The sequence below is a fragment of the Ornithodoros turicata genome, chromosome 4, assembly GCF_037126465.1.
Source record: "Ornithodoros turicata isolate Travis chromosome 4, ASM3712646v1, whole genome shotgun sequence".
Lineage (NCBI taxonomy): Eukaryota > Metazoa > Arthropoda > Arachnida > Ixodida > Argasidae > Ornithodoros > Ornithodoros turicata.
This window is the reverse complement of record NC_088204.1, coordinates 37858889-37930977: the sequence shown is the minus strand read 5'-3', so window position 1 is coordinate 37930977 and position 72089 is coordinate 37858889. Positions and strand designations below refer to the sequence as shown.

At 43.1% G+C, this 72089-nt stretch overlaps 2 protein-coding genes and 2 long non-coding RNA genes across 4 annotated transcripts; 1 reads left to right on the top strand and 3 right to left on the bottom strand.

Moving 5' to 3' along the window:
• The first annotated feature begins 23702 nt into the window (after positions 1-23702).
• Positions 23703-26097, top strand: LOC135393020 (uncharacterized). The gene is made up of 4 exons (XR_010422382.1): positions 23703-23973; positions 24057-24261; positions 24428-24519; positions 24584-26097. It is a non-coding gene; the product is annotated as an uncharacterized LOC135393020 (long non-coding RNA).
• A 7015-nt stretch (positions 26098-33112) lies between these two features.
• On the bottom strand, positions 33113-33838 carry LOC135392345 (uncharacterized). Its single transcript, XM_064623061.1, has one exon. The coding sequence runs from the start codon at positions 33836-33838 to the stop codon at positions 33113-33115; it is 726 nt and encodes a 241-aa protein (XP_064479131.1).
• Positions 33839-34102: 264 nt separating this feature from the next.
• Positions 34103-40142, bottom strand: LOC135391442 (uncharacterized). Its single transcript, XR_010421947.1, has 2 exons — positions 35515-40142; positions 34103-34873 (listed from the first exon to the last, which is right to left on the bottom strand). It is a non-coding gene; the product is annotated as an uncharacterized LOC135391442 (long non-coding RNA).
• An 11477-nt stretch (positions 40143-51619) lies between these two features.
• Positions 51620-52567, bottom strand: LOC135392344 (uncharacterized protein K02A2.6-like). Its single transcript, XM_064623060.1, has one exon. The coding sequence runs from the start codon at positions 52565-52567 to the stop codon at positions 51620-51622; it is 948 nt and encodes a 315-aa protein (XP_064479130.1).
• Between the last annotated feature and the right edge of the window lie 19522 nt (positions 52568-72089).

Below are 72089 nucleotides of genomic sequence, written 5' to 3'. Positions count from 1 at the left end.
ATGACGCCACGAAGCTCTTTATCGAAACCACCAAAGGACTTCAGAGAATATAGCTCTTCGAAGACCTCAGAATGGAAAGGTTGGTTACTTTTCTAAGTTCACCCATATATATAGGGTATCCTTACTGAAAACTTATATCAGATCTCGTTCAAGCAACTGATTCAAGATAAACTGTTGCACGAGGAAGCTGAAAAGGCTGAAATATGCCCAGAAAAGAAAGAAAGGCGCACAAAAAGGGAAGCTAAAACAATGAAAACGCCACTCTGCTTCATTAATTTCTGATCCAAAGTTGATCCACACTAACACGTATGAAAACAGATATACTACAAATATCCAGTGTACATACAACAACAGTGACAACACTATAAGGAGATAATGTGTGACACAATTTGAAGCAGGCAAAATCTGATACATGCATATGAGAAATCACGAACGTCACTTATCCAGTAGCACCTTCTCATCTAATTGTCCGACAAAGTAAGTCGGTCTAGTGCAAGCGGGATGATGGCACATCATGAAGGCACTTCAGAGAACTATGGATAAATGTCGGGTCACTAGACACCTGTTGGTTCGCTTGGGAGTTGAGGATCAAACGTCCGAAACACGCGGCTTACATTTGTGTTAACAGAGCTCATGCACGGGTTCAGGAACAAAACGCGTGACGGAGGACCTCACTACACAAATGCAAAGCCGTTCAGATTTTAATACGGTCGGCGGAGCTGAAGGGCAGGAAGCACCATCTAATTTACCAGACTGCATCTTAGATCCTTCACGCCAACAGACGTTTCCAAGTTCAGAACATATTCTGAATTGATGCCGATGGCGCTCGGTCGCATACGACGACGAGAGCATTATGGCTGTTGTTACGTTTTGACAGACTGCCAAAGCTGAAGCGTCGCAGGGTAAAGCTCTCGCAGTGCACAATCAGTTTTTTGCAACCTACTCAGGAACGCGGAGTTCTGTACATAGCTTGGCACACGTTTTGGTCTTTATTTATTTTATTATCTTATTTATTTATTATTACAATTATTATTCTTATTTCGTTTATTTTATTATTTCATCAATATGTTTTATTGTATTTGAGCATAATTTAATATGTACATGTTGTTCAATTAATTTCGACAGTTATTTTGTTTTTGCTTTTTTTTCGCTTTATATAAGCCCAGGTTATTTTCACATCCATAAATCTAACACTATCTGGCGTAGTCGCTGGAACATCCCACAAGGATGCCACAAGGATGCATCCCATTTCCAGCTCGAATCCAGCATTGAACTATTCTTGTTTTCGAATGGCAGTTGGATGGTTTCACAATGTAAATTCAACCTGCACTGACCCAGCATGGAAACTGCTTCGCCAGAATTTTTTTTTCTAGGCTCATTCTTATGTTTGCGTGCGACATAGAGCTCCTCTATTGCAAGTCGTCAGTGTCCTTCAGTTTTCATTGTTTGACTCACGTTGCAAAAAAAAGTGTTTTCAGTTTCGGACCTACCGGTGCCCTATTTCAGTGGCTGCTTTAATTATGCTGCGCAACCATTTCACAACCATTTCCTGCAACATGATTTGAAAGTTTTTTGTCTGCACGGGCACTTGGGAAAGGTGTAGGGCTGGAGACCGTTCACATATTAAAAAAATGCAAGGGCAGTATCGCCTTCATCATCCACCGCTTACGGGCGAATGATCGCCAAAGGGGTCGTGTACAATGCCACTACATATGATATTAAATGTCAGGGGACAAATAATAAGATAGTTTGTCTGGACGACGGGTCGTATGCCGAGATTATTCGCATTAGCTTTCGCCAACGGTAAGTTCACTGACACTTTTGGAATACAACAGTGTTCGGAACACACGTAACAATATGTTGTTTCTCAGTGAGTAAGAATACCTTCACCTGTAGTGTTGGCATGTAGACGTATGCACATGGCACTAAATGAGCAGTTTGTCGTGACCAAGTTGCCAGACAAGATCGAATATGAGTGATGACTACCGTTGTGAAAAACTGTTTTCCCTTTCTTGGTAAAATTTCTTTCATTGCATGTATGATTCAACATTTTAATTGTATTAGTAGTGCGACAATCTTGAGATAACCATTGATGTCTCTTCTAGCAGTTCCTTTTTTCTGAGATAACGTCAGCTATAACCATCAACCTTTCTTACACGATGTCATGTACCGTGTTTTTGAGATTTTCTCGTTTGAAGTATATACTTACAGCTGTCACATACAAGCGTACATTATTTGTATATGTTTTGCTATATATTGTTCACACAAGTTTGTTCACCACTTGCAAACACAGTGTGCAAAACTATGCATGGGTAGAGAGCATACTTCACTTGAGGCACTCCTGCGTATTTTTATATGCATGCTCCTGGGGATTCCCTTTCACTCTCGTGCAGTGCAAAAAATATATATGGATTTAAATGTAAGCAATTTAAAACTCGTCAGTTGCCTAGTTTGTACCAATTGAAGTATGCAAGAATTCAAACACGTTTCGAATAGAAGATATTTTAAATTAGAATGATTGACTTCTGTATTCAGTGTACACCAACCTGCTCTATCCCTCGAATGTATCTTTCAAGATCTTCATCCTTTCATCTATGCATGGAGCAGTCCTATCTGCACAACATGTTTGCTCACATTAATTCAATTGACACAGTGATCATGATGGTTTGATGCTAAACCAATTGCCCAATTCGTTCTTCTTCTATGAAGGGGATCTTCATTGAACAACACGTCGGTTCAGATTGCTCAAATTGGAAATCATTGTTTCTCATTGGCACCCAGTGATCTAATTACTTGATTTGGTTCTTGATTTCCTATTAATCTTCTTCATCACAACGCCTGTTAGAGCGCTAAAACATGAAGCTATCTTTCCCTCAACACTTCTCATTACTTCAATGAAAAATACCCGCGTTATTCACATTAAATGAATTGGGTGTCCCAGTTCTCATTGAAAGTCATTGGTTCTCATTAAACAAATTAGATCCTGGTTCCCTGGAAGACTCCTTCTCCACAACATCCGTTAGAGCGTTCAAACATAAAGTCAGCTTTCCCGCAACGCTTCTCATTACTTCAATGAGAAATACCTGCGTTATTCACATTAAATGAATTGGATGCATAAATCCTCATTGAAACTCACTGAAATTGATGCGGGCGCTTAATGAGATCTGGTCTACTTTTTCCAGCAGGGATTGGGAACGAGGATATCTGAGAAAATGGAGTGACGACGGAATCGTATGGTTCGTACGGTGTTGCGGATGTGCTGCATAAAGAAGGATAATCACTGCAAGCTCTAATAAAGCATATGTTTCTTCTGCTGATTTCGTCAAGTATTTTTCCGACGTGTAACGACTTGGTGTGCTAACACGCATGCAACTCATAAAGGAATTCATGGGTGAAGTGACACTGATGAGTCGTAGCTGTTTTGGACAGGAAATGGGGTAGTGAAAAATGTCCAGGATGAGCAACATATAAATCGTACCGCAAAACTGCTGTGCCAACCATTTGTCACGACGTTAATCACGTAAACATCATGCGAACGTCTCCTGCTTTCCTTTGTCTCAGCCTACGAAGAACCGCTAATATTATGTTTGATAAGTGGTTCAGCGCTTCCAGCAAGGAGGTAAAACTGTGCCGTAAAACTGTGTGTAAAGCAAGGTAAAACTGTGCCGGGAACATCGTCGTAGCAGGGAGGTGTTTAATTAGATCGCAGTGAAGGATAGCAAAGAACTGTTACTGGTCATGTAGAAGGCAGATCTCGTTGATCAACAGATCAATGAATTGTACAAATTGTCTTCCTGTTAATGGACAACTGACATTTTCCTCCGTCTATACTGAGAAATGTTGACCCAGAGCTTGGTTTCTGGATGCCACAAAACACTTCTCGCCGAGATGGTGCACTGTGACTCATGGACTGTGACTCAATGGGGCATTTAAAGCTCAGTGGCATTACCACTTGAGGCAAGTTGACTGTCTCAGATGCTGTCACTGCAGTGCTCTAGAAGACCCAGAGCATATTCTTCGTCATTGCCCACACTACCGAGCTTTCCAAACTGCCATTTTCGGATCTCTCAATAATCTGGACTTCTGCCCCTCTCTCTAAAATTGCTTGGCCTATGGCTAAATCGAGCCCATCAATGCCTGCCCTCAAAGCTCTTTTGACAATTTTGGACTCCATGGAATATTATTGCCTTCCTCACACCACCAGCAGCTATGGGGTAGAGTGTTGCCCGTGGCGATGAAACTCCCTGTCCATCTCAACATAGAGTTGATGTTGAAACGGTTAACTCCATTCCTTATAACTTTCTTGAACAGTATCTGCAACTTGTGCGAGGTGGTTTAAACCACTCTTATAACTACGTGTTCTAGGCAACATAGGAATGCTGGTATGTGGGTGAAGTGGCTAGTTTGCCACAGTACCAGAAATAGGAACACAAATGGCTGATAAATCTGTTACAGAATCTGGGCCAAGAGCATGAGCACTTTGAATTATCACAATTTTTAGTACCATGCAGAGGAAGATAGAGTATGAGATAGAGATAGAGAATTAGTTGTAATTATGCTGCAGCTACATAGACAGCAGTGAAAATGCTACTCACAATTGCCAAAACATCATGCTAGCACTCAATTCTTTTTAAAAACTTTGGTTGGTGATGTTTCGGTGACTTCCGTAGGCCCGGTTTCACAAACTCTGGTTAACTGAACCGAGATCAAGGGTAGCTAATTCTTAAACTTAACACAGACTTCTTTTTTCCATCGGTGATGTGGTGAATGTTTCCGTAATAATAACTCCTTTAGTGAAGCAGAGAGTTTAATGACCGTTCACCTTAGTTCAGATGCTGAAAAGGTTGGCGAAACTGGGTCATCATGTAGCCTTTGTGTTCTCGTGCTGTGCAATGGTTTTTCAAGGGATTCAAACTACAAAAAAGGTTAATAATAATAAAAATTCTTGGCATAACTATTTATACCTACTTACATAAGACGGACAGCACGTAAGAAACTCAACAGAATATAATGACGTCATGACGTCAGCAAGCAAATGTCATCATGACGTCGGTAGACAGGCTGAAACTGAAACAAATCGGGAGGGGAGGGCTGGGTTCCACGAATGGGCACTTGTTCGCTGCCTCCGCTTGAAAGAAAAAGTAGGACCGCGTAAATGCGAAACTAATGTACAGGTAGTCCTAGTTGTTTTAATAAAAAATATGTATTAAAAAGGGCTACGACCACGAAGTATGCCTTCGTGGCACGTTCCTGTTTATTTTGTGTGTGTGTGTGTGTGTTTCAGCTTGGACAAATTTTTGTAAAAAAGCCACGAGAGCACGTCATTTTCACAGTTGAGCTCTACGGTCAGGCGCACATCTTTTTCAAGAAAGACTATAATGACTATTAAGGATGACTAATTGATTCAATTCATTAATTAACTCTTTAATTAGGAAGTCTTGAACAAAAGCCAGATATCGATATGGGAGACTTTCCTAGTTAAAATCCACACCACGTTAAACAATTTTGAAACACGCACGTGTATTAAAATATCCATCCCTGAATTTTGACATGCAAATGGGCCAAAACCGAAACCATGGGAACCACGTTTGGGGTGGTGGTCTTCACGGTACGGGATCTGTATATACTTCTGTATGTCAACTATATTGTCATGGCTCAGAAACCATATGTTTCTGGAACATAAAGAGAGAAAAACGGAATCACGAAACACGAATATACTTCAAGTACTCTTCTCCTTAGGGAAGCGAGAGTTCTCCGTGCTCTTTATTGACTCTACGTTGCACTAGTGTCAGCGCGCTGAGCGGTTAAGCCGTTGAGCGTTGAGCTGGAATTGGAATTAGAATTGGAAATGAAACAAAAATAATAATACATAATGCTAAAAAGAAAAAGAATAAAAACGTGTTGAGCAGCTGATCGAGGTCGGTTCACTATGAAAATTGTCGCACCGAAGACTAGCGCCCCCTTCGAACTCAGCTAAAATTGGCCCTCTGTTGAACGTTGAACTGTCCTTCTCGGCTCGCGTGGTCGCGCCCATGAAATCAGCAATCAGCTGTTCTCGTTTTCTGGAGTGTGCACCAAATTGTTTGCAGTTCAAGGTACAGGTACTTAATACGATTGGGAGAGCTTCGGCAGTCTTCCTGTGGATTCGTGGGTGCATCAACGAAGATGGGTATAGCTTTCGGGGTGGCTGTGTGTGTGACAGCTGATGTGTTTCTCCGTCTGTGCATGTGTGTTAATAAAGAGTTTACGTCGCGAGACAACTGAGATCACCGTCTGTGCACGTGTGTGTGCGCACTCTTGTTTAGGAAACTTGAACTCTGCCCTAATACATATACAATAATATGAATGTTGTACTACGCGCAAGTGACGTCTGATGAAGGTCCACGGTCTCGTCATGATACAGTGAGGGATACTGCGACACACTTGATTGAAAGCATTGCTACGAGTTAGCTTGTTTCCCGACAGATTGTGCACTGAACTGAACTTGCATTTTTGTAAAACAACTTCAATATAATGCAGTTGTAGCGAGATAGTTTCCTTGGTTTTGTCGCATATTGCGCTCACTTCATCTGCTTTCTCCTGGGCCCTGCTTGGGCTATCGCGGTCTCAATGGGGGTCCTGAGACACGGTTTGGAAAACACTGAGGTATACTAGATATTGTTACATGTGACATATTGTAGTGTGCTGAAGCCAGCTTCACTGTTGTATTGTTTATTCGCACGGTTACTTCTTCAACGTTGTTTGAATGAGGAATGCGGAGAATGAGGAAATGTATGTCTTGCATGTTCTGGATGTTCTCTAATTGCTGACCCCTGCTGTTGGGCTAAAATCCAGCAACTACACAAAATGATTAACAAATGTAGAACAGGAGACAGAGAAACACGGACACAGTGACACGATTGAGATCATGATATGCTGCCAATTTTTTTCTGTGTCTCTGGTTCAACATTTTATAAACATGTGCCACATTGTAAGCACCCTTTCCCTCTTGCTACGAATAGAGCCTCTTAGCAATAAAAATGCAGATTGTCAAATGCACGTAAACAGTGCTTACATTTTTTTGGGTCTTCACTCATTTAATGTTTATGCCAGAAAATGCTCCCCTAGTTCACATGGCATACTGAATATGAACGTGCTCCACAGCCACAAACTACATTTTAAGTTAGCACTGCAGTATGCTTATCGGCACACGTGAAATAACACTTCATAAGTGAATCATGCAAGCTCATCGATTCTGATGCTAACTGCTCATGGAATAACATGGGATGGGATCAAAGACACTGGCATCACATGTTACGTCACTAGCAGTGACCTACTCACTCAGCAGTGACGTCACTAGCGCTGATTTTTCACTGAATGATGTAATTCACATCTTGATTGCAGAAAAAGTAAGCACATGTTTGTTATTGCTTGGTATACAATTGAAACTTGTTAATGTGATGACAGTCATTCTCATCAATTTTGGCAATAAAACCATTTTAGGATAAAGAACACCTGTCAAGGTGTAAGCTATGAGAAGTAGTAAATTGAGTGAGGCATTTTAAAATACCTTTTTTCCTTCATCTTTTCAATGTTGACATACATCTGCTTGTGTAACTGTCAATCTGGGCTATTCCAGCCAAAATCAGCCAGAGGTGTAGCTTGAATCTCTTAAATATCATTGACAAAAACTGTGTGCAGTTTTTGGACGATGCATATATAGAATGTAAACCTTTTTTTCTGATCATTTTGTTTTCTTGAACAATGGGGCGCATTAAGCTGTGCCGAAATATGAAAAAGTTGTCCCTTACGAGCTTCCTTCGGACATTTACATATACAGTCAACCCTCGATTTATGAACCTTCGATTTATGAATTCCCTCGTTTTATGAGCACGAGCACGGGGAACCAAACTTTTTCCATTCATTTTTTCCTCGTTTTATGAACCTCGATATTCGAATAATGAACGGAATTTCTGGGAACCAACTAGGAGTTGCCCAGCGTTTTTGCCCTCAATTTATAAACGGATCGTTCCGAGGTCAACAGAAACCTTCAAAGGGATAATTTCGTGGTCTTATGAATGACGCCTGAACAGACAAAACGTTTTCCAGGTATTGCACCCTCGGTTCTTAACCCCTCGAAATCCGAACAACAAACGGGTTTTCCGGGAGTGTTCCTGACCTCAGTTGATGAATAAGGTGGTCGCTGTCAACCGGAGATTAATAAACGGAGGTTAAAAATCCCGGAGGAAATCCGAGACCAGTCCAGTGCGAATATGGTGACATCTCTTATTTCCAAGATTGACACAGCAGAAGGCATGGTCCAAAGCAAAATTAAACAATTTAGTATTGCATAATAAACAGAGTGTGAATGCGCAAACGTCTGTTCTTTGCGAGACTGATACAGCAGAAGGCATGGTCAAAAGCAAAATTACACAATATATGGCATTATAAACACAATCCCAACTCGGAAATACTGTTGCATTTGCTCGATAGTACTCAGTTAACTGAATTTTCGATTTATGAATCCCTCGATTTATGGACGATTTTTCGGGGAACCGAGGGTGTTCATAAATCGAGGGTTGACTGTACATCATTTGTGCGCTTTCCTTGCCTGGTGTTAGAGGGGAAGCACGGGTCTGCCATCCCAAAGGGCATGTAGAACGAGAATAAATCTTCTGACGTGGTGAGAACTCAAGAACGCAGCACATTCAAGTTTACGAAAAATTTCTGGCAAATTAGCATTCTTGAAGGAGCCCCAGATTATTTATGCTTGTTTTATTAACTATTATTTATTAACTGCTGCATGGGGATTAGCTTCACATAAAAATATCAAGCTGATCTATATTCATTGTTTAACCAAGCGTTTGAGAATATCAAGCACTTGCAAAAAAATGTTTTTTTAGATGTTGTTTTACATACAGGTCGTCTAATAGAAATCTTCCGTTATTTCTATAACCACCCTGTTGAAAAAAACCATAGAGCCATCTCTATGAGCAATCACATGGAGCTCATATATGTGTTTATTGTATGAGCAATCATATGAGCATCTATGAGCATGTATGAGCTATATGAGCACTCTCAAACAGCGTATGAGCTGTATGAGCACTCTCATACAGCCTATGAGCATTATGAGCATTCTCATACAGCGTATTCATGTACATGAATGCACATGAACCATCTGAGCAAACGTGCAACATGAGTGTATAAGCTAAAATGACAACACGTGATGACAAAATATCCAGACAACACAATGACATCCCACGGACGTCAGGTATCTCGCATGGGACATTGGGGATATCCTGTGGCATAGGCGCCGACTGCGGGGGGGCGCGGAGGCATTTGCCCCCCCCCCCCCGGAACATGAACTAGGGGGGCGCCGCCTCCCCCGGGAAGTCCCGCTAAGAGACTGACACCAACCTTTGGGGCTCGGCGCGCCCGGGTCAAAAGAGTGAAGAGGCACCAACCCAAAAATGCATCTTGCAATTTGTAAAATATGTATCCGCCCACCATACTCATTTTCACAGTAGAAGGTGAGGCGATGAAACGCAGAGGATGACACAACACATAGCCTGAATTTCGCCCAAAGCAATCAGATCAATGAAACGAAGCAGTCGGAAAGGTACCAGCAGCTGCCAGTGAGGTGTAACGGTAGGATCTTCGGAACGCATATTCGTTGGGAGCGGGTTCAACTCCCACTGCTCCATTTCATTAACCATATTCATTATATTGCGCGCATTTCGGGTCAAACACCGGGGATTCAATACATTTTGTTCTTTTTGCACTCAGTTTTCAAAGGCGTAATGCCTTCAGTTGTGCACATGTCTCTCTGTTTTTTTTTCTTTTGTTCTGCTTTTTCTGTTCCTTCCTTCCTCTTATTTCTATACCAGTTCTGCATACATTATAGGATCCCGCCAGAGTGTGTGATTCTTCAGCTTTAGTTTTGTGTTCTTCATTTTTTCTTTCTTTTCTTTCCTTCTTTTTGTCTTCTTATTTTCTTTGCCTTTCACTTTTTTTTAATAACAAGCCGACATCCATCTGGCTTACCTTTCCTTTCTTATTTTTTCTTAATTAACATAACCCCCCCCCCCCCCCCTGCCAGAGTACTTACTTCGCGGTGCGCCCTTGCTCCCTCCGGGAAAATGAAAACTCTCCGCCTCTGTCCTGTGGAGTTATTTGTGACGCCTCTTGGATGACATCAGACGTCCCGTTGGCACATCCCGGGTTGTCCGCAAGAAATCCTGGCGACGTCGCTTGATTTCATATCTCGGACGCGTTTCGCACAATTTTATGTGGTTCTTGATTGTTGTACACACTCAAGAAAAACGATTAAATAACATCATACAGTGGTGAGCTCCTGTAATATTTATTAATTTCAACGTACACTGCAACAATAGTGCAAAAATATGAAACGCATTGGACATGCGCGCACATTACATGTACACATTAACTCCAGAAGAAGAGTACACGGCTTGTCCCATAGCGAACACCTCCAAAGGAGTTTTTTTGCCACTTCTAGAAGGAGTAGGCATATACTCCTTCTGAGCTATAATAGATATAATCCTTCGATAGAGTTCTGTAGCCAGATGATATACCGAATGAGGAGTGAAATACGAAATACCGAACGAGAAGTACAACACGTCACCACAGAAGAACCAATGTGAACTGTAACACACATTTATTAGTCTTAGAGACACGAAACATGTACAAAGTGTGAAATAATACATACGTTCAAATTCGAATTCAAACCGGCTTGGCCATTAGTATCGAAGTGTCCAGTATCGCCTACCACACACAGGAAAAAGAAATGCAAATCCGAAAAGTCACAGTACCTAAAGTTTACCATCGGAATAGTTCGTCAACTTAGAATTTTCTGTCATTTCAGATTAATCGCAAAGTACATTCAAGGTTCATTCATCACATAGCTTCAAGCGTTACAAACGGTGACGCCTTCGATAGTGAAAGAACTGATGTTCTGAGGCTGGAACGACATAGAAGGGACAAATACATACATACAAAGCATCTCTTTTCCAGCGTTCGTACGTCCAGCGACCAATTTGCACGATAAAACTGCAAAGCAAGACTTACGTCGTAAGCGTTTCACCACACAAAAAAAGAAAATACTAAGGACCCGTAAAGCAACATGACCTCACCTGTGACACAGTAACAGGTCTCATTCGCAGTCAAGCTGGAATGCAACCCGAAAAGAAAGAATGAATGATAAAGAAATCACTGAATTGACTCCCTCGAGCAAAGGTTATGACACCGAAAGGGTTTTGTTAAGCCTTACCGTATTCAAGAACATCTCTCACTTCCGTGGGTGAACCTAATACATACAGTCCGAACAACCCTTCCGAAATGTATCAATTCCTTGATAACCCTTCAAACCTTGATAACTTCAGACATATGACCTTCAACGTCTCAGCCGCAGTGAAAACTTTGCGAACAACCGAACACAAACACACAAATCTGTGTCTCGGCGTTTGCGACTCTCCAAATCAACGTGAAAGGTCGCGTAAGGGTACAAGAATGCGGCAGAGTCAAACATGTTCGCAAATAATTTGCTTGCGTTGGTAACGAATGACGATTAACGAGAGACAGAGTTCACCTACTTTATATGATCACGGAAATGTACATTTTACATTTAGTGTGCTTAAAGGAGCATGGAAATGATCGGAATAAAATATGACGGGAGAAGTAGAAATTAAGATTCTGAGCCCTGCGATACATATTCGCATAAAAAGTTTGAGCGCAGCGCGCAATCCTGGCGCGCGACGGAGCTTTGAATTTCGCGGTAGAAATTGCCCCTCTCTTGGCTGCCAGCCGCTGACGTCATGTGGCCGCGCCGTGGTTTTCTTTCTTTTTTTGCGATTTGTCAGGCGTCTGGTGCCGGCAAGCCGACCGAGCAGGAATTGCAGCAGGAACCGGCATTGTTCGTCGGACGTCGTGGAAACGACAGATGATGAACTGAACGCTCTACAGGCGACACATCTGCACTTTTTGACAACACTTTTTATTGAGTTGGTGCCCAAGCTCCGCCAGCTTTGATTTCGAAACACGAATGCCCCGGAGACTCGTAAGTGATGCTGCTAAGCGTAAACAAACATTCTGATTGAAATATAGTGCTCCTTCTTGGTTACAAATGCATAGTCGTGAAGACGCGCGGCAGTGACCTGTGTTTTCTTTCGAAGAGGTCGTCAACCATCATAACTTCTCTGTGTTGTGGTCAACACTATGGGCTCTGAACCGCATGGACACGGGCATCTCCGAGACGAAAGAGCGGACCGATGAATGCATAGCTCTGTAATATTGCGCTTGCCATACTTTGCCGTCACGGCAGCACAGAGGCCTAGCCATACCTTTTACACTGCCCGAAGTCTTGTTTTATGCAAAAAGTACGAGACAAATTGTGTAAGAACGCAAGTGAGTGTAAGACGCAAATAAATAGTAACAGCCGTCTCGGTCGGTAAGTCGCCACGATTCTGGAGCTAGCAGACGATTCTGGCGTGGAGCGGACGCTTCCGGCAGCAAATGAAGTGCTCGGCCACCTGACGTCACCACACGCCACACTCGGCTTGGAGGAGACTGTCGCCGCGGAGTACATTCTTGCAAACTAATTTTCCCAGAAAATTCGCGCTTTTCGAAGGAAATGTTTTGCGTGAGAGTTTATGAAGGTAGTATGTTCATATCAAGCGGTGAAAAATATATGTTCCAACTGATTTCCATGCTCCTTTAAACGTTTAAAACTGTCTGGAAGTATGAGTCCTATGTGTAGCCCGCTTAAAAATGCCATATATTTCTGTTCCGTTGTCTGAGAGAACATGTGTATATTTAGGGAGTGGCTTTTTTGCAACTTTTCATACAGTATTTGAGTGTGCCCTATTTTGTTTCTCAATCGCATGTCTGAGGTAAAATTGAGACTGCCTTCGTGCAGTGATGTAACGTCATCATACTATGCATCTCTCATATCTCTCTAATCATATTATCTCTTTTGTTTACCTAGTAAAGGTATTTTGCAACAGGATGTATTTTTTCTCCTGTCTCGTCAGATTTTGTGGGGAATGCAGATGGTGATGGTTCAGACACTGTTGATGCGTCACTACGCAAAGATAGCTAGATGCAGTTTTCACATCTGTGTATTTGGGGCGGGCGGACAATTTGTGTGAGGTATTTTGTCAGCTTAATTTGACTAGCTTATTAAAATTAATGACAACCTTCGTCATGTAATTTTGAAGAAATCAGAAATAGCAGAATTGTAGGCAGTTCTCTTTTATGTCCATTTCTTCAAGATTACTCGGACACCATAGGCGAGCGGATGTGGAAGAGCGCAGGAAGCATGTCGACCTTTTGCGTCATGTGGTCATCACACAGAAGAAAAGTGTCATGTGACTGATACCATCTTAAGGGCTGCAATCAATAAGGCGCTTATTTCTGGCGGGTCATGGCCACGTGACACGAAGGGTGGGCGTGCTTCCTGCATTCTTCCGCAGCCACTCGACCACGGTTTCGTTGTGATTTTGAAGAAATTTCAGAGGTGCATATTTTGAAGCACATATCAGTACCAATATTTCTAAAACTTGAAATGGACATAAAAGAGAACTGCCTACAATTCCAGCATTGCAGATTTCCCAAATAGTCCTAATTAAGAAGCATATTGATTATAATCAGTTGTTAAATTAAGGTATCGAAATACCTTGTACATATTGTCAACCAGGCCTGAACACAAGTTTGCGGAAAACTGTCTCACCCACCTGTGTGTTCGCTCATGCTGACATTTTTGTTTCTTTAGATGCACTACATGCACAGAAAAAAATTGCCAAAGTAACGAAGTTCGAGGTGGAAGCTGTAATCAAGGAATGGCTGCAGCACGCTCCCGAACGCAACAAGAGAGCCAAGTGCTGAAGAAGCCAGGTAGCACATTTCTAGCCACAGTAAGCATTATACATTGTCGTCTTATAGACTCGGACAACGGCTTTGGCATTGTGATAGTGGAGCAATTTCATGCCGAGTCAGACAGGGTGGTTGAAATGTTTTTGAATAACATGCCCTCAGTGTGTACTCTTTGCAGGTTTATTTTTTCCACCCACAAAAAAAGAAAGCCTGAGAAATGTAAAGGAGTACCACGTAACTGCCTGAGCTGCCTGTCTTTGGGTTTGGCACACGAGCAGCAATCCTACTATATTATCTCTATGCGAGCAGGTACTGCAGTATTCCAGAGCATAGCCAACCCTTGATTTGTGAACCCTCAATTTATGGATTTCCCCATTCTATGAACAGTATGCCGCAGAACGAAACATTTGCCATGCATTTCCCCTCATAATACGAATCCTGGATTTCCGAATCACGAACAAGTTTTGTGGATACAGATTGGAGAACACAAAGCTTTTTACCACAACCTAAGAACAGGTTACGCCCAGTCATAAAAAGATCAGAAATATGGAATTTGGAGCATGACGTGTCCGCGGCGTCCGAGGTGAGACTTGGCTGTTTTGAAAGTTGATGGGACGGGGGATGTTGTACGAGAAAACGTGACTCATCCTTGGTGCCACAGATTGGCACGAAGACAGCTGTTTGGTGTTCAGACTTCGAAATGGACATATCTGGAGCAGTGAAGCGCTCAGCCCTTACCATCAGGGTGAAAAAGACGATGATAGCGAGCAAAGAAAATGTAAAAGTGCTACTGTGATTAGTAGTTTTGCTCTGTAGATGCTATAGTGTATTTCGAAGAGGAGAACGACGAATGAAGCAGTTGACATCCCTTCTCAATAAAGCAGACACAAATGAAGGTAATGTGCAAAGCACTATAACCCAGTATTTCTGGAAATAACCATCTCTGGAAAGTTACACCGTTTATAGCGCTCCTCCGATCTTTTCGTTCCTGCACATCTCAATTTATAAACATTTTCACTGTGAAGTGTTGTTCATAAATGAAGGGTTCACTGTACCCTAGCAGGTACATTAGAATGCTCTAGACCCTTAAGAGTTTCCAAGAGTACCATGTTACCCTGATAAGAGTTCCCACTTGTGCGCTAGAAGTCCGAACAGGTACTCTGCTTTTTAAATTTCATGTGCTTTCATTTTGGCAGGAAAAATATACCTGCTATGTGCACTGCATTGAGGACACCTTATTCGAAGATGTCCACTTACTCTATATGATATCCTATATCATCTTGGGAGCATATTGGCAGCAAAAACGATTGCCAGCAGTTAATCATTATTTTGAAATAATTTCTGTATCAACAAAGATTTCGAAGATAGTGATTTGTACTAATTGCCTCTGACCAATTTCCTTTCAGCCTTTTGAGGTTTTAAACTTTGCCTCGCAAGCCTATAGCTACAACAGTTTGGCGCGTTTTCGCTTCTCGCTGACCGTCTACGATTCAACTTAACCTAATGTGATTGACGTTGTTGTGTTCCTCTCAATATGCGATTTCTGCTTACACCAAGCGGTGTTGAACATTGTAGAGAACATTTGGATTATAAATTTGTTGTGCGGAGCAGTGCAGGCACACATTCTTTCATTCCTGTATCTCAGTATTCTGGCAAATGATTGCGTATTCACTCTTTTTTTTTTCTTTAGAAACTACATTGCAAGGGCGATGAACACATTATTGCACAGCCAGATGTCATGTTTTATGAACAGAGAGTAGTCAGGCTGGAACACACGAAGCGTTTTGTCAATTATTGTTACATCTGCTCAGTGTTTGTTGTCCATACTGTATCTTCTTTCAACGCCTGCTGGCAGTCAAATCCTGTCCGATGCGTATACCTTGCACATGTCATGGGAAGTAGCATTACTTCATCATCCAAGGTGTTGCATGGAACTCTAGTTCATGATTAAGAAGGAAGCTGTTCCTAATCATGTGATAGCAATTACCGATAAAGGGAAACCTTTGCTATGGTCAGGGAATTTACTTTGTTAAGTCACAGCATATATAGGAAAGTTGGGGAGTTTGAAAGGTGTTATGTGGTAGGCACCCTGATACAAAACCACCTCATCTTAATTTCAGTGATTGCAATGAGGAGACATACACACACAAAATTTTTATTTGTGTTGCTAGCTCTGATTTTAGCTGATTTTTTTTCCCTAGCGCTCTGGAAGGAAAGGAACTATATCTGCTCTCCACATGGTGCTTGCCGTCCACGTGCCAAGAAGCCACTTGCCACTCAACTAGCTGTAGTCTGCTACCACACGTAATTTATGCTGCTTTTGTCCACTTTTTACAGCTTTTATGTAACTGTTGTGGTAAGGACTTTCGCCTTTGTATTTGATAAGCCCTGTGTACTAGACTCTAGGGCTTTTACTCTTACAATGCTTTTATCCGAAGTGTACTTTATAGATTTTGCAATAATGCACAGATTATTTTTTAGCTGCACTGAACATGTAAGAAAAACACTTCCATTTCGCCATGATGTTACACAAGATGGCACCTGTTAGAAAGGAAGACTTTTCCATCATTGGATGATTAACATATAACTGAATTCATTTTAGAGGGTATATTTTCATTTACAAAATGGATGCTGTTTGGTCTAGCTGCACCCTAAAATGAACACGACAGTCACTGTTTGCAGTACGGGCATTAAAGTGCCTTCAGAGGCTGTTTCAAAGTTGCAGCTAATCTGAGAAAGACAAACAGCGCTTTTTGTATTTTTGCCACTGCTAGACGTACTGCAGTGACTTCCTCGCTGTTGTAGGATATCTGATGGCATTATTAGCATAATCCTTTAATGTTCATCATTCCTTTTTGCTTCTTTTTCGTATTTTATTTCTTATTTTTGTTTCTCCCACCAGATAAGCAAAGGAACATAATGATTGATACTGTGCAAAGCCCTTGGTCATCATTTCATTTCCCATGCGAGAGACATCATTAATGTCTGCCAAGAAAGACTGAGTGAGGAATGCCCAACCAGTTGTCGCATTTGAGGTCAGCGTATACCTCGTGAAGTGGGCCACGGTTAACATTTCATACAGCCTTATCTTTCCTAATGTGCCACAACTCGAGGAATCTGCGGGTACCCCACCTTTGTTCGAGACCCAGACTAAGTGCATTCATGTAGCTGAAGCTGTGGCTAGTTGTCCAACAATAATCAGGCAATTTTGTCTTTGACCTTGTTGCATTTGTGGCACGTGATTTAGAGAGAACCACAAACTCAACAAGGTCAGAGACAACATTTTTTTATCATTGTTGGACAACCGGTAACAGCTTCAACTACATGAATGAACTTAGTTTGCGTCAGTGTTTTTGAACAAAGGTGGGGTCCCCGCACATTCAGAAAGATTAGACCCTATGCAATGTTAACCGTAGCCCACTTCCCGAGGTATACACTGACCTTAACTGAGGCAACTGGGCATTCCTTACTCTGTCTTTCTTGGCGGACACTGATGATGTCCCCCCAGAAATTACATGTTTGAGTAAATTACTTTATGTTGTTCAGTTAAGTCGGTGTGTAAACCTTTTTTTATAATAGTCATTTACTGTGATGTGACGCAAGCACACACATTTGGAGGTTCCTGTTGCCTCTCTTGGTCTTCCTGGTCTTGATTTTGGAATAGGCTGTAGAGGCAAATAAGGCCTCTGGCAAGGACAAGAACGGCAGTTGCTTATCACAGCCTGTGACTAAAGCATATGGATGTCGTGCTTCAGTTTAGTAAATTTAGTAAATAGGAAGGACCACGTTCCTAATGGTCGTCATGTGTGGCAATGTCATGGACAGATAGAGTTTGTTGTAGTGCTTGCTTTTACTTAAACTGTATTGTGTTAAGAACTTCGTTTTACCGTACCATGATATACTTTTCTACGCTGTACTGTGTACATTTTGCAATGCCGCACAGTAGTGCATTTTGATACTGAGAAGTTTTGACATGCTCTTGTTCAGTAAAGTGTTACATTGCACTGTGATAAACATTACACTGCCATAAATTTAGTCATGTGAAACTGTGATAAAAACACTTGTGTAGTGTGTTGTGATATGTTTTTCTATGCTGCACGTGGTAAACTTTGTAATGCCACAATCTGGAATAGATTTTGCGATACATTGTATACCATAGTCGTAAATAAACAAGATTATATACCTTACTAGAACACTTGAGATGTCGCTGGTTAGTATAGTGCATTGCCTCTGCAGAAGCAGAAGCAGAAGGTGATGAAAACTAGTACAACATTAACACAATGCAGGGATTTAAACAACATCCTGGGAACATCCTGCGGTGACATCTGTGCAACATTTCTGCAATGTGGAAAAATGTGGACAAATCAAGTCTCCTGGATGTACATGTGACATCTACAAGCTCTCTGAAATAATCCCTGGGATATCCAAATATCTTGTGGTGAGATCTGTGGGACGTTCCTCAAATGTGGAAAAATGTGGACAAATCAAGTCTCCTGGATGTACATGTGAATCTACGAGCTCTCTGAAATAATCCCTGGGATATTCAAATATCTTGTGGTGACATCTGTGGGACGTTCCTCAAATGTGGAAAACCGTGGAACAAATTAAGTCTCCTGGATGTACATGTGACGTCTACAGGCTCTCTGCGAAAATCCCTGGGATATCCAAGTATCGAGGTTGGGATATTACCCGGACGTCACTTGTACATCTATGGTTTACTGGGAAACGTTTTCAGAACTCTCCCCTTCCGTTCACTGAGTAACTTGTGAAGTTGTACAGTTTTTTTCATTCCCTTTTAGTGCCACGTACTGTACATCTCTATGTTTGTACTGTATGTATCAATGTGAATACCTTCCTGTTATGTTCTTCTTCCTGAACATGTCCTGAATATGTTACGTTTTGCTTAATCTGTATATGCATGTATATATATATGTGTATATATTTGTAAGTGCTGTATTGTCTACGTGCGCCAATGCCAAGGCTTTCACTGTTCTTGGGCACACTAAAAAGATTATTATTATGAAAAGAATTTTTTTACTGGATTTGTGAAGTGGAACCACCTTCCCGATCCTCCATTCCTCAGGAACTGCGTGAGTGTCGAGTGATTGCTGGGAGAGTTTAGTCAGAATAATTGATTAGTATGGAATGGTGCTTTTCAAGACCTTTGAAAGACAAGATCGGTGCCAAGGCTTGATGATGGCTTTAGTGATTTAATTATCTTTATTACACCAGTGAGCTCGATTTGTATGGCATCCATTGGAAAGTAGTTGGAGTATGAGGCTGTATGACCGGAAGTGGCGGGTTAGAGGTGGCGATGAAATTGTTACAAAAACAGAATGACGAAGAATAGAAATGGACAGTCACTGTCAAGTACTGTTGACCCGTCTGAGCGACCAAGGGAGGGACCAAGGGGCAGTATGCTAGGAGGAACTGATTGTTCTCCAGAACCTTTTAGGATCGTTAGCAAGCGTGGAAGGTAATGCATGCTAAAGGAAGTGACTTCTTGTGCGCTTCAAAGCAGACACGTATGCTCTGTTAGTGACCTTGTACGACTCCCGTACGGTGGCAGAACGGGGACTCTTTTCGGCACGAAAAAGACTGTTTTTACGGTTCGAAAGTCATTTTAAAGTTCTGGTGTACCATGGGGCGCTAGGGTTATAGGCAATTTTGCACTTCGGGATGCACCTGCTCGTTAGTTCATGTATTTCGAGTTTAAACAAGTTCCAGTTAGAGTTTACGGACCTACCTTCGAAGCCATCGATGAAAGATTTGAGAAATCACGAAAGCTCATTATGAATTGCCTGGAAGTTAGCTTTAGTGTAATCGTTGATGTGTTTAACTATCTTAGGAGTGTCAACAGGATGGTTGCAAATGTCAAGCGAGTGCCAAATGCAAAACCCTTAGGACAGGCATACACTCTAAAGTCAGTATCTTATAACGTACCTTCAATGTTGCTGTACCCTGTAAATATAGGGTACACCACCTCTCCATTTATAAGGTACGCGTTTTCACAATGGTCACGCCTTCTTTTTTAGAAGGTACAGTGTTTTATACGATATGTTGCTGTTTTATAAGGTACAGCACGGATTACGACAGGCGTACCTTATAAAATGTACCTTATAAACAACCTTCCCATTGTCTGTCACAAGGATAAACTCGCTGCGCTGCTTCTGCCATGATACAACTCTCATTGTGCAAAGGTCTCGCAGCGTATTTCGTGAATTATTCAGGATTACTTCAGAGGTCGTTTCTGCAAATGGAGTTATACAGGGTGTCTTTTTTAGGCGCCAAAGAGCTCTTCACAGGGCGATAAAAGAAAAAACGACCACCATTTTTGCTATTTGAGTTACCAGCAGGTGATACTTTAGCAAATGTCTGTACCTCAAGTACCAAAACGTAGCGCTCGTTTTTCTTTTCGCGCTCTTTCCGAGGCGCTCCGTCACGCCTAAAGAAAGAGTCCCTGTAGAGGGGACATGTTTCGAAAGCGGTGAAAAGTACAGCACGCTGTGCCACCACGAATAGGGCTTGATGTTATCAAGTGACATGAGCACTTCTCTTGCCTATTTCAGTATTTTTACTGCGCAAATAAATTCCATGAGGGGTCCATCACGTGGATGACACCACTTTTGCCGGTTTGTGAATGAACAGCTGAAGAGAACGCCGCATAATAGCACCAAAATAAAACATAGAACATTCTACTAATGTGACATGACATTCATGTGACAAGAAATATTATCTTTTACACATGCCGCTATATTGCATGAGAACCTCTTCGACGGCTATTCTCCATGGAAGCCAGAATCGGTGAAGGGGATAAAGACCGAAATAAATCACGTAAAAATCATGCAAGATCAATCTTGCAAGAAAATCCACGCTGCGAAGATAGTCGGAGGGCCAGTTTTTTCACCCTCGCTTGTTGGGAGAGCTTTTTTTGCAGGACCAATCCGCGCCCCGATAATCAACCGTAACCGCTCAGGCAGTTATCTCGTGTTACGGAATAATGAATGGTCCGACTACAGTTCTAGGATCAAAATTTAATAAACTTGGCTAATTCCGAGAATTTGACAAAATAACAAACCCGAGCGTGTTGTGGATTTCAAGACCGAGCTGTGATTTTAAACCACGCGTGAGTCGCGTGAATCATTTTAGCAAAGTAACTTTGCCGGAGACAAAAGTTTTTCTGTGCCATTTCGACATAGTCAGCAGTAATTGCTCTCGGCTGGGACACACGGATGATGAGTGTTTCAAATTCACCCAATAAATTACTTTCTTGCACGTGTTAAAGTACCAGCCGGACATCGAGAACACTGTGCATGCTATCTCTTTTTTCTATTCTTGGTTCTAAAACGACGGTCTTCAGGCGATTATTCGTAGCATACTGTCCAGATTTTCTGACAATGACTCTGGCCCAGGAAACCGGTTCGCCCCCGTCCACGGGAGGATAGCGACTTATATTCAATGTAGTTCCCAGAACTCCGGTGGCCCAAGTGGGTCAAAGTGAAATAGGAGGACGGTTTTAGCGCCAGTCTTCTCCAGAGGTTTGTGTTGTGCACATGTCGTGGTCGTGCCGAGACGAAAGCAGACTATCACGGAACGCGCTTGACTAACCTTGGGCCTTGCAATATGGACCACGGTCCACCTGATTACCGTAAGTATTTGCTTTTTGACTGTTACCAGCACTGGTTATATTTCATTGTGAACTATAGTGCTGTGATACGTGATTGTTGCTTTCTACAGGCCCGTTTACTCGTATTCACCGTGATGGCGGTAACCAATACCTCACAGATGGCTTCACCTTTCCACGAGGTTAGTTAAAGCCTTCTGTGGAAGATTTCACGTTTTGTAGTGTTTGGGGGCCAATGCATTGTACCAGCTCGTGTCACAGTGCATGGCCAACTGACAAACTACCACTGCAAATGCAAATATAATGATGATACAGTTTCATGGTTTGACAGTAGGGAACTGATTATCCACGTTTCAACTCTTATGCAGGGCTTGTTACACCCCCGGTTCATGGGCACTACAATGAACAACAACACAGCCCCACGTCAAGGATGTGGCAGTCATTTTCGAGTGATTGCGGAGGCCATTGCTCTGGTACGTAAAAATTCCTGGTCACTTCCTGTGATTTTGTCGTGGTCCCATTGGTTCGCTCCATCCATCCACTTTTTCTACTTTCTCACTCTGTTTTGGGCAGCAAGACTTCAGCTATCCCAACATAACAAGAAACATTCATTCATAAAAACTTTTTATAATAACGCCACCTTTCTTAATCAATTCGAGATTGCACTAAAGTTGTACCTGTCTAACCCTAGGTGCCAGCCAGCCTTGCTCACCGCCTACACAACTTGGATATTCAACGTACGCAGCAGTAATCCCCGCACAAGGTAGAGGCAATTTTAGAAAATGAGGGGTAGAAAATGTACTACCACATTTGGCTATTCGCGTGTGATAATCGACTCCTGCTGGCCATATAGTACAACGACGGCAACTTCACATCACTGTTATGCTAACTCTCCTCTCTCCCGCTAGTTGGTCCACTACGTACCACGAATCTCGAAGGCAATGCAGGTCACACAGTTTCAACTACTATTGAAGCTCAAGTATCAGTTGCAGGTGTGCGTCAGTCAGAGATTATAATTTATGCTCCTTGTTGTCTTGCAAAACGTTTACAGGCTTTAAGTTATCAGACGCTATACAGCGAGATACATGTACATGTTACGCAATCGTCGATTAATAGCTTTCGGAAAGTACGAAACAAATTCAACCTGTGACCTGTGCAATGATAGTTAACATAGTGTCTGGCCTTCCCCATTTGTCTTCCGACCCACAGTCCGAAGTACAAGCTATTTGGTCAACTCCAGGGACTGTTGCAGATCTACTTGATTAGGGACCAGCCCTTTCCAAAATCATATATGAAACCTTGCTTATGTGAGTTGCTGAAGAAGCTAAAGGCGCTCTAATCCAATAAAATATTATGCGCAACAAATGTCTATGCTTCTGTGACTTCCACGTTTGCATGTATACAATCGGCAATGCATGTACACCCCTTACAAAAATGCCAAATGAGTACCTATAGAGAGCCAAATGTATTTTTATTGAGTCTATAGAAACTCAATAGAAAATCAGGTTCTAATGAGTTTCCTCCATAGAGAGTCAAAAGAATTTCATATGATTTTCCTAATTGTATTTGTAATGAGGAATATCAAAAGATTATCTATTGACTTCCAATTGAAATGCAAAGGTCATACGTTCCGTCGCTTATACATAGTCTGACTAGTCTGACCCCATACTTGTCGATTACACTATTTCTTTGCGATCCCATGAATAGATATACGCACGTGAAAACTAACTTTCCTACGGAGGAAACACAGAGAGACAGATAAAATCTGACAACTTAGGTTTTTGTGAGCGCCTGTTGTTTTTCTTTTTTTTTAGTCGTCATTATTTTGAGCAATTCTTTATATACTGTCAGAATGGGTTGCACATCATGCCTGCGATTATTAGTGTCATTGACACAGTCAAATGTTGAAAGACAAGGTCAATGTGCACTGGTTAGGGAAAGGAAAGGGGCAAAGGAAGTCTCTTTTGTTGTGCATGACAATGCACTGCAATGAACTGCGATAATAAAATCAAAAATAGTTTTCAAACAGTTAATTATAAACTAAAAAGTACTTAAAGACTTAAAGACTTTTCATCGGAACTGAAAATATAAATATTTTTTACTATATTATAATTATTTTGGAAGGATACGCATGGGGATACGAAAGCCGTCCCGATCGGACGGCTGCATATGCGTGGCTGAATCAGTCCTCTCCGGCGCCATCTTTGTTTTGGTGTTTGGTGAGATCGGTGGGCTCGCAGTTCGCATGGTTTGCACGTGAGAAAACTGTTCTTCGCACGCGTGCCGTTTCTCAGAATGTGTTTATGAGATGGATTGCGAAGTAGCATTGGAATATTTTCCCGGTAAGGACTAGAGCGGAACCCAGAGTAGGGGCAAGTCTTCTCACAGAATCGAAAAAATCAAGATGGCATCGAAGCCAGCGCTGCCGTGTCCTCGTTGCGGGCTGGAGAGAAGAAGAACCTGCGATTGCGGACAAAATTTCGGTGAGCTTATGTATGTGTGAATGAATTTTGTGTCTTGTCGACGCCTGTATGGTCGCTCTAATAAAAGTAATCACTCTTCCCAGTGTTACAACGTAGAAGACGACGTTGGGGGAACTGGGACATGCCGCAACACGCTAGCAAGCAGTACCTGCTCGGAAAGAAGAGGACACAAGTTGCAGTGTAGGCCGCGACTTTTCGTTGATGTGTGCGAGTGTGTGTCTATGTTGACATCAACGAAGGAACCTCTCTGACACTATTCGCACACTAAGGCGCACAACAGCTAGCCAGGTGAGTGTAAAATTTTAGTGTTTAACGAGTTTTGGTTTATTAATTAGCAGGTGTCAGCATATAATGATCACAGCCTAACTTCGTCCTTAATCGTATGCTTTCAAACTCGTGCAATGAGATCTGCCTTTTAACTCTGCAACCTTGCACGTTTTTCTCTATGTAACAGAGTTGTTTTCTTGCCTGGACGTGCGGCGTGTGTGCAGAAAAAGGAAACCCAGGAGTTGAAGTGCCAGCTGAACACCTCGCAGAACACAATCGGTATGTGTTGTGGATGCAGCATACAACTGTAGCAACATGTAGTGCTTTTGAATTATCCTCACAGGTGCAGCCGGGATTGTGAACACATTGTGGAGCTCTCCAGCCTCAAGTCCAGGACCAAGAATTTTCATTTCGTGTGACAAACGTACATTACACTCATTAACATACTGAGTCATAACCTGTTCTCGACATGTAGGTATTATAAAAGTTGTCAGGTATGGGATTGCAGTTTTGTAATTTAGCTATGTTATATGCGTGAGTTATACTGTGCTGTTTCTCCGTTGAAGAAATTTCTGATGAAACTGGTACACAGTAAGTTCGGTGCCATAGAGTAATTCGTGACTACCTGTGCACATGGTAGTCATGCACTAAGGTCACATACTGAGAATGTGACTTCGGTCAAACCGTTGTGACCTTCAAAACCCTGCATACATCAGAAGCGCTCCACTTCAGGATGCTGCTTACAAATGGTGTTTAATTTTATGCGATACTACAAATGCAGTTTTTGCAGGTGTCAGCAAATATTTTGTGTGAGGTAGTATAGACGTGGAAGCAAATCTTTTGTGTGAGATAGCATAGAACTGCCAGACAGCTACTTAATTAAAATGCATTAATTAGATTTACTGAACTACACTGATAAATTAAATTGGGTCTTTTTCGGCTGTACCGATTTCAGCAGAATGTGAGGCAATTCTTGTTCATTGGACCATGTCACGAGTATTATTTATGGCGCGAATTTTCTTTAGAGTGCCGAAAGCAAGGCAAAACTGTGGAAGAAGTGCAGGTACTACACTACCAATTATTTTTGAGAGCCAAGTGCTTCGACAAAAATTTGCGCCTGATTGGTGTAACAGCTGGCTGCGGTCCAGATATGTAGCAATGCCGTTGGGAGTCAAACTGCAATCAGCTCGATGAAGCAGTCATTTCAAATTTTGGGAGATTTAATCACAACACAAGACTATTTGATGTACGTGAAGGTTGTGCCTGCATTTTGTGTACGTGTTCGACTGAGCCCAAGGTCATTAGTTGCAGAATTTCGGAAAAATTGGCTTAGTTTAAACAAGGACTGCCTCCTTTATGCTATCATGGATTTGCCGAAAAAGTTGTGGTTTGGTATATATATATCTCACTAAATAGCAAGTCTGCTTGGACGTAGAATCCACCTGCAAACACTGCATCAATGCTCTCATCATAGGTTTTAGATCGGCCGCTGTACCGAAGGAAAATAATCCTGTTTTTTGCATGTTTTGTATCCATGTTTGTGTTTCCATTTTAAAATGCATGCAGTATGCAGCTCACTTTTTGTATTTTAGTTTTCTATAGCACCAAGAGTGGATGTCTGTCATGTCTAGAACGGCATGTCTAGACTTGAGCTAATATTTGTGAATATAGGTTGCAATCATTGTCCTTTTTATGTATGTACATGCGCTTTGTCTTTTCAGGAGAGACACGTGGGAGATACCCTTTTGCATCAGATACTCAACTTAACAGGAGCCCCCCCCCCCCCTTGTTGCTCTCAATGGAACCAGAAGTAGTATAAATAAAAGTCGTAGTCGAAGTAGTCGCATAGTTCGTCATGCAAGATCAACACCAACACGCCCGGTTTTTCACCTTGATGTTATAAATAAAAAGCTTGTTCCTCATATGCCTGTTTTATGTGCTTGCATGCAACATTTATGGCGCTGAAAGCACACGACACACCTCTAAAGGAATCCTAAAGAAAAGCGATAGAAACTCTCTTATTAGTAGCTCATTGGAGTTTCTATAGAATTACGGTGGCCAATATTCCGTAAGAACTCAGTAGGGACACACCAGGATCTCATTAGAATTTCTATAAACTCTCTATAGAGTATTTAACGTGTCTATAGAGTCAATACAATAGAGTTTCTTTAGAAAATCATTTCACATTTTTGTAAGGGACTGCACGGGTATACAGAAAACCGGCGAAATTACGTAACCTATAGTTAGGGCATGAGCGTACCCTATATATTCAGGATACCCCTCGTACCTTATATCTAGCGAACCTTATAAGCAGAGTACCTGATACAACGCGTATCTGATATTTCACATACCTTCTAAGACATGTACCTGATATTTCGCGTACCTCATGGGACGTGTACCTGATATTCGCTGTACCCTTTAAACTACGTACCTGATAAAAGGGATACCTTATATATATAGTACCTTCTGAATTGTGAACCTTATAACTGATGTACCTTATAAAATCACCCTCCTATTGTCTAAGCTCATGGCTTATGGGACAATGCAACGCGTACCGTATAAAATATAGGGTACATTTTTGCAAAAATGTACCTTATAAACTGGGATTTTAGAAGGTACAGAGTTTAGAGTGTATAATGAATTGGAGAAATAATGTGCCGGCATAATGTGAGTATTAAATCTAATATATTAGCAGCTGTTTGTTATCTTAGTCGGTTGGCAGACGAGATAAGAAAGAGAAAAAAGGGAACCAAGGCCTACGAAACGACGACTTACTAAGAGCCTGGCACATATAACCAGGGTGTCGAACCGCAAAAAATACGGGTTCGGTTCAGGTTCGGGTTCGCGTTGGTATGATTTCGTTCCGGTTCGGTTCCGGTTCGGCCACGCCAAGAATCGAACCGGTTCGCGAACCGGTTCAACGCTTCCGTTTTATATGCTCCATAGAACTGCTTTTATCAGGAAATGCGTGGCTAATAGCTTACTGCTGTTGTCCGCATTGACGTCTCTAGCGGTGAGGTAGCCCTTTAGCGAGAGAAATGAGGAATGGATGAACACTTATTGCAAATAGAGTCCACGTTGTTGAAGCGGTGTAGTCCTGCTACTTTCTGTTCCCAAAATCTCTTTTTTCACACGCACAGTGCCAGCAAGATACACTTAAAGGAAGCCTAATAAGATTGACAGCGTAACATAGACGACAGTACTAGCCGGCACACTGCCTTCGCAACGTGAATCGATCTGAAACCGTACTGAACCATGTCGAAAATAAGCCTGCCAGCCTTACTCTGTCCGAGCTCACAGCAGTGTACTAGTTAATCCACAACACAAAGGCAATATGTCACGACACAACTGCACTACCAATAAGCAGAACCACATTTACTTTTCAAACCACGACCAATCAAACAGGCACCGTTCTGCGTACGCTCCTTCTCCACTTCTCATGTTTCTGACTTGTTTAATTTGTACTGCTCACGTGTAAAGGGAAATCTTGGGCGCTTATTTGATCGCATATTCGTGCTGTAGAGCTACATAACTGGCCTACTCCATTCCTGTTTCATTCGTCCGCGTGGCACCTCGTCTCTGAAGAGTAGATGTGGTAGATGCCGCACCGCGTGCGTGGGGCGCTAGCCGCGGCGCTCACAAGGACAACTGCGGTTCAACATGTTAAAAAGACGCTGAAAGTATACTTACTGTACGTCGTCATCTCACTGCTAGGTGAAAATTTCTGAAATCCATGATATAGGCGCGTGATGATGATACCAATGTGTCTTCGTTCGGGGATAGAGAGGAACTCTTATGCTGACTTCTTTTATGTCCGAACCGTTTTGTTGTGAACCGGTTACCGCTATTATTTTTTACGGTTCTGCTCCGGTTCGGGTTCAACAGTGTCATGAAAATTTCGGTTCGGGTTCGGGTCCGGTTCCGGCAAAAATAACGGTTCGGGTACGGTTTTCGGTTCGGGTTCGGTTCGACACTCTGCATATAACGCTGTCTGAAGACCAGAAAATGTTAGGCGAATTGAAGTCGCCAAGCAAAATTATCTTAGCGGTGAGGTGTTGCGTGATAATAGTGTCCATCACGTCACCATCCTCTTCAACAAAACTAGAAAGTTAGGTGGGACGACGATAACATACTTCTAGCGGGACTACTTGATAACCTATTTCAATACAACCCCACACACTTACAAGACATGTTGAGATAAGTATACGATAAGAACAAAGCGCTTTTGAGATCCGGAGTAGGACGCTGCCGCCTTGTTGTATCCGGTCACAGCTGTAAATGTTGTACGGACGTAAGTTATCAAAGATTTCACTGTCAGGAATATTAGAATGGAGCCATGTCTTTGTTAATACAATGACATCAGCGTCGATCGCAGGTATCAACAAGTGAATCAAGTGAGTCACGTTTGTTAATAACACTTCTGACAAGAGCAAATAAAACAGATACTCGGGGTGCTACCAGCGTTCCACGTCCCCTGTTGTGTTCCTGTGCCCTCCCCGTTGTATCAGAACGGGACCCGTGGGAAGTAATAGCGTGTGGTTCCCTGTGGCGAAGCAGCGTTGTTGGGTGAGTTGCTGAGCCCTTCTACTGCATCAGACGTGGCGTCATATACATAGTATGTGTTATATATTAGTAGATTAATGTACCGTATTCGAAAGAGCGGTGATTCGGGTAAGCGTTTGCCGAACTCAAACAGTTTTTTTTCCTGGAAGCCGGTTTTTTAAAGCCGGCATTGACAGGGTTAGGGGTGACGTGTTAAAGGTTTTTTTTTTTAAAGGTAAAGGTCAAGTTGACATGTTAAAGGTTGTCGAACCTTTAACAGGTCAACCATAACGCTTTAAATACCATGCCGATGATGAGGACGGTGTCCAGAAGAAGAACAGTCTCTGTTCGAAATATCGGCGACACTCTTCCTGATGCATGTCCTTCATACTTCCTTACCGGTTCGCAGGATTTTCTACGCTTCTACAAGAGCTTACTGCTATTATGGTGTTATGGTGGTGGTTAAGCTTCGTTGTACCATGTCATTGAGGAACAGTGAATATCACACATGTACGTCGGTGCCATTCAGGGAGGTATTCTTGAGATCAGAGGCAGAATATTTGTTTCCTTCTTTTTTTTTGCTCAATCTATACCTTCTATAATAGTCATCCGATGCTCAACATTCTGTGCAGCTTTTGAACCATGGAAGACAAAACCCTTTCCTGAAAGTGGATCTCACCCCAAACAACTTTGTGGATACATTATTATGGGCATCCTCTATCTGTGTGAACAATGCATAGACTGTTTCTCAAAACGATGTAGTGGGATACCCAGTAGGTGCAAAAGGGAGGTCTGGATGATACAGGACCTCCGTTGGGGCTCCTTACGGCTCCCTTTAGACCTCAGACCTAAAAGAAATAAGCAGGTGTTCTTATACATGTCCCCAGCCCAAACTGTATATGTGCAAAGTGCAATGACATATACTTTTTCTGGGCCCCAAAGCGTATGGCTGTCCTATTCTGATGGCGAATCCCATTGGGAGAGCAATTTTGGGAACCTAGAGGAAATTCTTCTTCATTAGCCGCACTACCAACCTTCTCGAACCGCTCACTTCGGGTCTCTGAATCAGCTGGACTCTCGCCTCCCAACCTCATTCTCAAAATTGCTTGGACCCTGACGAATTCCAGCCTACAAACAATCTGCTTTAAAAGCTGTTTCAATTTTTTGGGACACCATAGGAGTTCGATGCTTATTGTGAAGGGGCTCATTATTTCATTCCCCACATCACCACTAGCAGTGGGGCAGAGTATCGCCCATGCGATGAAGTTGCTGTTGTTGCCACACGTTGGGTGGGGTTTCAGTGCATGCTTCGGGCGGTGTCGCACGGACTTGCTTTCTCAATTGAATGCCAGCAGTCAATGTGCGATACGTGATCTGCGCATGGCATGCAACCGGCGTGCATTGTGGGGTTTGCTTTGGCCACGTGGGGCTCAGCAAACTGCCCTCGCGGGAACGGAAGCACGGCTTCCGTGGTTTACGTTGGAACGATTGACTCATCTTTTCGCGTTACGTCCTCTACGTTGTTTTCGTCGCACAAAGTAAGATTGATTGATTTGATTTTGATTTTATTGGGTCATTTCTTCAAGTTAAAAGGTCACAAAAACTGAGTGGTCCCTTAGCAGAAGCTAGTGATGGGTCCACTAAAGATGTTCATCAATGACATTGGCAACAGTGACAGCAAAAAAGAAAAAAAGAAGAAATGTCTAGAAAAATCACTGTAAAGTACAGCACATAACCACAAAGTGCAGCATATAACCACAAAGTACATTCATTGTAAAATAGAGCGACTATTGGTTGTAATCGGCATATTACGGATTTACCATATATGTACTCGATCCTCCGACAGAATGAAGTCCTGTAATGATTTTGAGAACAGCTGGTTGTTTCTTACTTCTATCGGCAACTGGTTCCAAATGCGCACCCCCAAATGCTGAAGAGTCCTGGTACCATAGACATTATTTGCACTTGAAATGATAAGCTTTTTATCTGTTTGCATCCTAATTGGTCTGCGCGGTTGCTGCAGGCTGGAGACGTCAATTGGAATGTTATTTCTGATTACGTTTTTCATTATTTGAGCCCATCGCTGAACCACTAACTGCTCCAAGGTAAGAAACTGCAGGGTATTGAAAAGTACCTTGGACGGGGAACGGTTATTGGTACCTGTTATAATCCTAACCGCACGTTTCTGTAACGTTATTAGTACCCTTAAATATGTATGGTATGTACTACCCCATGTTTCCAAAGAGTAGGTGAGATGACTCTGTATAAAAGAGAAGTACAACAGTTTCATTACGTGCAGTGGAAATATGTGCCTACACTTGATGAGTAAATGACAGCCATATGCCAATTTTCTTCTAAGTGACTCTATATGTGGCTTCCAACATAGTGTGTTATCAAGTATTATGCCCAGGTACCGAACCTGATTGGACTGTGTTATGGGACTATCACACAGCTTCATTTGAAAGCTGCTGGTGTCTATCGGACTTTTAAAAGAGTGAAATATAAGAAATGTGGTTTTATTTGTATTTAAGGTTAGCTGATTACGAAGCAACCATCTTTCTAGTGCACGCAAATCTCCTTGCACGGTGTCTGAGATATCCTTAAGTGTTGGACTCGATATAAATAAGCATGTGTCATCTGCATAAAGGTAAGAAGTAAAGACTTTTAAGCTGTTTGGGAGATCATTTACATATAGGGCGAACAGTATCGGCCTCAGCACAGAGCCCTGTGGTACACCGACATTTATGTCCAAATACGCAGATGATGTCCCATCGATAGTTACCAGGTGTTTACGTCCTGACAGGTAGCTACGGAAGAAGCTATTTATGTGTCCCCTAAATCCGTACGAGTTTAATTTATCCAACAGTATAGCGTGATTGACAGTATCAAAGGCTTTTCTTAAATCTAGAAACAGCCCCAGCACAAGTTTTCTGTCATTGAGAGCAGTGTTAATAAACTGGCTTACTGCTAAAGTGGCTGTTGCAGTGGATCTGCGCGCTCTAAAACCATGTTGACTGTCGCTAATCACGCCATACTTTTCAAGAAAGGACGTCACTCTCTTACATATTATTTTTTCGAATAGTATATTTATTGTGTTAAGAACAGAGATAGGGCGGTAATTTTCAAGAACATCTTTATCACCACCTTTAAATATCGGAACAACCTTGGCAACTTTCAAAGCATCGGGATAAACCCCTAATGAGACTGAGTGGTTGTAAAGATAACATAACGGATGGCTAAGTATGTCCACCAGCCTCTTAATTATCGGGACACTAATATTATCAACACCCATTGCTGTATTGGACTTCATGCTGTGGATTATGCCGATTACCTCCTGTACATCAATAGGTTCAAAAACAAAGCTGTTGCTAGGAGTTTGTTCTACTTGCTCTGCGAGCTCTCCATCGCCATTTCCAATAAAAGCATAGGCAAGACTTTGCCCTATCGAGACAAAGTAATGATTGAAATTCTCACACAATTCTTTATGTGTAACCCCAGCCCTGTCTCTGTCTGGGAGGACCTGAACTTTTGGTGTAGCAATTACAGAGTTGATAATTTTCCACATCTGCTTACTCTCCCCATGAGAGCGAGATATTATGTCATGGTAATACTTTGATTTCACTTGGCGCAACTCCTTAGTTACTAAATTTCTGTAGTATCTGTACCTGTTTAAATAATATGCGTTATCCTTGTGTTGTCTAAATTTGCGATACCATTTTTGCTTTATCTTTAGAATGTTCAAAACTCTATCTGTCATCCAAGGACAAAGTGGTGCGTCGTACGCCTTACCTACCATCTTCCTTGAATCATATATAGCGCTTCTCACGAGGGCCACAAATACGTCTACTTCAACATTAACGTCTGTGTTACACATCAATTACCAATCCATACAGGAGAGTTGCTGACGTAGTCGTGAATAGTTAATGTGATATTTAGATGGTCTGGTGACATTATGACGCAGGTCCATATTTGGGATAACAGTAAACACAGGGTAATGATCTGTGATATAATTCAAAACACCGGAGTAATCGTCAGCGTTTTCAATATTAGAAAGAATGTGATCTATGGCAGAACTTGTGCAGGCTGTAACACGTGTGGGAGAGTTGATTAAATTACGGAAACCGAAAGAAGAAAACAGACATTCATAAGCAGCACCGCCATCGTGTAAGGTACTGAAGGAAGAGAGAGAACCTTCTAGTTGAAGGGTGGAACGAGAACTGGTTTATTGCAAGAGCGCAGCGAGCTGGGAGCGTGCGCCGAGGCCGACGAAGATCGGCATGCGCAGATGACGCTATGCCTGGCTGGGTCGCTACAGCTGCTCCCCCCCCCCTTAGCGTGTTGGTGAAACGCAAGAGCGGTGCGTCACCAGGACAGGGGCCCAGTGGACGGATTTTGCTGAACGGGGAACGGCAGGCTGGTAAACGGAGTGAGGGGTGGAGACCAGAGCAGCCGTGAGGTCAGCAGGAGGAGCCTCAATGTATGCAGGCTTTAATCGGTCGATGGAGACTTGCTCTTGCTTGCCGTTGATGATGAGGGAGAAGGACTTGGAAGTGCGGCTGACGACTTGATAGGGACCAGTATAAGGGGGCTGTAGTGGCTTTCGGACAGCGTCGACGCGTACGAAAACGTGTGTGCACGTCTCCAGGTCGTCGTGCACGTAAAGCCTGGAGGAAAATGGTTGACGGGGGGGGGGGGGGTGCTGGGCGAAGCTGGTCAAATATGGCTTTGAGCCGGGAAACGTAGTTCGCTGAAGACTGAAGACTGAACGGAGGCCGAGCAGGACGACAGGAAGAACTTCCGTCCAAGAGGTGGGGTTGGGGTGTGCCTTGAGGGCGGCTTTGAGTTGTCGATGGAATCGTTCCACCATGCCGTTTGACGCCGGATGGTAGGAAGTGGTCCGAATGCGTTGAGATCCCAGTAAGGTGGTGAGGGCGCTGAATAGACACGACTCAAACTGCCGCCCACGGTCAGTAGTGATAGTGGAGGGCACTCCGAAGCGGGCAACCCACGTGCTCGTGAAGGTAGCAGCGACAGTTGCGGCGGAGATATCAGGCATGGGGGCCGCCTCAGGCCACCGCGTGAAACGGTCAGTAGTAATGTATCAGCTCAAGTATCCGGAAACTGACATCTTCGCCTGGACGCCATTAATTAGCAATTAGAGCTAATTGGGACCCCCCACATTAATCAGGACCCACCAGAGAGTCATTACACTAATTGGGGATCATCTAAGAGACGTCCAGACGAAGATGTGAGTTTCCGGCTACTTGAGCTGATAAAAAATAAAAAAACAGATAGAAAATAAAATAAAAAGATAGAGATAGACTGGAGAGAAGCAGTTTAATTGAAGATCAACGACATCGTCTTGAAGAAAGCGGCCCGGAAAGGCCGCTGGGCGACGGAGCACTGAGGCAGGTTGCAAAGCATCGCAGCACCAGTTCCGCACATCCTGTGACGTCATCATGGCATGTCTGGGCAGGTTAGGAGAGCTCTGGACATGCAAGGAGAAAAACACTCGTAATACAGAGTCTGGGAAAGCAAGAGTATGCAAACCATCAATAGCTAACAAGAAAAAACGATTAGTTACACAACAAATGATCCCACCACAACAGGAGCGCAGAACGATGCGACTGCTCCATCCGAGAGGCAGGCAGAGAACTGACTCGTAATGGTTTTTCTGCTGTATAAAGCCCCGCAGCTGCACCCCCTAGCGGTTACTTTCTCAACTAATCTCACAACAAAATTATTAAGAATCACGCCAGCGCTACTCCCGGTCCCAAGGCAGAAGATGATAGAAAATGGCGGGAATGCCCGGACAACAGCAACCAGCACTGGCACGAAAATCACAAACAAAGCGGGAACAAAGTTGACGAAAGCATTAGTTACGCAACAAATCACCTCACCACAGCAGGAGCGCAGACCGATGCGACTGCTCTCGTCGACAGCCAGGGATCAAGTGACGACGGAGCGAACGACCGCACGTCTTCTCCAAACGAGAGCCAGAGGTGGACTGACGTAAGCGCCACTCTACGGGTGCTACGCATGCGCGCGCTCGTAGCGCCCTCTGCGCGCTCCTACCGCCACCTGCGAGAGGCTAAGAGAGAAGAGCATTCCTGCGCCCCCTGCTGGCCGTTCTCATTGGTCGTGAGGCTAAGTGAGAAGAGCATTCCTGCGCCCCCTGCTGGCAGTTCTCATTGGTCCAGACATCATCCTATTGTCTCAGGGCTACACTGTTTTTTTCCACTAATGCTCCTTTGGTCAATCTGCAGTGAAGCCACGGTATGACGTCATCATGCACCTGCGTGGCTCAAGGACGCGTGCGCTCTAGACAGGGGACCTATTATTTATTGAATCACTATCCCAAGATTATTTCCTTTATTCTTCTATAACGATTGCATAGGAAACTATTGCAGAAGAGCACCATGCATGAAAACTGATCGTAGGAATTCCAAAGTCTTACTAAATGAGACTTGCAAAAGAACAAAACATCCTAACATGTAACTCCATCAATGGCTAATAAGAGGACTAGGCACTCAACAAATCAACGCGCGCAGAACTCGGGGCAGCACTATCGTCAAGACGACAATGTTCCTTGTCAAAAAAGAAAAAAATACTAAGCGTCAACAAAGGAAAGCATGCATATCGGGGCATATCAGGACACGTCAGGACAAATCGTACGACTGCTGGGCAACAGAGGAAAACAAACACTTGAACAGAGTGAAAAAGGGCACTCACCATCATTTTTCCCGTTCACAGCATTCCCTCATTGTAAATCCGCTCGTCACAAAATCCACCTGCATCGTCGAACACCATTCACCAGTGACGAACCACACATCCGCACCCCATCAGAGGCAGACAGAACCCCACCGAAGCTACGCTCTTCCACTGACGGCCAACGCCAGGAGCAGAATTTGCGTGTCGAGACCCGTCAGTGTCCAAGAGAGAAGTGAATCCTTGCGCCCCCTGCAGGCCGTTCTCATTGGTCGTAACGTCATCCTATTGTCTCAGGGCTACACAGTTTTTTTCCACTAATGCTCCTCTAGACAAGGTCAACCTGAAACAATAGTCTCTCGGTATGCGGTCATCATGCAGGTGCGTGGCTCAAGGACGCGTACGCTCTAGACAGGGCACCTGTTATTTATTGAATCACTATCCCAAGATTATTTCATTTATTCTTCTATAACGATTGCGTAGGAAACTATTGCAGAAGAGCACCATAGACAAGAGGAGATTGCAGCATTTCATTCCCAAAGTCTTAATGTACAGGAAAAAAAAAAATGGTTCAGCAAGACATAAAGTCACACACCTGTCCCCCTCGCGGTTACTCTCTGAACTAAATGAATCGCAAAATTATTAAGAATAGCTCTACTCCCATTCAAGGCAGCACTATCGTCAAGAATATGCCTTGTACAAAAAGAAAAAAACTACATGTAGAAGGAAAGCATGTCAGAACAAGCCCAGGCATGTCAGCGCATGTTTGTCAGACAACAAGGGGGAAAAAGCGAAAAGAAACAAAGAAGGAAACCAGCATCAAACTATTTCCAAGCACACGCACTCCTCTTGTTCAAAAACAGTGCACATCATAAATCCGTCCAGGGCAATACACACTATTTTTCTATTGCCACACTTTTTTCCAGTGACGGTCAATGCATTGCTACAGACTGCGTGACGTCATCACATCCTGTCTGAAGAAGAAGACAGCGGCAAAGACTCCTATTAATTATTGAATCGCAAGATTATTTCCTTTGTCCTACTCTTAATGACATTGATTCTCTCATTAAAATTCAACAAAAAAGCACCCCGCATATTAACGATTTTCACCCCAAAGGCTCATCATGGTCATTAGAATTACAGTAAACTGCCACTGCTCTTTTAAAATAATAAGTGAGACCACTCAACATCACCTCCAGGCTTATGTAATACGTGACCCTTTCTATGCTCATACATTCGTTGTCTGAGGCTACACCTGCGAGCAAAAAAGGCGCGGAAGCCGGGTGGGCAAAGTTCCATTCGTGCATTGCGAGCATAAAGGCGGGAAAGGCTGCGAGCAAAGTTCTATTCGCGCATTCCAAAGCACAAGACAGAACGCCTTTACGGGAACACGATAGCATTCCTATACTATATTAATGATTATTGCATTGCAGTTTAGAAAAACTACAACTAAACTATAATTTTAGGAACCCAACTTTCTATGAAAACTATAATTGCCCTATTACTTGGATCGCTACTAATGAAGCGCTCCAATTTTTTCTCTCTTCCCATTTCAGCCTTGTCATGCAGGGAAGCAGACTCATATCCAACATAATTAATTTACACTGAGGGTGTCGTGCTTCAGGAATTCCTATCTTGCGCTCAGGTGCAAGCATTTCTTCACGGATACCTTTAACAGCTGACTTCCTCAACATATCGAACACCCAACAAAATCAAACAAGAGATCAATCAGAGAAACCCTCTTCTCAGCTGTACCATGCGACTGTCTTCTTCGTAAAATCGGTGATCTGAGGAAGAGAGCAGCGAAAAATTGCGCGCACTTGTGCTTGACTTTAAAAAAAACTGAAGCATATGCCAATAAACCAAGAAAAAGACACTCATGTCTGGTATCTGATAGTGCCACATACACAGACGCATTGTCGCAAAGAAAGCACAGGACAGGGATACACAAATTTCCTTAGGTGAGCAGGGAAAAGGCTTAAGACCTCAGGAATAATAGCAGAGTCACTGGACATCGCTACGCGGCTAACACAAGATAACAAGATAATAGCGGCGGGTAAAATTGCAACACTGCTAAACAAGCCCCAACATGCCATCATGACGTCGCAATCCAGGAAAAAGAAGCACGCGCGCGCACACAGCAGCTCAGGAATGCACAAGGAGAGGTGCTTTATAGGAATTTCTACTCCACACACTCAGATACCAGCATTTCTGCACAAATACCTATAACGGCTGACTTCCTCAACATATCGAGGAAAGCGAATACTAACACTCAACATATAACAAAAAACAAACAAATTCCATTCTCATGAACTCTCTCCTCTGCCGAGCGGCTTTCTCCTGCTCTACCTGGATGCTGACTGTTTCCCCTCATCTACATTCTGAGTAAAAGCCGTGAAAGGAGAAAAGAACCGCGAAAAACTACACGTATGTGTGCTCCAATAGCTGTAACTGCAAGAAACCGTAGCGCACGCCAATACACTGAGAAAAATACACCTATTTCTGCCACCAGATAATTCTTGCATAATGCCACATACACAGTCGCATTACCCTTGCGTAAAGAAAGCACAGGACAGGGATACACAAATTTCCTTAGGTGAGCAGGGAAAAGGCTTAAGACCTCAGGTCACCACACATCGCCACGCGGCTAGCACAACATGACACCAACAAGATACTAGCAGCGGGAAGAACTGCAACACTGCTAAACAAGTCCAGACATGCCACGAGGACGTCACAAATCAGGAGAAAAAAAAGCACACGCATGCACGCAAAGAGGACAACGCATTAAACACACGGAGCGCTCAGGAATAATCGTAGCGTTACCGCACATCGCTACGAAGCTCAACGTCTAACACAAGACGACAACAACAACAAGATATTAACGAAGGGTAAAAATTGCAACACTGAACAAGTCCAGACATGCGACATCGCATACAAAACACTGCTCATCGGGGAAAAGGCCTAAGCCCGCGGCGGATCATCATAGAGCATACACAACTTCATTTTTCTACTTCGCGTAAACTAAACGCGGTCTGCTTGGAAAACGACGTACAAATTTTCTTAAGGAGCAGAGAAATATAGAAATTTCTACTCCGTGCTCAGATACCAGCATTTCTGCTCAAAAACCTGCAAAATTAAGCACTGCTTACTTCGTCAAGATATCGAACACCCAACAAAATCAAACAAACAACCCCACTTCCACTGGTAGAACACTATTCAGCTTTTACGCAGGAGGCTTTCTTCTACATAAAAGTAGAGAAAATAAGAAAAAGAGCAGCGAAATATTACACGCACTTTTGCTTGACTTAAAAAACCTGAAGCATATGCCAATAAACCAACAAAAAGACACTCATGTCTGCTATATGATAGTGCCACATACACAGACGCATTACCCTTGCGTAAAGAAAGCACAGGACAGGGATACACAAATTTCCTTCAGTGAGCAGGGAAAAGGCTTAAGCCGTACCGCCTAGGAATAATCGGAGAATCACCGCTTATCGCTACGCGGCTAGCACAACATGACAGCAACAAGATATCAGCGAAGGGTAAAAATTGCAGCAAGAAAGACACTACTGAACAAGTCTAGACATGCGACATCGAATGCCAAAACACTGGTGATCGGGGAAAAGGGCTAAGCCTGCGGCGGATCATCATAGAGCATACATAAGTTCATTTCGCGTAAACTAAACGCGGTCTGCTTGGAAAACGACGTACAGAGTTTCTTAGGGAGCAGAGAAATATAGCAATTTCTACTCCGTGCTCAGATACCAGCATTTCTGCTCAAAAACCTGCAAAATTAAGCACTGCTTACTTCATCAAGATATCGAACACCCAACAAAATCAAACAAACAACCCCACTTCCACTGATAGAACACTATTCAGCTTTTACGCTGGAGGCTTTCTTCTACATAAAAGTAGAGAAAATAAGAAAAGAGCAGCGAAAAATTACACGCGCTTTTGCTCGCATAGCAATAAGAGAAAAAAATAAAATAAAATAAAATATCGACACACACACGCTAATAAACTGTGACAAAGACACCAATTTCTGCTATCAGATAACTATTGCATAATGCTAAATAGTCACTTGCATTGAAATTACACGCATTTGTGTCATAGGACAGGGATACACAAATTTCCTTAAGTGAGCAGGGAAAAGGCTTAAGTCGGTACCGCTCAGGAATAATCGGAGAATCACCGCGTACCGCTACGCGGCTAGCGCTTGAACAGCGCTACGAACGTGACAGATACATACTAACAAACAAACAAACAACAGCAGGACCGGCGTCGGGCACTCATAAAATACCCTGCCCAAAACAAAGACTTCGCCAGGTTCGCGAGGCAATTCCATCAAAAACGCTCGTCCTATCCTACAGATAGCAATGCAAACGCGACTGCCCTTATTTTTTAAACCACTATTTCACGCAATAGTACATAAATGTATCACTCGTGGCACACGAAAAGGCAAACACTTACTTGTCAAGTGGGGTCCCAGCGCGTGCGCGCGCGCACACACACAGGCACACACACACTAACATTTTCACACTCACAAACACAAAGTCTATTTTCACAACCACATAAATCCATATTATTCCTCAGGTCAATAATTATCCTGCCATCGTCAAAAGACGGCACAGACATGTATGCTTACGCAAGACAATCGGTCCTCGTTCCGGATGTAATAGGATATCGTCACTCGGCCGGCGCGAACCAATAAAGAAAGAAAGGAATGCATGTTCGCTATACGAAGAAAACGGTGCCGTGCTTCTACGCAGCGATCATTATACAGACGCGTAAATGTGAACATCATTCGCTACACACTGTAGCTCTCATCATTTTTAAACCAAACCGTGTTCATAGGTCTTCACTAAATAGGTGAGCCGATAATGACTCCAAATAAAATAAAATAAAATAATCATTCCAGCATCGCTGGCTGCAAGCTTGGGTACCCAACAGAGCAGCGCGCTCCTATCAACACGCCTTGGGCTGACCTTACACACCCGAAGCCTTTTCTGAATACATTCTGCCGGCGCTGGAATAAAAGATTTATCGCGAGGGTACTACAATGGTGAGCTCTGCTGCTGTTTAAGTGATAAAACAGTGCGCCCGCACCGCGAAGCGCGCGCGCGGGCCCGGTCTCGCGGTTTGGACTCGCGACGCGTGCGATTCCCCGCGGCGCGAGCGCAACGCGGACCCGTTCTCGCGGTTTGGACGCGCGCGATTGCCCGAGTAAGCGCACTGTTTTATCACTTAAACAGCAGCAGAGCTCACCATTGTAGTACCCTCGCGATAAATCTTTTATTCCAGCGCCGGCAGAATGTATTCAGAAAAGGCTTCGGGTGTGTAAGGTCAGCCCAAGGCGTGTTGATAGGAGCGCGCTGCTCTGTTGGGTACCCAAGCTTGCAGCCAGCGATGCTGGAATGATTATTTTATTTTATTTTATTTGGAGTCATTATCGGCTCACCTATTTAGTGAAGACCTATGAACACGGTTTGGTTTAAAAATGATGAGAGCTACAGTGTGTAGCGAATGATGTTCACATTTACGCGTCTGTATAATGATCGCTGCGTAGAAGCACGGCACCGTTTTCTTCGTATAGCGAACATGCATTCCTTTCTTTCTTTATTGGTTCGCGCCGGCCGAGTGACGATATCCTATTACATCCGGAACGAGGACCGATTGTCTTGCGTAAGCATACATGTCTGTGCCGTCTTTTGACGATGGCAGGATAATTATTGACCTGAGGAATAATATGGATTTATGTGGTTGTGAAAATAGACTTTGTGTTTGTGAGTGTGAAAATGTTAGTGTGTGTGTGCCTGTGTGTGTGCGCGCGCGCACGCGCTGGGACCCCACTTGACAAGTAAGTGTTTGCCTTTTCGTGTGCCACGAGTGATACATTTATGTACTATTGCGTGAAATAGTGGTTTAAAAAATAAGGGCAGTCGCGTTTGCATTGCTATCTGTAGGATAGGACGAGCGTTTTTGATGGAATTGCCTCGCGAACCTGGCGAAGTCTTTGTTTTGGGCAGGGTATTTTATGAGTGCCCGACGCCGGTCCTGCTGTTGTTTGTTTGTTTGTTAGTATGTATCTGTCACGTTCGTAGCGCTGTTCAAGCGCTAGCCGCGTAGCGGTACGCGGTGATTCTCCGATTATTCCTGAGCGGTACCGACTTAAGCCTTTTCCCTGCTCACTTAAGGAAATTTGTGTATCCCTGTCCTATGACACAAATGCGTGTAATTTCAATGCAAGTGACTATTTAGCATTATGCAATAGTTATCTGATAGCAGAAATTGGTGTCTTTGTCACAGTTTATTAGCGTGTGTGTGTCGATATTTTATTTTATTTTATTTTTTTCTCTTATTGCTATGCGAGCAAAAGCGCGTGTAATTTTTCGCTGCTCTTTTCTTATTTTCTCTACTTTTATGTAGAAGAAAGCCTCCAGCGTAAAAGCTGAATAGTGTTCTATCAGTGGAAGTGGGGTTGTTTGTTTGATTTTGTTGGGTGTTCGATATCTTGATGAAGTAAGCAGTGCTTAATTTTGCAGGTTTTTGAGCAGAAATGCTGGTATCTGAGCACGGAGTAGAAATTGCTATATTTCTCTGCTCCCTAAGAAACTCTGTACGTCGTTTTCCAAGCAGACCGCGTTTAGTTTACGCGAAATGAACTTATGTATGCTCTATGATGATCCGCCGCAGGCTTAGCCCTTTTCCCCGATCACCAGTGTTTTGGCATTCGATGTCGCATGTCTAGACTTGTTCAGTAGTGTCTTTCTTGCTGCAATTTTTACCCTTCGCTGATATCTTGTTGCTGTCATGTTGTGCTAGCCGCGTAGCGATAAGCGGTGATTCTCCGATTATTCCTAGGCGGTACGGCTTAAGCCTTTTCCCTGCTCACTGAAGGAAATTTGTGTATCCCTGTCCTGTGCTTTCTTTACGCAAGGGTAATGCGTCTGTGTATGTGGCACTATCATATAGCAGACATGAGTGTCTTTTTGTTGGTTTATTGGCATATGCTTCAGGTTTTTTAAGTCAAGCAAAAGTGCGTGTAATATTTCGCTGCTCTTTTTCTTATTTTCTCTACTTTTATGTAGAAGAAAGCCTCCTGCGTAAAAGCTGAATAGTGTTCTACCAGTGGAAGTGGGGTTGTTTGTTTGATTTTGTTGGGTGTTCGATATCTTGACGAAGTAAGCAGTGCTTAATTTTGCAGGTTTTTGAGCAGAAATGCTGGTATCTGAGCACGGAGTAGAAATTTCTATATTTCTCTGCTCCTTAAGAAAATTTGTACGTCGTTTTCCAAGCAGACCGCGTTTAGTTTACGCGAAGTAGAAAAATGAAGTTGTGTATGCTCTATGATGATCCGCCGCGGGCTTAGGCCTTTTCCCCGATGAGCAGTGTTTTGTATGCGATGTCGCATGTCTGGACTTGTTCAGTGTTGCAATTTTTACCCTTCGTTAATATCTTGTTGTTGTTGTCGTCTTGTGTTAGACGTTGAGCTTCGTAGCGATGTGCGGTAACGCTACGATTATTCCTGAGCGCTCCGTGTGTTTAATGCGTTGTCCTCTTTGCGTGCATGCGTGTGCTTTTTTTTCTCCTGATTTGTGACGTCCTCGTGGCATGTCTGGACTTGTTTAGCAGTGTTGCAGTTCTTCCCGCTGCTAGTATCTTGTTGGTGTCATGTTGTGCTAGCCGCGTGGCGATGTGTGGTGACCTGAGGTCTTAAGCCTTTTCCCTGCTCACCTAAGGAAATTTGTGTATCCCTGTCCTGTGCTTTCTTTACGCAAGGGTAATGCGACTGTGTATGTGGCATTATGCAAGAATTATCTGGTGGCAGAAATAGGTGTATTTTTCTCAGTGTATTGGCGTGCGCTACGGTTTCTTGCAGTTACAGCTATTGGAGCACACATACGTGTAGTTTTTCGCGGTTCTTTTCTCCTTTCACGGCTTTTACTCAGAATGTAGATGAGGGGAAACAGTCAGCATCCAGGTAGAGCAGGAGAAAGCCGCTCGGCAGAGGAGAGAGTTCATGAGAATGGAATTTGTTTGTTTTTTGTTATATGTTGAGTGTTAGTATTCGCTTTCCTCGATATGTTGAGGAAGTCAGCCGTTATAGGTATTTGTGCAGAAATGCTGGTATCTGAGTGTGTGGAGTAGAAATTCCTATAAAGCACCTCTCCTTGTGCATTCCTGAGCTGCTGTGTGCGCGCGCGTGCTTCTTTTTCCTGGATTGCGACGTCATGATGGCATGTTGGGGCTTGTTTAGCAGTGTTGCAATTTTACCCGCCGCTATTATCTTGTTATCTTGTGTTAGCCGCGTAGCGATGTCCAGTGACTCTGCTATTATTCCTGAGGTCTTAAGCCTTTTCCCTGCTCACCTAAGGAAATTTGTGTATCCCTGTCCTGTGCTTTCTTTGCGACAATGCGTCTGTGTATGTGGCACTATCAGATACCAGACATGAGTGTCTTTTTCTTGGTTTATTGGCATATGCTTCAGTTTTTTTTAAAGTCAAGCACAAGTGCGCGCAATTTTTCGCTGCTCTCTTCCTCAGATCACCGATTTTACGAAGAAGACAGTCGCATGGTACAGCTGAGAAGAGGGTTTCTCTGATTGATCTCTTGTTTGATTTTGTTGGGTGTTCGATATGTTGAGGAAGTCAGCTGTTAAAGGTATCCGTGAAGAAATGCTTGCACCTGAGCGCAAGATAGGAATTCCTGAAGCACGACACCCTCAGTGTAAATTAATTATGTTGGATATGAGTCTGCTTCCCTGCATGACAAGGCTGAAATGGGAAGAGAGAAAAAATTGGAGCGCTTCATTAGTAGCGATCCAAGTAATAGGGCAATTATAGTTTTCATAGAAAGTTGGGTTCCTAAAATTATAGTTTAGTTGTAGTTTTTCTAAACTGCAATGCAATAATCATTAATATAGTATAGGAATGCTATCGTGTTCCCGTAAAGGCGTTCTGTCTTGTGCTTTGGAATGCGCGAATAGAACTTTGCTCGCAGCCTTTCCCGCCTTTATGCTCGCAATGCACGAATGGAACTTTGCCCACCCGGCTTCCGCGCCTTTTTTGCTCGCAGGTGTAGCCTCAGACAACGAATGTATGAGCATAGAAAGGGTCACGTATTACATAAGCCTGGAGGTGATGTTGAGTGGTCTCACTTATTATTTTAAAAGAGCAGTGGCAGTTTACTGTAATTCTAATGACCATGATGAGCCTTTGGGGTGAAAATCGTTAATATGCGGGGTGCTTTTTTGTTGAATTTTAATGAGAGAATCAATGTCATTAAGAGTAGGACAAAGGAAATAATCTTGCGATTCAATAATTAATAGGAGTCTTTGCCGCTGTCTTCTTCTTCAGACAGGATGTGATGACGTCACGCAGTCTGTAGCAATGCATTGACCGTCACTGGAAAAAAGTGTGGCAATAGAAAAATAGTGTGTATTGCCCTGGACGGATTTATGATGTGCACTGTTTTTGAACAAGAGGAGTGCGTGTGCTTGGAAATAGTTTGATGCTGGTTTCCTTCTTTGTTTCTTTTCGCTTTTTCCCCCTTGTTGTCTGACAAACATGCGCTGACATGCCTGGGCTTGTTCTGACATGCTTTCCTTCTACATGTAGTTTTTTTCTTTTTGTACAAGGCATATTCTTGACGATAGTGCTGCCTTGAATGGGAGTAGAGCTATTCTTAATAATTTTGCGATTCATTTAGTTCAGAGAGTAACCGCGAGGGGGACAGGTGTGTGACTTTATGTCTTGCTGAACCATTTTTTTTTTTCCTGTACATTAAGACTTTGGGAATGAAATGCTGCAATCTCCTCTTGTCTATGGTGCTCTTCTGCAATAGTTTCCTACGCAATCGTTATAGAAGAATAAATGAAATAATCTTGGGATAGTGATTCAATAAATAACAGGTGCCCTGTCTAGAGCGTACGCGTCCTTGAGCCACGCACCTGCATGATGACCGCATACCGAGAGACTATTGTTTCAGGTTGACCTTGTCTAGAGGAGCATTAGTGGAAAAAAACGGTGTAGCCCTGAGACAATAGGATGACGTTACGACCAATGAGAACGGCCTGCAGGGGGCGCAAGGATTCACTTCTCTCTTGGACACTGACGGGTCTCGACACGCAAATTCTGCTCCTGGCGTTGGCCGTCAGTGGAAGAGCGTAGCTTCGGTGGGGTTCTGTCTGCCTCTGATGGGGTGCGGATGTGTGGTTCGTCACTGGTGAATGGTGTTCGACGATGCAGGTGGATTTTGTGACGAGCGGATTTACAATGAGGGAATGCTGTGAACGGGAAAAATGATGGTGAGTGCCCTTTTTCACTCTGTTCAAGTGTTTGTTTTCCTCTGTTGCCCAGCAGTCGTACGATTTGTCCTGACGTGTCCTGATATGCCCCGATATGCATGCTTTCCTTTGTTGACGCTTAGTATTTTTTTCTTTTTTGACAAGGAACATTGTCGTCTTGACGATAGTGCTGCCCCGAGTTCTGCGCGCGTTGATTTGTTGAGTGCCTAGTCCTCTTATTAGCCATTGATGGAGTTACATGTTAGGATGTTTTGTTCTTTTGCAAGTCTCATTTAGTAAGACTTTGGAATTCCTACGATCAGTTTTCATGCATGGTGCTCTTCTGCAATAGTTTCCTATGCAATCGTTATAGAAGAATAAAGGAAATAATCTTGGGATAGTGATTCAATAAATAATAGGTCCCCTGTCTAGAGCGCACGCGTCCTTGAGCCACGCAGGTGCATGATGACGTCATACCGTGGCTTCACTGCAGATTGACCAAAGGAGCATTAGTGGAAAAAAACAGTGTAGCCCTGAGACAATAGGATGATGTCTGGACCAATGAGAACTGCCAGCAGGGGGCGCAGGAATGCTCTTCTCACTTAGCCTCACGACCAATGAGAACGGCCAGCAGGGGGCGCAGGAATGCTCTTCTCTCTTAGCCTCTCGCAGGTGGCGGTAGGAGCGCGCAGAGGGCGCTACGAGCGCGCGCATGCGTAGCACCCGTAGAGTGGCGCTTACGTCAGTCCACCTCTGGCTCTCGTTTGGAGAAGACGTGCGGTCGTTCGCTCCGTCGTCACTTGATCCCTGGCTGTCGACGAGAGCAGTCGCATCGGTCTGCGCTCCTGCTGTGGTGAGGTGATTTGTTGCGTAACTAATGCTTTCGTCAACTTTGTTCCCGCTTTGTTTGTGATTTTCGTGCCAGTGCTGGTTGCTGTTGTCCGGGCTTCGCGATCGGCCGAAGCGTAGGCTTGATGCAACTAAGCCGGAAAGGCGGCTGACTTCGTCACGCAGCTCCTGGAAGCCCGACGGTGATGGTGCAGAGGGTTGTGGAGATATGGCACAAACAGTTGGCGGCGCAATGTCCATCATTTTGTCCGCCATCTCCGCTAAAGCCTCGAGCGAGACGCTGCTCGACGTTGTCAGTATCATGCGAACCGTGTTCGGAAGACGCTGCAGGAATAAAGGAAAGACGCTGAAAGGAAGGAAGAAGGGAAAGATGAAAGGGAAAGGGAAGAAGGAAGGAAGAAAGGAAAGGAAAGACGCTGCAGGTTGCGTGTTCAAATCACGTTCGGGTCACCAGTGAAGGAAGAGAGAGAACCTTCTAGTTGAAGGGTGGAACGAGAACTGGTTTATTGCAAGAGCGCAGCGAGCGGGGAGCGTGCGCCGAGGCCGACGAAGGTCGGCGTGCGCAGATGACGCTGTGCCTGGCTGGGTCGCTACAGTACCAATGTTAAAGTCCCCGGCGATAAACACCCGTTTCTTCAACGCAGCAATTGTAAACAATGTGTTTTCAAACACTTCAAGAAATATCTATATGTTACACCTCGGAGCTCGATAAACCACTCCCACTATTACACTACCTGGCAATTCTAAAAAGAGAGTCTCACAGAACCCTGGTATCTCAAGAACGATATCAGCTCGGAGATTACATTTCACATTTGTATACACAAATAGGCCGACGCCGCCGCCTCTATGTCGGGACTGTAACAATCGGGGTTGAGAATAGAACACATAGTCATCAAGGTGATAACACTCATCTCACATTAGCCATGTTTCCGTTAGAGCTATAACGTCAAATTTAAAAGTTAGCGTGGACAATAGAGCAACTAGTTGATCGAAATTCTTTCGAACACTCCTTATGTTCAAATTTAATAGCTTAAACATGGTACCATTGGACAGGTTGTTCAATTCAGTAATCGATACAATATCATGCATATAAACAGTTTAGGAGTAGGCAACAAAATAGCACATAACGAAATTACACACAGTGTGACAGCTGTAATTCCCGTAGGTTTTTTTCACACTGAATCTGGACAGCTTAAGAATTCTCAGTTCGACGGACGAATATCTTTCCGTCCTTGACCCATGCGTACCTCCACTTATTTTCTTTTTTTTCGTGGATAGTTTTTCCCAAAAGAAGCTTAAGCTCTTGACACAGGTGCTCATTAACATAGACTGGCTCGTTGTGCTCATACCCAAAGTCCGAAGTGGTCAGTCGCCAACGCCTTGACGCGGACACTAACGAATCTCTAGCTTCTCGAGAGAAAAACCGAGCAATAATATTGAGCTTTGACGGGTCCTGCGTAGGCACCCTATGAGCAACCTCAATTGCGTCTGGTGATAAATCCACACCTAGTTTTGTGGCTATTTCGCAAACTAGGTCGGTGCTGTTCTCGTTAGGCCTCAATGGAAAGTTTCTTATTTCCACATTGTTCCTGCGTGAGTACTGCTTAAGACTAACCACCTTGGCCGGGAGCACAAACAGTTCACGTTCCAGGGAACAGTTTTTACTTGTAACTTGTGCAACTTCCATTTTTAACGCAGCCGTCTCTTCTTGAACGGACTTAAACGCAGTTTGCATTTCTTCAAATGAATCGCTCATGTATTGCATGCAAGTGGACAATTCTAAGCGTTCTTTCTCAAGAAGAGACTTGACATTGGTTATTTCTGCTGTCACATGCTTAGTCAGTTGACTGAACTGTCCAGTCAGATCGGTTATGGCCTTATGAATTTCCTTTACCTGTGCTACGTTGGCCATATTTATATGCAGGAAGTCAGCAATCAAATATCATGCACGTAGCTTCAATGACAACAAATTCTCAGGCAGCGGCACAGCGTACTCAGGTGCAAACACGGAATATAAAATTCAAACCAACCTGCAATTCAGAATAAGACGCTTAGACGTGTATCACACAGCTGCACCGCTGCCAAAAGAGTAGTGCGTCGGGTCCGTAATCCGGCTTTTAACAGTTCATTCCAAACATTGGTGGGCGTATCCTGTTGCTGCGCTCCGAGATATTGTTGTTGTTCCCTGCCGAAGTCAAGCGCTGGTAGATAGGTGTGATGTTCCCAGACAGACAACACGAAATCTGCAATTCAGAATAAGACGCTTAGACGTGTATCACACAGCTTCGATGGCTTTATTATTACATTAAGATGGCTGCCTGCAACGCATCGTTGACTGTGTCCCAAATACATTTGTGAAATTTCTGCATGTTGTGAATGAACATTAATTATTATAACTTCCAAAGAAAGGAAGATGTGTGATAAGCAATGACGCGCGCTCTTGTCTCATCAAGTGCGCATTTTCTGTCCCGCCGTCGGCCTGACAAAACATGGTGTCAGAAGTGGATGTTTTGTAAGGCCGACGGCGGGACAGAAAATGCGTGACGAGGCCGCCGATTGTCAGGTGGATAATCCAAGGTAAATATAAATGGCAGCGAAGCTTGTATTGGCCACCACGTCTTGAAAGGCGGACATGATAAAGACCGTTAGCACCATCCATCCGTTGCGGAGCAAACTACAAATTCCGTCATAATGACGTCACCTGGTGCGTCACCATTACGTATAACGCGGGACGGGCGCTCGCGCTGCCCGTTTCTTCCATCGCGATGTCCAGCCGCGGAATATCACAATCGCTGTTGAAAGCACATCCAAGAGAAAAAACTCATCCACAATTTGTAAACAGAGAAGAATCAACACTAGCGATACGCGTGCAACAAAGGACACAGGAGACCAGGTGGGGGGCTTGCTTTCTTTTATCATAGGTAAATTCGCCATGCCGTTGTAAACATTAAAAATACCCACATGAGACAATTGATGTTCTGTGGCTGCAACACAGTGAGTTTTCAGTGACTTTCATCTTCCATCATAAATACCCACGACAGAATAATGTGCAAAATAACCACTATGACAGTCCATGTACTGAATAAGCACGAAAGGATAATGTACAAATTCCAGCTAACACGGGTGGGATGCAGGACCTTAATGTCCTGTGCATGCTGCTATAGCTGTCCTCATGCACATCTGGAGCTTTCTACATGTCTCTCGTACAAAGAAGGTGAACATATTTGCACTTGAAGATCACATTATATGATATTTGCATACTGTGCGGTGCTATGTCTACCCACAGTTTTTGGCATTGTAGCGAATGCTATGGGGGAATTAGAAGGCACAAGTCCATTAGCTCAGTTTAGGAGTCAGTGATACTTTATCTTGCAAAACAGCTACAATAATATCAGCTTCCAGCAATGACAACCTTGTTCAGTGTGTACACACCCTGCTGATGACTACTTCTATTTTGATTACAACAGCATTTTTGTACTAAAGGCGTTGTCAAAGCATCGACAATGTTCTGTGCTTCTGCTATTTTGTGCACATTTGGCCATGTGGTATAGATTTTCAAGCTGCACAAGATGCTTAGCCCTGCACATAACTGCGCCTACATACTGGCAGTTGTGCACACAACTACTGAACTCAGCGCAGCATTCAAAATATAAGATTACGGTATACACTTAATACGTATCAAAGAATAGGCAAACTGCGAAAGATTCAAAATAGAAAATATATGCTAGGTGTCTATATACACAGGTGTACATACACTAAACATATAAATAATAGGCGCAGACTATTGAACTGTGCATGGCTGTCAAAATACAAATAACACAGTAAGGAGCTGTGCGCAAAAGTGCACTTTGACAAATCGTATGCTACACGGGAATGAAATAATTACAAGAGACCATGTGCAATCTAGATTACAACTGTAAGCACTGGATAGATAACAGAACCATGCATATGCTTTTGCATGGAAAGAAAACTTCTGGTCACATCACAACAACGTGCAGAGTTTACGAACTTAGTCTCGCTGCCTGCTGCAGTGCTTTCTGACGTAACGTACTATTTTGTACTTCCTCATTCCTTTGTCGTGCAAACCAGAACAGTCGTACCCTCAGAAAAAAGTGAAATAGATCATCATACACCGATGAAGAACACAAACTCAATGTCTTTGGCAAAAGTGTGTCCAACACTTCAAACACCTGACCCCATGGGAGGTGAGGAATGTCTTGACGTTGGCTTTGAAGGCTTCCTCACACGCACCCACAAACGTCGCAAAGGCAGGAAGAGGAACCGACAGCTGCAAAGTCAGTACTGTCCACATTCTTGACACTCAAATAAAGCTATAGCTGGCTACTGTCCGGAAATGTGGCATTCCTCCGAGGAATGTCCCATGTTCGACTTGGTGGATTGAAATTGAAAAGACGACGATGAAGAAGAAAACGGCTATGAACAGTCACAAAGTGCGCAGTCAACATACGGCAAACTCGTGGCTAACACCATGGAGAGGGACAGGAACCGGAAGCGTACTCGGCTCTATTTATAATCTTACGTATTACTGGCAGACCGCGCGAATTGCTATATTAAAAACATGCATATTCCATTAGTACACACATTATTCACGCCTCCGATTGAATTATTTTTGTTTACGTTGGTAGTCTGCCCCTCAACAACCACGCTCGCATGTGTATCATGGAGGGCGCAGGGTGGTTAACACAGATTTCGTATTTTTTCTGCCTATTATTTCCAGACCATTTATATTTACCTTGGAAAATTCCTTTATTCCAGTAAACAAACCCTTTTTGAGCGCTTTAGTAGAACGCAACATATGCCCTCAACATGCGCAGTCGCTGTTGCACAGGCAGGTGTTCGGGCACTTGATAAGCGCCCGTCAAGAGCCATGGTTGAAGAGCGCTGTCGTTGAAGAGCGTCACACATCTTCCTTTTTTTCCCCTTTCTTTGGAAATTGCAATAATTAATGTTCATTCACAACATGTACAAATTTCACAAAACGAGTCTCTCAGGTGGTTTTTGAAAACGGCCACTCCTGGTATGTTGGTGAGAGTCATCAGAACACTCGGTTTCTTCGGAAGTGCTCTGCTGAGCGGTATGAGGACTCGGACGATCTCGCATTGAGTTGTCGGCAGCTTCTTGGGTGGATGGTATCACAGGTCCTGCCTCTGGCAACGAAGTCACTTGAGGGCTGTCCTCTGGCACATCGGATGACACAGACTGTCCCCTGGAGCATCCACTGTTGTGGTACCTCATTAGATGAGTTATTGTGCAGCGCACTTCTTTCCCGTTCGTTTTCACACAGAGCGATCGCGGCGTGCTGGCCTTCCGCTCCACGGTTCCACGGCATTTGAGGTCGATGATCCACACCCTGCCTCCGACGTCGAGCTGAGGGAGTCGTCGATCACCATGACGGGAGTTGCACGCAGTTGCCAGGTTGGACCTCAACTTCTCCTCCCGCTGTTTCAGCTGGTCATAATCGGGAGCCTTGGGCAACAGGTTCTTTTCCGAGATGGGTACGGTGGTGCGTAGTCTGCGGCCCATTAACGGTTCGGATGGACTGTACCCGTTGGGCCAGGGAGATGAGCGATATGCTAGAAGAGACTCGTAGGGATCATTGGTCTTTTTAATCGAGTTCTTGACTATTTGAACGGACGCTTCCACGAGCCCGTTAGCCTGTGAGTAACGTGGGCTCGAGGTGATGTGGCGGAACCTGTTGGTCTGGGCGACTCTTCGGAATTCGGAAGCCTGTGCCCCTGAGAATTGAGGCCCGTTATCGGTAATCACTTCAGCTGGGATCCCATGACGAGCAAAAGCTGATTTGCAGCGTTCGATCACCGTCGCCGATGATAGGTTCCGGAGTTGGGCGATTTCAGGAAATCGCGAGTAATAGTCCGCTGTAATAAGCCACCATTGCCCCTTGATAAAGAAAAGATACATGGCGAGTCTTTGCCAGGGTCTGCTGGGAAACTCTGAGGACAGTAACGGCTCTCTCCGGTTCGACGCATGTTCCGTGCACGTGGTGCAACTTCGAATGAAGTGCTCGATGTGTCACGTGTTATCCCAGGCCCCCATACACTGTTCTTTGCCCTGTCTTTGCACTTCACCATCCCTTGGTGTCCCTTGTGCAGTTGTTGCAATACGTGCTTGCGTTATGATGCTGGTACAACGACTCGGTCTTTGTACATCAGCAAGGAATGCTCGAGGGCGATGACGTTCTGGTAGTCCCAACAGGCTTTAATTTGAGGATCTATGTCCCGCCTAGAAGGCCATCCTGCTGTGCTGAATTTTACCAGCTCCTGGCAAACATTGTCCCGTTTCTGCTCCTTACGAATGGCTTGGAGGCTTGCTGAAGTGACTGGGAGGGTATTCTCGACCATCCTGACGTAAGGGCGGACTTCTTGGACAAGTGCTGACGGGTTCGTTGATTTCAATGGATTCCGAGAAAGCGCGTCAGCAGCAACGAGATTCTTTCCGGCACGTACTCCACGGTGTACAAATGCCGCATCAGTTTCATCCTTATTCTTTGGAGACGAGGCGACAGGTCATCCAAAACCTCGGTGGTGAGTAATGTTCCAAGAGGCTTGTGGTCAGTTTCCAAAACGGAAAGGCTTTCCTAATAGGTACTCCTGGAACCTCTCACATGCCCAGGCGAGGGCCGAGCCTTCTTTTTCAATCTGGGCGTACATGCGCTCCGTCTTTGTAAGAGTCCTTGATGCGTATGCAATGACCACCAGCTCACCATCTTCTCGTCTTTGGACGAGCACCGCCCCCAGCCCGTAAGAAGATGCGTCCCCGGACACCGTCATCTGTCGGTTGACGTCGTGCACCACCAGTACAGGAGACGAAGCTGCTTTTTTTTGCTTTTTGCTTAACATGACGTGAGCGGCGCTAAGAGATCCGCAAGCCGTGGTAGGAAACGTCCGAGATACGTGGCCAGGCCAAGCAGACGTCTCAGCTCCGTTCTTGACGTTGGCGCTGCCATGTTCTTAATGCCATCCAGAGCTCGTTCGTTGGGGTGAATTCCGTCTTTTCCTATTGTGTTACCCAAGAAGTCAATCTCATCGACTCCGAAGATGCATTTTTGTGAGTTGAGGGAGATCCCCCCTAGTACGGCACGGAGCCTTGTGTCGTGTACTTGTCGATTCGGACCAAACACCAGCACGTCGTCCATGTGGCAGGTGACTTCTGGCAATCCCTCCAAAATCTCCGTCATGCGCCTCCGAAAGTGTTCGGGAGCCGATGCAATTCCGAACGGGAGCCGGTTGAAACAGAAGCGACCGAACGGGATAATGAAGGTGGTGAGGAGGCGACTGTCGCTGCTCAGCAAGACTTGCCAAAATCCAGCGTTGGCGTCGATCTTCGAAACGACTTGTGCTCCCGCCAGCCGTCCAAGACTATGCTCTGCAGAGGGTATCGGATATCACTCCCTCATGACGTAGCGATTGAGTTCTGTTAGGTCGACGCAAATGCGCAATTTGGCGTTCCTTTTCGGTGGCACCACCATGGGCGCACACTATTCTGTTGGCTCTTCCACTGGTGAAATGACGCCCAAGCGTTCCATGTCGCATAGTTCTTCACGTGTGCTCTCGTACAACGGAAGCGGAACTTTTCTGACAGGAATTGAGTTCTTCTATCGCTGGCTTACCAAGTAGATTTCTTCTCAGGCCTCGCACGATGAAAACGTTTTGGTCACTGTGGATGTTTTTGCAGATAACCTGTAGAGTAGCCATTCCCACGAAGTTTAAGGGCTTTCCGTCAGGGCCACACAGTGTCCGAAGTGGTTGACGAAGCTTTAGTTTCGGGAAGTGTTCGTTGAAGACTGTCTCTCTCAGCACAGACTCGTCTGCTCTCGTGTCGATGCGGAACGATAGTGAAATTCCGTTGACCAAAACGTCCAGGTCTAATTTTGATGACGTTGAAGTTGATGTGAGTAGTAGGAGGGGGTGTCGTAGGATATCCGTGTCCACTCAACAAACTGGACCCCTGGGCCCTGCCCTGAGTCCTTCGCGTATTTTTTCTCCCGTCCGGCGGGCGACGCTTGGGTGGAGGCTCGTATCGGCGCGTGGCCGCAGGGCTGCGTGCGCGCTTACCCTCGCACATTTTTCAGCCTGGGCCGACTTCTTTCGTCATTTTTCTATCTGTGCCGACCTCAATCGTAAATTTTTTCCCGATACAACAGGTGTGCAGTAGGCGGCTTACATGCAAAAGATAGCCATACACAAATGTACAAGAGAAAATATATTTATTAAAGTCAATAGTGTAGGAAAGTAGGTTGTGACTCTATGTGAAGGTGAAAAGCCAGACAAAACACCTGAAGCAGAAAAACACAATATGGTACATGTAACAAAGGTTACACTTATTACAGATATGATGCAATAGCATTGAAGGGGTATCGCACATCATACACAATATTTCTTATTAGTGGTAATCATGCATTTTCAATTAAGCAGAACTAAAATAGGATATCACATTTAATCATAGAAGATATTTTTAATCAATGTGATTGCAATCAAAATTACAAGTTTTATTATAAGAAGTCTCACATTATTATACGTGAGCACCGTAGTGGAGTTTTAATTACAAAGTTCTGGTAGGATGTACGTAACTTCAAGACAACAGCTAACATTCCAATATGGCACACTTAACCAGATTCTTATGAAGTGATCGGTGGGGGTTGGCGGAGGGCCTTTGTTTACTGTGGGGCATTTTTCAACCTGGGCCGACTTCTCACACGAATTTTTTTCTGTGCGGGTGAGGGACATCTTTGTGAGGGTGAGGGACATTTCATCTGATACTCTCTTGAACGCCATTCAAGAATTTTCATACAAAGAAAGGAAACGTCAATAAGACACTATGCAAGTGCATCACAACAAAGTGCAAGTTGTTGAAGCAATCCAAACATGGCGAAACATATCGCCTGCGTTAATCAACTCCGGATTCAAGCGCCCAATAATTAGAATAAAGTATTTTATGTCTTCGGAATTCATCAATCAAGACAACACACAAAAACTTCAGAGTTTGGAATACAACTGTAATTTATCGAAATAAACAGGTGTATTACTGAAATAATAAATGTATTCTTTGTCATCAATGTAATGCGTTCTACACATCGCAACGAAAACAGCTTATTAGTATGATTAGATTGAAGAGTGCTAAGGAGACGTTTATTCCACACTATGTATAAGGATCTTCGCATGGAATCAGCGCTGGCAATCAAAGAGATTTGACACGACCACACTCTATACAACACCGACACCCGAAGGAAAGAATTGTAGAAGAAGAATCGCTAATTGAAATTTAGAGGCATGTTACATCAATGTTTGTTTACAAAGAGGATCCCTAATATTTTGCGAAGGCTTATTTTATGAATTAAATTGCTCAGTGTATATATTTTCTCAAACGATTGCACAGTTGTTAATATATGTTGAAAGCAATCTATTATCAAATGACAGGATGGAAGTGATGGATTTTCCAAGCATGACTGCGCAGGTGGAGTCTACAATTTTAATCATCGTAACACGTGGCACACAATTGCATTCAGATTTTTTTAGAATCGAATAACACAACTGTCATCAGAAATGTTTAACCACTATGCAATGAAGATGAGCACTATGCATAAACACACTGGAACATATGTAATTGTAATGAGTAAATATTACTTTTGCAAACTTAATCAAACCAACACACATAAACATAGATCCAATTCACAAAATGTACCTGAGGTTTTCATGAGCCTTACTGAAAAACTATCAGCCTATTCATAATGTCATAGTATATGAGAGGTTTTAAGGTTTTCAAGGTTTTAAGAACTCTTTCATGATGACAGAGAATGTAATCGAATGGATTGATATTTTGTATATACACAATAACGTAACGTGAATTCTCAATGTCATGGATATTAAAAGTTACGAATATTTTTCGAACGAAGTTTACCTAAAACTCGAAGAAATGGTCACCAGCGTCGACGAACCCATTTCCGGAAGAAAGCAACACGCTCGCCTGGGGTGCCGCGTTAACGCGTCGGGTGCCGAATCGCGTTCGGTTTCGGAACGGTGTGCGGGAAACGTTGTCCGTCGTGTTGCCGAAACGCATTCGATGACGCGTGTGACCATTTCTTCGAGTTTGATTATTAGGCGCTTGAATCCAGCGTTGATTAACGCAGGCGATATGTTGTCGCCATGTTTGTATTGCTTCAAGAACTTGCACTTTGTTGCGATGAACTTGCAGTCTTATTGATGTTTCCTTTTTATGAAGATTCTTGAATGGCGCCGGTGGTCCACTGCAATTGAATAAGTGATGATACATCAGACCTTGCACGACAATATTGAACTTCTGTTCATTCGACATCGTTGCAAGAACTGGTAGAAGAAAATAAATGTGTAAATGCTCTAGTGGAACATATCACGTGATAGGATTTTTTATGTACTTTCCATTTCAACCGTTAGGTGTAATTTCAACAAATCCGTAATGAATCGCGCGATATAGACTGCTTGTATATGATAATTTGATCTGATTGCTTTATTGATTAATGTAATGCCCATTGTACTGATTACAATTACATTTGGTCTAGTGTATTTCAATTCTTCATTAGCAAACCCAAAAAGTCCACCATCAATCCCAGTGGTCCTTCCGATGTTGACGTGGAAATATTTTTATAACTATTGTAGATTCGGCACACAAGTACTTGCACCTTCAATTCTGTAATTTGAACCATATCTCCGAATACGACCATATCTAAGACGTAATGAAATGCGTAATGAGAAGCTGTGACAATAGAATCATTTCGCTGCGCTTCTTTTTCGAAACAGTTTTTATCATGTCGTACCACGACCTATGGTAGCGAGTACAAAATCCATCCATCACTTCGTTGAAACTACCTTGTTCTGTTTTCTAGTGCACTTCTACACTTAATTAAATCATATCTGTGTTCATTTGATTGATTAAAAATTTATTATGTTATCAGGTTTACAATATTAATAATATCGTGCTGTGCCAATTACGGAAAAACACGCTATGTGTAAGGAAAAGCATGTGCTTTCAATGATTCTAAGTACAAGATCACTCGATAGAGTCCTCCCCTCCCTGTCTTGACTTGGGTGGGGGCGCGTTTATGGTTATTTAACTACACACTGTGTACCAAGGCCATTGTAGAATTCCCCTACTCCCTGCGGGCGTAACCTTAAAGGTCAGCTATGCCGATATCCCAAATAGTCGAAACGGTTGTGATATTCTGAAAGCCCACATCCAGCTCTCCCCCAAATACACCTTCATTCTCTCAGTTCGGTACAGTACCATGTCAAAAAAATAGATAATTCATTCCGAAACACACATGGGCGCAGCCATTTTTATGACGTAAATGCACCCGAACGGGCATTGTGACGTGTACGCGCCTTCGTACTTGTCAGTGGATTTCAGCTACGGCGGCTACAGCTTCTCGCGGCTTCACGTATCTGTGCTTGAAGATGGCGGACAGCCGGGTTCCACCGTTCCGCGATAAGTAAACAGTGCAGCAGCTGCGAACTCATTCGCGAACCAACCTCTGTGCGATGTTGTGACTGGAATTCGTCGTTTGTGTTTTGTGAGCACGTACAATTTGTATCAAGTCGCGTCTGCGTTAGCCCCTTTACAGCTCTTGCCCATTGTAGAGGCTGACGTTTCGACAGCCGTGTCAGCAAGAAAATGCCGACAGCGTTTTATTACTGCAGGAAAATTGTGCTATGTATTTGAGAAACCGCATACTGCTATGGGACAAGTTTAACGTACGATTTATCAATGTGCAACAGCGTCGACGATGGTATGTAACGACGAAAGACGTAAAACGAAATACAAATCACATTTTAAACTTTTTGTGGGATTCTGAGCATTTTCCAGAAGCTTTCTTTGAATCACACACTCCCATGTCACGCTGCGTTGTGTGGTACGCTACAAACTACTGCATTTTATGTCTAACATCTGGATATTGTTTGTAATGAACACCGTCGCACAAAAACATACACACGATAGCTCCAGTAGCCATGTGGTTGCACACTATGCAGACGCAAAAGAAGTACCAGAGCAGATATTGCCACTTAGAAATGTGGTGTCTGAAGAGTTAGGGCATAGCATAGATCCTAGAAATCAGGTGCACCTTATCCTTCTGTAGAGTGCTCTTTCAATTCACAACTCAGCCCATGGGGTGTAAAAGTGTTAAAGGCAATTATGTGACTTGTCGTCCTGGGTGACATCACTGGCCAGCCTCGGGATTAATTCCGTGCTCAGGAATTATTGTACAAATCACTTTGTATGTAGGACGTGACAAGCAATATGTAAGTTGCAACCTTGTCTGCAGCGTTCTCGATTGCCTCTTACTTTTACAGTTCGAGACACGTTACCAAACCAATTGCAAAGGGCACTCTTACAGGGGCCGTGTAACTTGAGTTTTTAGTTTATAAAATTTATAAAAATATAAGTATACAATATGTAATATGAAATTTATATAAAATCAAAAATGATATTTATAAAAAGAATTTATAAAAAATAAATAAAAAGGCTTCATGGAAGCAATCCGTTAGCATACCCATTGCACATGAAGCACAATTATATATGCTTGGACATCATCTAATTAATCTTCTGAACCATACGTGTGGCTGCATACGAAATTTTTTATGCGCATCCTCTCGCTTCCTATTCCTACATGTGCACACGAATAACAGTGCATATATGTGAAGTGGCAAAAAGCAACGCTAGACTCTACCATCATTGTGCCCCTTTAACTTTTCCACATTTATGTCTGGTGAACAGGGAATATCTCACTAGAAAAGAAGACATTTGTGCATTGTTTGGCAAGCAAATAAATATATTTATTTACATTTTCCATAAATCAACAATGTTGTGACCTGGTGCAAATATTAATGTCAACAAGTAAAGTACTTACAAATTATTCCTATATGCTCAAATGCAGATATGACAATTCTGTTTTTGTACCTCAGCACAGTACAGTTTCAAAATTAACAAACTGCACAGCATCAGCAATGTTAAAGTATCTGAAGAGGCAAATCACATAAAGCTCGAATAATAGACTGTGCAAACAAAGCTAAAAAACAAAACAAAGTACTTCAAGAAAAATCTGAATAATCGGTTGCCGTTGTGATATGTACTACTATGCACAGTTCATTAATGGAACATGTTACCTCATTGCATTGCCTCCATGTGAGCACTAGAACAGGCAGCTTTTTAGGTCGCTCTTTCCGTGTTTTTCTATTGTCTTTTTTTTTGTTTTCTGTTTTTGCAATAGCAAGCATGGCCATAGTGAATCACAAGCAACCAAGGACAGGATGAGACATCTACAATGCGACTGCTAGCTCTAAACTGATATATTTATTAGCAGACTCTGGAATATACACACATATGCTGCTAAGAAAATGACAATTTAACCAATAGAATAACAGACAAGAAAAAGGGTTATCTATCTTCCCCTCTCCTCATTCTATTTCACAGGCAGCCCTAGTATCATTCTGAGTGTGTCCGTGCGTTCCCTTTGAGATAACGTATCTCTGACAGAAGCAAATCCAACAGCGGACTGCTTACGGATGCAACTGTCTTGGATTTCTCTAACCACTTGTTATTTAACCACTGCCTTGAGCTGTGTGTTCTGGAAATTTAGGCAGCATCCAGAGTCCCTGTAATGTGTTGCCATGTTTCTCGAGGGCCTGTGTTTCACTATGGCTCTCAGATACAAACTACCCCATTTCAACACAGTAGAAAACACAGATTTGTAAATAGCATCTGTTGATTGCACTGTACATACCCCCCACATAAAGGATCATAGTGGATACTACATCTTGTGCGATAATGTCAGGATCACAAAAAAGCTAGATTTGAAACCACTCTTACGTCGTAGTAGTAGTATTTGTGTGAAGCTGCGCAATTCCTGTCCTGCAAATAATTTAAACCATATGTTTCATCTGCAAGCGTGATGATCCCCTGAAAAGCAATTCACACTTGGCGGGAACTACCGGTTCTGAAACCTATCCCTGACGTGTAGCCATCAGGGAGGAAACCCAAGGGCTGCTGTGGAAAGGACAAACACACACGGGCTATGTTCTCTCTGTGTATCAGCTGCTCTGGCTACTAAGAAGAACATGTTCCAAATCAATATAACATGGCTTGACATGATACGCCAGCGAAAGCTAACCAATAAAATTAGTAGTTAAATGTACAATACGTAAACACTTGCCATAACATGACAGTTTCCTTCCTGCATTCATGCGCTACCATTCAACCCACACAAACAGTGTACTGAATTTTTTTATAGCATTACAGGTTGTTTGACAGAACTTGAACAAGATTATATAGCACACGATAAAAGTAGAGTGAACATAATGTGCAGAAAAAATGGCTGCAAGCAAGCGAGCTGGTGAAGATGATGCATATGTAAAACCCCGAGACTAGGGAGCACAAAGGGACATGTTTGTGTCTGTCTCTTAGTGTTCCCTAGTCTTGGGGTTTTACATCATGGATAATGTGCAGGTTTCTATTCACGCTTAATGGCCGTAGCAGTAATGCATGAAGATCACTGCTAAGTTGTGTTGAGAAACACCACTTTATGTTCGCCATGTCTAAATGAAACGTACCTGACCTGATCCAAATTAACCGTTCTGAGTCTGGAACACACAAAGAGAAAAATGCAACACACGCCACAACATTAACAGATAGCAAATCAGCTGTAGCGAGCTCCACCTTGGGACAAAGTCAACAAGTAATTCACCAAAAGTCAATGAGCGCCTGAAATGTAACATCTCCAGCGGCGTAGCCAGACCTCAAAGGTAGGGAGGGGGGGGGGGGCTCGATACGAAAACTCGCCCCCCCCCCCCGCTGATCCTGTGTCGACAACACACACATACTTGTGCACACTGCAAACTGAGGATTAAAAAAGGGAACGAAAATAGTTGATTTAGACGTTCACAGTACGATTACATGTATAGGCTGTCATGACCAATGAAGTGGTGTCACGAGATTGGAAGTATTTCGAAAAGCTCATACTTTGAAAACCATTCAAGAGTGCTTCGTAGATAGACGCCATGAACTGCAAGAACTTTCGCGATAGTCACACGGGTCCCCCCCCTCATATATTATGTTCTCGGATATGCACGATTTGTGTGGGTCGGTCCGTGGCAGGTGGGGGGGCTCGAGCGCCCCCCTAGCCCCCCCGTGGCTACGCCACTGAACATCTCTGACTGGTAGCAGGACGGTCCACGTTCAATTCCTGGTCCTAGCACTGACTGGCTTTTTCATGAATTATTTGTTGGAAGTTTCGATGTGCTTGAGAACCATTCGTCAACCATTGTATCCTCATGAGGTGATGAGGGTTTGTCATCCCAAAGAGACTCTCTTTCTGGCATGTGTCCTTATGGATGCTCATCACTGCAGAAAAAAAGATCTGCAAAAGATCATCACGGCATAAAAAGAAAGAAAGAAAGGAAAAGCATTTAATGACAAGAAATGGGTAGTCGCATTTACTGTATAATGATTGTGCACAACAGAAAGAATACTTTTGCACAGAAGGCTGTACTTCTTGATGTCCAACATCAAGTTACAAAATTCCAAAATATATGACATGTTGTAAGGTAGAGAATAAGTAGAGTTATTGAGTTGTCAAGTTGAGTTGAGGGGGGAGTTGTACCCCCTTTTTATTTTATTATATATCATTATATAATTATCTTTATGTCTGTACCACTCTCGCTCTCTACATTACAACATGTTTTATATATTCTGGGATTTTGTAACTCCATGTTAGACATTAACAAGAGCAGCCTTGTGCACGAAAGTCTCGTCTCATTAAAATTTAGATGCTCTCAACAGTCTTCTTTCTGTTGCGAATCTCTATCGCAGCATACCTGCACATTGCTGTTCTACGTACTGTGACTTTGCAGTAAGAGTATGGACTTCGGGTAAAAAGACTATACAGCACTGCTCAGGTATTTTTTCTATCGAACAGTATGTATGTATGCATTATGCACACAGTATTTGTGCACCGGACCCACTAAAAATGTAGTGAATGTGGCATTGCCCACGGTAATGCACCAAGTTGAACACAATTATTGTCGGATCCAGGTATTTTAGCTTACATGTCAAGCCAGTACCACACCGGTATCCAGTGTGAAGTTCTGACAAATAAATAGTTTCCATTTTTCTTAGCTCTCAGAAAACAGGCAGTGAATTAATAAGAGTACACAATGTTAACATGAATTCTGGGCTGTTCTCCAGTTAAAGATTCACAGATAGTAAAGGCACCTTCCTCAATGGACGTTGATGACACTGAAAGTTCTAAAACGTTATCAGAGGCGACATCAGCTTCGGTGTGTCAAAGGATTGTATGTCCAACAGTAACAAAAATGTGCAAAAGACAAATTAACTGAACTAATGTAACGTACCTTCTATATCAGACAGTGAAGCTTGTAACACCCCATCCACAGGAACCAGTGTCCAGACACAAAAGTGCTTGAACTGGGAGATAGCAGCTAATCGGAATGGCGACCTTTTTTCTTCCACCCTGAAAGCACAGGTTGTAACTTTGAGGGCAGATTTAAAAGTGGTGTCAAGATGTCTGCATGCGAGTGCACATGAAAAGTTGAACATAGATGAATACTCAAATTATAACATAACATTGTCATACCTGTTGGTGGAGGTGGACTGCAACTAACGTGTCAGCAATTTCTTCATGACCAGATGCAAGCCAGATCATGCTTCATTTCCGCCTTCAGCGTGCACCTGTGATAATTCATAAGTTAGATTATCAATAGTACTGTTGTGTTGTTAATCGTGGTTATATCAGAGTAAGCGCAGTAGGACAGCTGCACAATCGATTCATTAAGCTTGCTATTCTTTATATCTGAACCTCGACTTACCTTTTTTTGCTCTCGTTTTTTGCCTTGATCCTCCGTGGCACGTTCAAAATGTTATGCGTCGGGCGCCTCAGATTTTCATCAGACGATTTCGTGCCGAGATTCCAAATTGCCTCTGGAGTCGCGCGTAACCTATGATAACGTTCGTGGACGAAATCCTTGCAGTGGAAATCAGCAGGCACCACTGTCAGCCAAGAGCTTCGCACTGCTTGGTCATTTTGGCAGCTTATAATAGGTAACACTTGAATGATCCGATGAATTGTTCTAACAGCATAGCACTGTCGCATCTTCGACAACTTCGCCGTGGCATATTCACGAATCATATCGTTCCAGCCCATAAAAGGCAAGGTCAGAACAAGGAAGTGCACTTTCCAAACGACGCTGTGCCAAAAAAAAACATTCACATGCTTTGTTTCCGGCTTAGCAACAACATAACAGCTGTCCGCTCATGTACGATGCACAGAGGAGGAAACGAAAGAAGCCAAGCAGCCAAGCCAAGAGTCCATGCCAAGCCAAAGACAGACAAACCGAGAGCAGTGACGTCGGTGCGCCCGTGCGCAGGGTTTGCCGACGGTCTCACGGCCGGGCGTGGGAACTAAAAAAACTGTTTTCTCAAAACTACGAACAGTTGGAGCAAGATATTTGGCACACACATAGTGTTCGGTAATGAACACACAGCGCGAGTATCGCTCAGTTCTGCTGCACTTCAAAATCGGCATATCTGACCTTTAACGAAGGTGTATGAAACTTTATGGCCTAGCGGCTTCCCTCTTTCACTTTGAATCCAGTAGTGGGTCCAGAATGAAAAAGACGTGTTTCTGTGATGTATATTTGCGCTGCGTGGTTACGAAAACTGTTGCCCTAAATTAATTACTGCTTTGACTTTGTTTCAGATGATCACTCGATTGATATTAATAAAAATATTCTATGAGTTTGGAAGGTACTTCTGTGTTGTGTCTGTTGATTTCCTCTGTAGAAACTTTTTACATTAAATTGCATTTCAGATGAGTTGTTTGCTTGTGGCTTCTGCGTGTTGAAATTATTGTTTCAAAGTTATCATAAAGATAATGTAATTAAATTTGTTTCTTGTGTCGAATTAGTCTTGTTTCTATCACTGTGTAAACTTGACTTTCTCTCTTTGCTTCAGATGTTCACTCGATTGAGATTTTGTGAGTTGAGAATAATGTATGCATGATAGTTGTGTCTGATCTGAAATACATTAAATACAACGTTTCTCGTTTTGATTGAGTATTGTTTCCACTGATAATATTTCTCGTTTGCTTAGGTAATATTTCTCTAAAACCAGGTTGCACTGACATGAAAGTCTGTTCTTAGATTTTTTTGGCGGGCTCTTGTTTGTTTTTGATAGAATTCTTGTTGTGTTCTTGAGGATCGAATAACTCTAACGTCTATTTGCGATAGTTGATCAATAAAAAAATTCGTCTCTGTACACCATTCATAAGAATATTTCCGTTTGGATGAAAGAATGTGAAAGAGAGAGAGAGTTCCCCACCCCATAGATTGACACAGGACGTTCGGTTTCCTCGCTTTGGGCTGTATAGAGGGAAATAGAGAGAGAAAGACCCCCACTGAGGTTCAAGTACCAAATATTGGCTGTACTGTGTAAAGGTTTGCTGTACTGCGGGTGTTGGATACCTCTGTCAAGGTAATGTTTATAGTGCCTGAGTAGGACGAAAATTCTATATTGTTCGACTAGATTAGGTCGCAAGGATGATTTTATGATAGTTCAAAAGATAGATTACTTCCATTTATTTTTTTAATTTGTTAATTTTGTAATGTTTCTTGTTTGATAGTTTGTTTCGATATTATTTTCTTGCGTGGGTCTGTTGTTTACACGTTGGTAGATGCGCCGTTTAGAGTGTTTCTCTGCTATTTAGTGTTAAAGGAACTGTAAAGTGAAATTCGACCCCTTGTTTCTGTGTGCGACCTGGTAGTGTTTGCCTGTGTGATACCTCACATAGAGCCTAAGCACTCAAAGCGCGTTAATTATTACACAGCATAAATTAGAAAAAATAAATCGGACGGTAGGTTGCGCCCCGCAACAGCTAAAAAAGTCATGATGGGAGTACTCCCGTCACGTGATACCTAAGTAATACACAATGAGCTTATCGCCGGCTACTAATCTCCAATAAACACTACTTTGAGAATCATAAGAATTACTGGGACAATTCTTCAAAATATCGATGAAACAGTATTCCAAAATACTGTCAGCGCCCTCTGTTTCCTTTCCTCCCAACCATATCGCACGGTGGCGGTCTTGCGAGGTTTGTGTTTGTGTACGCAAAAAGGTTCATTTCCTGCCGAAATTGAATAAAGCTTTACCTGACAGCGATGCCAGGTATCTACTGTAATGTTTGGGGATACACCAAGTATGCTCTTTCGACAAGGGACGTTGTGTACCACAAGATTCCAACGAAAAATGCGCGGAAACGAAAGTTGCTGCAAGCACTTGGTCAAGACATTCGTGAGCTACGCCGTATTTCTCTGACGACTGGTACGAAATGGTAGCGGCGGATGGTCGAAAACTTCTCAAACGGACCGCAGTCCCGACACCAGTGTTTCACCTTGTGACGCCTGACGATGCGAACACCAGTGCACGCAGGTATGTTTATTTACCGATTCACAGGAAGAATACATGTATGTGGTTCACTTCAAAATAAAATCAGTTTTTGTGATGCATATATATGCTGTGTAATGTACCAAACGCAATATCCCCCTTCCCTCGGGAGTTCTGAGCTCTCGCAGGAGAATATAAGTGTCAAATAAATTATGCGCCATTGATACTGACCGTATTCTTCATTCATATCAGCGAGACAGGCTTCCATCGTGACTGACAAGAATGTGGAACTCCGAAGTAAAAGCGTGCAAACGCATGATTTACCGTCAACGCCTCTCAACCTGTCTTCAATGATGAATTCAATACCTATTGTCCATACACACTCGTGCTCACAGGTGGGTCAAGCTCTTGTTTTGTTTAACATTTTAACTTCAGCAATTCCTTGCAGGTGCATGATGACAATATCTGCACCACTGGTGGACCCAGCTGTTTAGTCATTCTGGAAATCTGAAGACAACAGTTTTGAGTGGCCTGCTGATACAAGTTTGCAGATACTAAAAGCTCATCTCTAGTTTGCAGTGTTGTGCCCTCTGCTTCACCAGACCAGAAGGAGTACATGAAATGTGCATCAAATTCAGAACTTCCGGTGCATCTCACAAAGTGGGCACAGATGTTCACGTCACGCTTCTCACCACAAAAGCCGAATGCCCAAGTGAACACAATTTATCTTGGAAACGTCAGTCAGAAGTGAACAAGGTGGCTGTGGGGAACATCTTGCTGTCTGGCGCAATCCTTTTCAATGGGACGAGTGCAGCCAAGATGTGAATTCATAGCGCCTTATGTCTTCACAGATTCAAATGACTCCTTGTAGTATTTGCTGTTGACCAGGTTCCTTGGTTACTCGAGCTGATTAACATTAAAGTCACCTCAACAGACCTCACCTACAACACCCATCAGAAGGGTCGCAGGCTCCCTTTCGTGACACAGGTAGGATTATCAGAACTCACGGTCATAAGAGACTGAAACATTCAAATAACCTTACTGTAACACAAGCTTTCGAATAGAGTCCGTACTTCATTAGGCATGATACAGACACACATGGCACAGATATTTATACTGATGTACATTAGAGAATGGGAACGGAGAAGGTAGTGAGGAGGAAATCCATATTCTTGTTGGAAAGTATTGAGGGCGCGAAAAAATAATACAGAACAAGGCACGCGGGCTTTGCGTAGTTGAATTTTCTCTTACAACAATTCTATCTGCAACCATGACATCAAAGGTACGTGTAGTAAAAGGTAAAAAGATCAAGCTTGTACAATTGCAATCTGCAATTGCCATCCTCGGGAATGCTTAGTGGCCATGTAGTGCACAAGAGGATCTTGTAACAGAGGGTTAAGAAAAAGCTTGAAGCTGCGGTCAAGTCCCGTTCATGTGCTGAGCTAAACTCGTGGATGCAGCATACTTGTAACCACCTTTACTGGTGTAGTTCCAATTCTGAAGGAAATGCAGAGCTTCTGCTTAGCATGTGGAGAAGTATGAGCTTACGTATACAAATGAGCTGTGATTTAGGAAACAGTGTATACAAGCTTCGAGATGTTCCGATATAAAGAGCATACTTAGCGTGACCATATCTTATCTTCGCAGAGGATGTAGATCACCTCCGGAGAGAAACACCAACAACTTGCAAAGGTGTGAGCTACAGTGAAATAGTAGCGGTCTACAAAAGGCCTGAGCCCGCACCAGTGACTGCAATTGGACTGGTATGAGGGAACACATGGGAAGTTTATAATAAGAAATTGAGAAATGGTTGCAAAGATGGATGTGCACAGAAAAGGTCTACAATAGGGATGCCTCTGAAGAGAAGCCTCTGTTGATGCCATTGGCATGATCCCACCTGAGGTATTCTTATACTGATCAAGTCATGAACTCGAGATGTTTTGTAGGCAAGGTGATAGCCTATGTTCTCTTAGAGCTTATGGACTGGAACGTGTTTGTGGCAAACACATGTACAATGAACATAAGAAAAAAAAAGCATACATACATTGCGTTACTGGATGGTGCGAGGTGGCACTTGCAAATTGATATGAACACAGTATGGGGATGTTGTCCTCCATTGTTTGCTTGTTTACTGCTATTACTTGTATGCTCATTCATAAACAAAGTGATTAAAGGTCAGCAATGCCGATTTCCCGATGTGTTGAAACGGTTGTGATATTCTGAAAGAGCACATCAAACTATCCCCGAAAAGGATCTTCGTTTCTCAATTTTCTCTTCCTACTACGCATATTAATTAATCAAAGAAATCGAAACAAGCCATATGGGCGCAGCCATTTTTGTGACGTAGATGGGATAAACCTGCTCCATCTACGTAGATGAAGTGTCCTGCTTCTGATTGGACGAAAGCTGAGGCTTTCTCCGGCTTCCAGCGTGTGCGAGAAAATCCAGTTATGGCTGTCGGCGAGGCAACCACAACAGAGCTGTGGAACGATGGAATCGGTGTTACTACAACTGCGAATTCGTCTCAACAACGTTTTCGACGCCAAATTGTGAATATGCGCTCGAGAAGTTCGCACCTCAACCGGCTTGTTACTTTTACAAATTGGTGCAAGTACGGGAGCGATTGAGAAACTGCGTGAGCAGTGGTGGTCGTTTGAGCATATTACATGCAGAGGACTGTTCTTCAAAGAAATAAGATTGTAATTGTGCAAATCGTGCGATTGCCAGACCAAAATTCCATGAAAAATATATACGTTCTGCGGAATCCTTGCAGGACGCCAATGAACGACGTATGGGTGTATTGTGACCATTCGAACTGCAGTGTCTGTTATATGGAAGTAAAAGTTATACAAAAGGTGTGTACAGTCTACTAGCGCGTTGTGCCATGTTCATTGGGAGCCCTTATCAAGATTTGCTTGTTTACTTAGATGTACGTACGGCTCAACCCACACATAAATTCATTCACAATGCTTTCGCAAATAGATAGGGTTCCACGACGTTGAAAACTGCTCTTGCGTCAGTTTTCAGACCAGATATTCTGTTTGCTGAGCCACGGATGTAATCAAGGACAGTGACACACTTTACACCCAGTATAAGGAAATGCACAGTGTGCTGTACTACAAATGTTCAGCCTGGCAACACTTCCCGTAGCAAGTAACACTTCAAGGCAGTTTTGCGACCAAATTTGTCAGCGCAAACATATAACCTTTGCGTCAAAACCAGTAACCGTGGTGCAAATGCCTCCGCTGTTCTCTGCCTTGTATGATATGCTTTGTTGCAGAGTAAAAATATTCTCCCGGTGCCGCAAAGGCAACCTTACCAAAATAAGAAAGTCAGAGCTTAGTTGTCCAGAGAAGCAAATATAAAACCACACCACTCTATGTGAATAATGGCATGCTCAGTAAAACTGGTCATGCTGAAGACCTAATAGTTTCAAGTTACAGCGGATGAAGGAGAAAAGGGCCTTTGCATGAAAGGAGCAATGCGGTGTATAAACATTTATTGAAAAGCATAATATCATGAATTTTGGTGAGAGTCAGCTGGTGTCTTTAGTTATGTTGGTCACTTATTGTACCCCTTGGTTTTGACGAGCATCATTTATGTTTCCATGGAGCAGGAGGTAAGCCAAACGAACGATGACACGTATGTAAACCTATCACATACTGATGTAATGTATTAACTTCTATAACCTGTAAGAACCTTTAGCATCGGCTTTGCAAGCTCTTACCCATGGCTTTTGATGAAAATCAAAGTAGTTCTGTGCAGTTGACAAGAGTGTTGCTGAGTGGTGAATTTGTTTATTTATATTTTCTACAGAAGACATATAGTAGCCAAGAACAATGCACTGCACCAAATATATGCAAAAAAATACAACTATCATAATTTATTTTTATCATATACGTGTTACAACACTACAGGTGACACAATGAGTGATGGGATGAAGACACAAGTATACAATATAGCTATGGGTGTAAGATTTTTCATGTAGCTACTGTCCCGCAATTCTGAATTACCGTTCCTTGGAAAGCAATCACAACACACAGCATAGAAATCACATTGGGCTTCTTCCAGTTTGGCTTTCGTCCGGTTCTTGAAAGTAACCTTTATCATGTTCTCTTTTGGAACAACAACAACTTTATCTCGAGACGATGAATGATGAATGCGGAGTTCTATCGCCAGGGCCGTTACTGCACCCCGTTGCAGGTGGTGATGCGGGGAATGAAATAATAAGCCCCTTCACATTATTGATCACAATGATATGGTCTTATGTAGAACTGTGAAGGCACAGCCAGGCACTACACCCTTCACAAATCACACGGCACTTTTAACTACAACAACAATCACGAAAGTTCACTCTCTACAGCATCGAACACAGGCAATTGTATACCATTAGACCCTAATAATGTAAAAACAAAAAAAATCTGTCTTTGGCGCATGTCATAGGCATAACAAATTCAATTTGGGCAATAAAACGGGCACTACAGGCACTATAAATTAATTCACTTTTTCGGTATTGCCAGTTCTAAAAGCACAAAAACAAGTGTCTGTCCTTTTTATTCTTTTTTTCAATCAAGGATGAGCCCAAGTCTGTGGGATATGTAACACCTACACAATGCTGCATGGTAAAACTTCTCTGCAGGTGTTGCAGAATTTGTCATCGTCATGTTTTTCGTCATCGGTATAGTGGACGGTTTTTGAAAACCCCATATTTTTTAATGATCCATAGACGTTCTTAATGTTCCAAGTACTGAGACTGATAAAGATTATTTAATTCGTTGTTTGGCATGTGGCATGTGACATGGCTGGCAAAAGCAAATTGCAGCAATGAGGGGAGCCTGCAGTAAGAGATGTGTTGAGCTCAGTGCCATGCACTTGCAGAGTCCTTTTGCACAGACATCACCTTTGTTCCATACAGTGCTGAAGACAGCTGTAGCAGGTTTATTGACTGCATCTGAATGCTTCTACTAATAGTTTGACATATGACCCTCATGACTGTCATTCTGATGAGCCGTGAAATTCTGTTGACACAAATGCAATCGTCAGCACACAGTGCAGCCAGCCCTGTTTGGTCGCCACACTATCAAACATTACTCGAAACTGTTTTCAGTCGGAGCAATTGATGCCTTAAAAAAAATACATTGCCTGTAAGTACTCGTTCTTGCTACTTTTTCTTTCCTTTTTTTTACCCAATTTAAGAATGTACGACTTTTGCAAAACTCCTAAGAACCGATAGCCTGTTCTCAGTTTCTGTACGTTAGAATGCAGGCTAAACACGAGTGCTGCCATTGTTTATCTTTTCTCAAACCCCAGCAGTGTAATATTTCTTCCAGCGGTCTTCTTTACAATGTTTGCTCACCCGAGATCTCTCAACGGTCTTGGTCTCCTGTGACGCTCCGACTGTACATCGCTTCCTTTTATATTTTCTTTTTTGAGCCCTCTGTCCTCTCTAACAAGAATTTGTATTTCCTCCTTACCACCTTCGTTGTCCCCTTTCTCTGATGTACATTAGTATAAATATCTCTATACCAAGTGTTCAATGTATCGCACCTGATGAAGGACGGACTCCGTCCTGATAGCTTGTTTTTTAGTAAAATAAATGTTGTAACCTCTTTACATATTTATTTTATTCATTTGCGAGTGCTAGACTTCTCCCATTTTTGCCTGTAAGATTACCTCTACTAAGATTACTCTATTCTCTAAGATTCTGTATCCTCTAACAGTACTACTCCTTCGGTTTAAGTTTAACAGGGAAAACGCTAAATATGAAAAGCAAAACTTACTATTCAGTGGAAACGAATAAAAAACCCTGAGTGCAAGGGAAACAAATAACAGGGTGGACAAACTGAAATGAACGTGGGACTGAAGTGTCAACGAAACGTTTGTATTTGGGACATCATTTCATTGTAAAGGTAGTCACACTCCTCCGTGATGCTCAGAGATTCCTTTCACTTATCTGGAACCCCTGTACTTTTGCGTGAGGAATTTATCTATCTTGTCT

Bases quoted from the DNA above. Each gene is read 5' to 3' on its own strand.
- LOC135392345 (XM_064623061.1), bottom strand. From the start codon at position 33,838: ATGCCTGATATCTCCGCCGCAACTGTCGCTGCTACCTTCACGAGCACG.
- LOC135392344 (XM_064623060.1), bottom strand. From the start codon at position 52,567: ATGTATCTTTTCTTTATCAAGGGGCAATGGTGGCTTATTACAGCGGAC.